The following is a 72,089-nucleotide window of genomic DNA, read 5'->3' as shown; positions in this document are numbered from 1 at the left end:
GGGTGAAGATAATGCGATTTTGATTTTAGATAGTTCCAGACTGAGTTCAAATCAACATGCAGATGACTGGAAACTTCCTAGAAATTTAGCCCTGGACTTAGGGTGAAGGAGGATCACCAAAAGGGCTGCAAGATTATAATAATTCTTTAAAAATCACAAAATACAAGTTATCTTAACCTCTGGACTATACATATTTATTGGGGGTAAAGAAAATAATTTTCTGAAGGGAAGAGGTCCTGGGGATGGTCAGGCCCAGGGCTGCAGCAATGGGGAAGCCCTGGTCGAATGTGTATCAGAGATGAGAGTTTTCATAGGATTCACTGATTTGGAGCAGTGTAGCAAAGCAGGTTTCATCTTACAATTTTTGACAGATAATAAAGACTACTCAGGGAATTGTATGCAAAAGTAGTCTGAGGTCAAATCTGGGCTCCATGGGTCAGCCATGACTAGCTGGGCACAGGAGTGGATTCTGGTGATACCAGCTGGGTCAAGTAGTTCCCATCTCCAATCCAGATTCTCAGCAACAGAGGGAGTAAATAATCCCACCTCATCACCACAGAGCCATACTTGGTGAATGCCCACTAGTTATGTGAAACCAGGCAAAGAGAAATTTATATTAGTATATGTCCAGAGCCAGCCAGAACTCAAGTCAGCAGCAGAGCTGTGGGGAGTCAGCATATTCCTGGCAAATAAGAGGTTTAGGTAACTCTTCCTGTGCAGCATGGAAAATTTTTTTTAAATTCCAGTGTAGGCTGACGAGAAATACTGCAGAATGAAGGAACGAGAACAACATCTCGAAGATTAAAAAAAATGACCTACTGTAAATTCTAGAAGAAATTTTTAGAAAAATGACTAAAGCACTGGCGATTGGTCTAAAAACAAAAAAAGAAACAAAAATATAGTTTCTGAAATCAACACCCAGAGGAGAGATCAGGCTGAGGAAAAAAGACAATGGATAAGATGACATTTACTTATTCTATTTTTCCTTTATCTTTTTTCTACCCTCTTTTAGCTAAAGGATTAGTTGTTTTATTTTCAATATTTCTTATTTCTAGAACATGTAAAGATGGTAAAATTATCAATTTCACTGCTTTTGATAGGCTTCATTGAAAGTAGTCGGAAATTTCAGGTTTGAGTTATTCTTATATCCAAGTTGTTTAAAAGGAAGTATGAATATTTTCTAAGTGGAAGGGATTGATTGATTGATTGCTAGTTTTGGAATGTTGCTTTCTGATTTCATTACATTAGGATCAGGAAATGAGCCTCTGTGAGTTTTACTTTTAGAATTTATGGAATCTTTTTCCTTGAGGACATTACATCACCATTTTTTTTGGTAAATATTCTGTAGATTCTTACTTATTTTTGTCCTGCATGATTTATTGATTTGTGAGCCATTAGGCTAAAGTTTTCCACTATGACATTGGCTTTTTAAACATCTCCTTGTTCTTCTAACAATTTTTACTTTATAAAAATAAAGTGCATAAAGATTCATAAACATGTTTCTACTGTCTGTCAATCCAGTCTCCCTTTGTCATGTTAATATTTTTATTTTGAGTTATATCTTTGTGATATTGATACAATATGCCTACTTTTTTTAAAGCATGTTATCATTTATCTCTTTATTTTTTATTCCAAATAATTTTGTTTCAAATGTGTCTTTTAAATATTGACATAGAGCTCCTCTTCCAGTCTGGATCTCTTTCAACAGGAGAAAATTTGTGATTTTTTTATTATGAAAAATTTCAAACATATACAAAAGAGGAGAACAATAAATGCCACTCTGCTTCAAAAACAATCAATTCTCGCCAATTTGTATTGTTTTATGGCAATAGTTTTTAAAATTTGGGATAACTCACAGCAGGTGTTTTAGTTTTAGGTTTCTTTTTTGTTGTAGTTTGTTTTTGCAGGTAACAATGATCTAGGAGAAAGAAAAAAATTGATGCTAATACTAAGTATTTTTTACATTATACCTTTAATTAGGTATAATTTCCTGACAAATGCCTGAAGTATCAATCATAGTATCAATACATTTTTAGAGTTGTTTATGAGTTCTTCCAATTTCCTTTTTATTGCTTTTATTCACATCCAACATTTTCATATTTTGCATCTGTGTTTTAGATTTTTTCCTAGAAGGTATCTTCTGATAATTTTTTTATTGTTAAATCATAACTGTGTACATTAGTGCAATCTCCTGTACCCATTCTAAGATGCACCATAGATGTGGCCCCACCCATTACCCTTCCTCCACCAAAACCTCCCCCCTCCCTTCCCCTTCCTTGGCCCTTTCCCCATAGTCTTGTGCTATAGTTGGGTTATAGTCTTCATGTGAAAGCTAAAATTTAGCTTCATAGTAGGGCTGAGTACATTGGATACTTTTTCTTTCATTCCTGAGATACTTTGCTAAGAAGAATATGTTCCAGCTCCATCCATGTAAACATGAAAGAGGTAAAGTCTCCATCTTTCTTTAAGGCTGCATAGTATTCCATGGTATATATGTACCACAATTTGCTGGTCCATTCGTGGGTCAATGGGCACTTGGGCTTCTTCCATAACTTAGCAATTATGAATTGGGCAGCAATAAACATTCTGGTACAGATGTCTTTGTTATATTGTGACTTTTGGTCTTCTGGGTATAAACCTAGTAAAGGAATTATACGATTGAATGGCAGGTTAATTTTTAGGTCTCTAAGTATTCTGCAAACATCCTTCCAGAAAGAACGTATTAGTGGGCATTCCCACCAGCAGTGTAGAAGTGTGCCCTTTCCTCCACATCCACACCAACATTTCTGGTTTTGGGATTTTGTTATGTGGGCTACTCTTACTGGGGTTAAGTGATATTTCAGAGTAGTTTTGATTTGCATTTCTCTGATGATTAAGGATGATGAGCTTTTTCTCAAATGTTTGTAGATTTTGCGTCGGTCTTCTTTAGAGAAGTTTCTCTTTAAGTCTCTTGCCCACCCTGAAATGGGGTCACGTGTTCTTTTCTTGTTAATAAATTTGAGTTCTCTGTGGATCCTGGTTATTAGACCTTTATTGGAGGTACAACCTGCAAATATTTTCTCCCATTCTGAGGGCTGTCTGCTTGCTTTACTCACTATGTTCTTGGCTGTGCAGAGGCTTTTTAGTTTGATCAGGTCCCAGTAGTGTATTTTTGATACTGCTTCAATTGCCTGGGGAGTCCTCCTCATAAAATATTCACCCAGGATGATTCCTTCAAGAGTTTTCCCTGCACTTTCTTCAAGTATTTTTATAGTTTCATGTCTTAAGTTTAATCTTTTATCCAGTGAGAGTCTATCTTAGTTAATGGTGAAAGGTGTGGGTCCGGTTTCAATCTTCTACAGGTTGCCAGCCAGTTTACCCAGCACCATTTGTTAAATAGGGAATCTTTTCCCCACTGAATGTTTTTAATTGGCTTGTCAAAGATCAAATAACGGTAAGTAGCTGGATCCATCTCTTGGTTCTCTATTCTGTTCCAGACATCTACTTCTCTGCTTTTGTGCCAGTACCATGCTGTTTTGATCACTATCGATTTATGGTACAGTCTCAGGTCTGGTAACGTGATTCCTCCTGCTTTGTTTTTATTGCTCAGTAATGTTTTGGCTATTTGAGGTTTTTTCTGATTTCATATAAAATGAAGTATTATTTTTTCAAGATCTTTAAATTATGACAATGGAACTTTAATAGGAATTGCATTAAAGTTATATATTGCTTTGGGCAGTATGGACATTTTAACAATGTTGATTCTTCCCAGACATGAGCATGGTATGCTTTTCCATCTGTTAACATCTTTGGCTATTTCTTTCCTTAGGGTTTCATAGTTCTCTTTGTAGAGATCTTTCACGTCCTTTGTTAGGTATACTCCCAAATATTTCATCTTCTTTGGCACTACTGTGAAAGGAATAGAGTCCTTGACTGTTTGTTCGGCTTGGTTATTGTTGGTATATATAAAGGCTACAGATTTATGGGTGTTGATTTTGTAGCCTGAGACATTGCTATATTCCTTGATCACTTCTAAAAGTTTTGTAGTAGAATCCCTAGTGTTTTCCAGATATACGATCATATCATCTGCGAAGAGTGAAAGTTTGATCTCTTCTGACCCTTGATCGCCTTTTCTTCCCTAATTGCAATGGCTAAAACTTCCATTACAATGTTAAAGAGCAATGGAGACAATGGGCAACCTTGCCTGGTTCCTGATCTAAGTGGAAATGATTTCAATTTAACTCCATTCAATACGATATTGGCTGTGGGTTTGCTGTAGATGGCCTCTATTAGTTTAAGAAATGTCCCTTCTACACCAATTTTCTTAAGTGCTCTGATCATGAAGGGATGCTGGATATTATCAAAAGCTTTTTCTGCATCAATTGAAAGAATCATATGGTCTTTATTTTTAAGTTTGTTTATGTGTTGAATTACATTTATAGATTTACGTATATTGAACCAGCCTTGAGACCCTGGGATAAATCCGACTTGGTCATGGTGTATAATTTTTTTGATGTGTTGTTGGATTCTGTTTGTCTTCTGATAATTTTTACAAAAAGATTTATTGATTGATAAATATTTAGTGAATAATATTTTCCCTATGGATAGAATTTCAGTTCAAAGTAATTTTTCCCTTTCCCCCCCTTTTTTTAGACAGTCTCACTTTGTCACCCTCAATAGAGTGTTGTGATGTCATAGCTCACAGCAACCTCCAACTCATGGGATCAAGTGATTCTCTTGCCTCGGCCTCCCTAATTTTTGGGACTACAGGTGCCCGCCACAATGCCCTGATATTTTTAGAGATGAGGTCGCGCTCTTGCTCAGGCTGGTCTCAAAATTCTGAGGTCAGGGCAATCCACCTGCCTTTGCCTACCAGAGTACTAGGATTACAGGCATAAGCCACCACTCCCGGCTTTCCCTATTAACTTTGAAGTCATTACTTTTGCCTTCTTTCATCTGAAGTTACTTTTTCCATCGCAGGTTAGCTGCTTTTCTTTTTACAGGGTGTCCCAAAGGTCACCTTATGTAGGAAAATTAAAGAACTCATATTTTATGCTATGTTTTAAATATTTTTTCTATTTATATATCAACATATAGTAAAATATTTTAATATTTTATAATAATTTTTAATGTATATTTTGTAAATAAGCGTACATTTAGCTATAATATCCCATTTACCCTATATATGTATGCATGGCAAACTTTGGGAGTTTTGAAGTGTCAGCAATTGACTTACAAGTTGTTTGTTATGTATTAAAGCAACAGAGAGGTGTTCTAAGTAGCCAGACCTCAGAAATTTATAGTGCCAATGTATCCGATTTTAAATATTTACTTGAAGACATGTGTCAGCCAACTGAGACGTGAATTAATTTAGAATTCAGAACTCAAGGATTCATAGTCTAAATTACTCCCCTCAATGAGTTTTGACCCTCCTAAATCTGGGATACTATTCCTATGGGGAAGAAGTTGGTGTGGATACTATTCTTATGGGGAAGAGCTTGGTTCCATCGTTTGTCAAACAAACAATTTTCTTTTATCTTTGTTTCTTTTTCACTTATGAGAATGAATTTTTCAAGTTCTGTCCCTCACCTCTAAAATTCAGACAAAATCTCTTTTCTTCTTTAATAATCACTTAAAACAATCATGGTGCCATTCTGTTCTACTGGTTGCTACCTTCAGCTTGATAACTTGCTTTGTGAACAAGAGAAGGAGAGAGGAGGGAGGGAGAATCCCAAGCCGTTAGTCCCTCCCATCAGGGTTGCCCTGTCCCCACCAAGTGCTTCACAGGGCTTCATCATTTTCCTTCTGTTTCCTTCTGTTCTGAAATGACTTAATGCCTCTTCTGTCTCACTTTTCTTGAAGAATTTTTCCTCTTTCCAATTGGCCGACACTAAAAACTGTTTGAAAACAATGAAAGGGCTAAAGTTCTATTTTCAGTGTCTGGTATTGAGGGTGTGAATAATTAAAAGAGAAAACACAATCTGGATTTGTTTTTAGTGACATAGATACAGTTTTTCCTTCTCCCCTAGTAGCGTATGAGAAAGAAACAGAACCGAGAGCCACAAAATAAAACCTCAAGCCGAGAATAACGAGGATTTTGTTATGTTGTCCGCTCCAGACGCAATGCTGCTCATTCCAGGATACATCCTGCTATTTTCATAACACTCTAAATGATTTCACATATGCAAGTAATTAGTTGCAAAATAACCTATCTTGGGACTGCAGGCTAAAGAAGGGTTGGGTAACAGGAGTTCTAACTGTGGTCTAACGATGTGCAAATCAGATTCCTTCTTTGTCCACCTAGTTAACTGTAAATACACTACTCCGATCGAAGCTGTCCTCCAACTGTAAACATAGCCCTTGGTTTGAGAAGCTCATTATTTATGTTATCAACAAAAACAGAACCACCAACAATATTTCCCCGTTATGTTAATTATCTCACATTTTACATGGCTCCCTTCCAATGTTATCATGATTCTTTTCCACAGCAACCTTGAGAGATAGGAGAGGGTAAGATTTCCATATGATATGTGAGGAATCTGTGGCTCGTAGGCCACTAGCCAGAGGTGACATGATTTGTCTACTGTTGTATTTTTTTTTGCAGTTTTTGGCCAGGGCTGGGTTTGAGCCTGCCACCTCTGGTATATGGGGCTGGTGCCCTACTCCTTTGAGCCACAGGTGCCACTAATTTGTCTAGTGTTTTATTGAAAACATTGTATTAACAGTTCATTAATCGTAGTAACATACAGAGAAGTGCAGAGAATTATGATGACATAGCTTGATGAACTATTACGAATAGAGTACACCTCATATAATGAGTACCCAGGTCGAGAATGTGGCGTGACCAGCATTTCTACACTTCTTTCCATTCTGACTTCTAAAAAAGTGACAGAATTATTTGGGTTAATCTTGTACAGCATGTGAATTAGGACCTTGCATGGATACATGTCTGCTTGAAACATTTAGGAATACATCTTTACATGATGAAATGTAACACACATGAGGAAACCATAAAGGAGTGAAGATTATCCAACTCCAAGAAAGCTCATCTGCATTGGGACTTAATAACTGGCTCAATGTACGAAGGTTGAATGTGTGTGTGGAATATTATAACAAATTTTATCCATTTCTGTCAAGAACTGACAAAAACCCAGTTCACACAGAAAAAGAAAATTATGTGATGTTCAGTCTTCAAACTTTGTGGATAAGAAGAAATCCATTTCCTTCTATGAACATTGTAAAATTGAGGCTATAAATGCTCATTCCAAGATGATTTTGGTTCAATTTTAACCAGAGGCAAGGAATGGGCAGTAAGATTTTCCAAGTGTTTCCTTTTCTTTTCTGTGTTTGGCTGAAAATTTCTATTAATGTCCATAGAAGAACCTCCATTGTGTTTTGCTGGAGCAGGAGGGCTGGTGTCTAACTTCCTTCCTTCCTTCCTTCCCTTGGAGGTGAGAGTGTCCCCAGGGATGAAGTCTTTGCTTGGGAATGCCCTGTCTCCTCAGCTGGACAGACTGCAGTGATTGCTTGCCCCTGTCCCCATCACCACTCTCCCCTGTGTGTGGAGAATTGGAAGCAGAGATTTGTTTGAAATGGCTGGGGCTCCTGCACATGGAGGGATACACTGAGACCATTGCCAGGGTTGGTGCTGCCTTCATGGAACCCTTCTGGAGTTTGTTGGAACATGGTCCCCACTAGGAAAATCTTTCTGTTTGGAGTCTATGTGTGTCCTGTTGTACCCCAGGCCCACTGATCTCAGGACAGAGGGACATTGATGTTAAAAGACACTGCCAAGGCTTTACATTGCATCCCTTAAGAGATGAATTATCCTTGTAATCACTGTTTGTTTCATTCCCCAAATGATTAAGATGCTTTTAATTCAATAAAGTTTTGAAAAATAGATGAGTTTATAATTTTATAAAAATGTGTTTGGGGAAGTAAGAAGAATGCCCAGGGAACTCTCTGTAGAGTATATTAAGAGTGGTCTACTGAGATCTTGCTCATCTCTCATTTCTGCACTGCAAGGACACTGCCCAATTTGGTTTTTCTAATCTGTTTTAGAAGCACTTGGATTATTTTTTCCCTCAAACCCATCAAACCCATCAAATAGATTAAGTAAGAATGTAGGTGGGAATCTTGGAAAAAAGCTGATATTTCTTCCCTTAAATAAAATAGTTGTCACTTCTCTAGACAGACATACCTACTTAGAAGACACAATATTTTCCTTCAGTTTCTCACCATTATCCTGCAGATACAGAAAAATATTGATCACAAATAAAATCGCCAGTGTGCCATGATGCAGTCAGTTCTAAAATGAGTGAAGATAAGTGTTGCTGAGATTTATTATGCTATGGATTGCAAATACTTGTGCTCAAGTTTGCGAGGGAGCACAGCAGGTTCTGATGCTGCTACTAACCTAGTTGCTCCTTTGTCACTATACCCCTGGGCATGGTGTGTCCATACTAATCTGAAAACAGAATGAAGTACATGTGGAAAAACATAGACTCACACGCAAAAGTCACTTGGGCCAAATATTCTAAATATTTTCTTAACAAACTATTGTTTAATCACTGTGAAATATTTAGAAGACAAACTTTTCTTGTCATGGGTATACGTGGAAATGCATTGAAATTTGCATTTAAGCAGCACCCAGATCAAACCTTTCCTGAATGACAGAAAATGGAAACAGGAAACCTGGTTATATCTTAGAGTATTCAGACCCTCCTGCTTGTTTGAAGAGGAAAAGGAAGACTTAAATTAAAAAAAAATATATTTATAGCATTTGAACTACAAAAGTAAATTATTTACCTAATGTTTTGAAAAAACAGAAAAGAAAAATAACTAAATTATATAATTAAATCTCCTTAACCTTGTGACTCTTGCCTTAAACAAACAAAAAATACACTTTTCACTGAGGTATGATTTACATATGGAAAGTTAAATCACACGTTTATAGCTCTCTGATTTGAACACCTCTGAGTATCAGCACACAGAGGAAAGAGACGTCATCAGCCCCACACAAGTCCCCTCGTGCCCCTTCTTGTCCCAACTGTCCCTCCTCACCACCAAAATCATTGATGTGCCTTCTTTTCTAACATTTTGAATAAGTTTGTCTGTTTTTACTTTTTCATACTTTTATTTTTAATTTCAAAAAATTTCAGGTTGTCTTCAGAAGATCATGCAGACCTCTCCTTTTTAAGCCTGTCATGTGCAGAGGAAAGCTTTATTATATACTTTAAGACCCTCAGAGCTCACCTCTATTTCTAAGATGTTTGATAGGTCACCACAATTGCATGGGACAGGAGCCAATATTATTATGAACACTTTCATCTTGTAAAAAAAAAAAATTTCCAACTTACAGGAAAACTGAAAGAATAATACAACAAACACTTACCCAGACTCACTGATCACTGACATTTTGCCATATTTTCTTCTTTCCCTACACCATTCTAAAGTTGTAAACATTGTGTTTTACCCCCAAACACTTGATCAGGTTATCAACTAAAAACAAAGACATTCACCCATATAACCCCCGTATCATTATCACCCTCATAAAATTACACGTCGATGAAGTAATATGATTATAATTATCCTTAAGTTTCCTTTATTATTTCCATAATTTTATGATTTTTTAATCTACAGTATGATCAATAATCATGTATTATGATCAATTTTTACCTCTTTTAGACTCCTTTAATTGGGCATGGTGTTTTTGCTCTTTTTTTAAAAAAAATAATATTGGCATTTTTCATGTCCAGGCTGGTGTGTAAAATGGCCCTCAATTTGAATTTGTCTGACTGTTTCTGAATGATTCAATTCAAAATAAGTATTTTTGGCAAAAATATCACAAGTGATGTGGTATGTTAAATTTCTGAGTCAGGGCGTTTTTCCCCAGATCGCCAAATGCTTGCTATTTAATTAAGATCAGAGTGTTGACATTTTCTTATGCCTTGTTACTGTTTTGGGAGGAAGAATATTCATTAGCTAAAAGGTTTTTTATGTTCTTTTTTCTTCTTCTAGTCACTTTGGATGGCTAGTGCGTCATTTATCCTTCATTCTGAGGTGTTTTCTTCTCCTGGACCAGCCCAGCAATGACAGTCACATGTGGTGGTAAGGAGGTGGGGGTTGGGGTGACCTGTGAGGTTTCTTCATTCAAGAGCCTCCTCTTCTGTTTGTGGAATACAATTTTATTAAGAAATTGCCCCCTTTTTGAGAGTGGCAATGTGTCTTGTGATTCTGGGGGTCTCTTGTTTTCACTGTATTCCCAATTTCCAGTTCCTTCTTATTTTTCTTGAGCACAGAATCCCTGAAGGCTGGCCTTTCCAAATTACCCTTCTGCAGAACTGAAGCCTTCCTATGGGTTCCTAGTAATATCTCTATAGACTTCCGAGGTCCTTGTGAGTCCCCATAGCCAGTGCTCTGAACAGCCGTATCTCAGGCCAGTATTTTCCCATTTGGGATGGGATGTTCTATTTCTGGGAGTTATTTTCTCTGATATTTCTCACCCAACACTCTGTTTTTTTTTTTCTTCTCTTCTGCACTGGTTCTTCTGAACTTGGTCACTTTTTTTCCTGTTTGGACATAACTTGAAGTTTGCAGTATCCTCTGTCTCATAGTTATGCTATAGGCATGGGTTTTGGTGGGTTTTCCTTGTTTATCTTGTTGCTTCGTTGTGAAGTAGAAACGAAGATAATTTTATGGTTGGAGGTCACCACAACCTGAGGAACTGTATTAAAGGGTCACAGTATTAGGAAGGTTGAGAACCACTGCTCTAGACGGTTTTCTGGAATATTTATGAAGAGATTCAGAATATAGAATATTTATTTCCTTTTGAGTTTTATTTCTCTTCCACTTTTTGTCTGTTGTAATTTTACATAGTTGTCATCACGCGTCTATTCAATTTTGCTTCTTTTTAACTTAATATTGTTTAAATTTTCCCAATTTCCTTTACAATCCTATAGATGTTATCATTGTTTGTCAAAGGGCCCAGAAATATTTTGCCGAGTGGATATGCTATGCTATATTTTCTTCCCTTTATATTGTTGAATATTTACATTGGAAAAGGATGATTACAAGTGTGTTTGGCATAAAGAGATTTAGGTCAGGCCACTTTGGGGGGTGAGTGCTTGGCCCAGAATGAGCACATAATAAACCTGTGTGGGATCAATGATTCAAAAGAAAAACAAAACTGGATAAGATTGCCCAAATGTGAAGAAAACTGAAATGTCATTAAAAATGTACAGTTAAAATATATAAATCCTGTATTTCAAAGGAGTTGTATTAACTGTTTGGGACTTTGCTTGGGGCACACCAGGAATAAATGCTCTGGGATTGTCAATTTGAATAAACTTGATAATTAAGTCAGGTGTTTGGTGGCATCAAAATGCAATAGCAGTGTCTTAGAGTAAAGTGAGGGTAACTTTCATTCAGGGTGACTCCTGGGGATAAGTAACTGTGTGACCTTGTCAGCTGGTTCTCCCTCCATTGCTTGGGTGGTGATGATTGAACCAGAGAAATGAATGAAGCCTGCAGCTCTGGATGTGTTCAGTCTCCATAAATCACTTCTTCCATTGTCTGAATACATTTGGGCATCCACAGTAGTTTATTTCCAAAGTATATAAAGAAGTAGAGGCCAAGGGTGTAATCTTGGAGCTATTTAAATAGAGTGGTTCCAGTCAAGACATGCAGCTGTTCTCAATTATTAGTCCATATATTCTAGGTGCCAGGGAAAACCCACAAGGGTGTCACTAAATTGAATTTTAAAGTGACCTCCTGTTCAGATGAAAATCTCCTAGCTGTTGTTTTTTTCCCCCCCAAAGACTGGTCTCCTATTGAACAAGTTAGCAATACTCCTGTCGTCAATGAATCATTGCTACTGCCTATGGAGGAACTCTGAATTATTCCATAGGGTTTTCAAAGAACGTGGATTTACCTTCCAGGGAATCCTTTGTAAATGCTGTCAGGCTCAAAGCCTGACCACAAGGACAAGTCTGAAATCTGCAAAAAGAGTGAAGTGTAAGGATGGGGAGTGGTTTTACTATTTTAAACTTCTGTGAGTTGTGTCAAAGTATCATTCCAAGGAGTGCCCTGATTCCTGGCCCATCTTTTGAAGGTTCCTATAGGGACATGGGACTGTGGCCCATTTCTACTTAGGGAAGGAGGTCTATCTCTCTCTGGCTTTTCATAGATTATAAAAGTCACTTCTACCAGAGCAGTCCCTGAAAAACACAGGCCCCAGAGAATGGCAAGGCACTCTTTTAACACAAACTCTTACCATGAAATGCGCTAGTGTCCCTTCCACCTAATTCCATTAGTGTTAAACAGCACAAGATCTGGAGTCCTGGTGGCTGGAATTACATCTTGTCTTCATCACTTATTATGTAGTGTGACCTTGGGCAAGTTAATTAATCTTTTTTTCATCTCCATTGTTGTGCCTATAAGATAGAGAAACTACTAACTTAATAGGGTTATTATAAGAATTTAATGAGGTTCTCCATTTAAAGTGCTTGCCAAATATTCCTGGTCAGTTTCTTTCCCTTCCTCTCCATTATCACTGACCACTGTCATCCCTCACGAAGAATGTGTGCATGAAACTAAAACACTATTCTTGTTTATCAGACTCCCTTCATAGAAGTTATCCATTTGTTGAACATGGACTATTTAAATTATTCAAGGCCAACTATTTTCCTTTTCTCCTTTCACAAGTGAAGAGATTACAGAGAGATGGCTGAGCAGCTATTTCACAATCCCTGAAGCTAAGGGCATCCTTTGTTAGGTCAATGGAAACATCTCCTGCGATCACTGGCCAAGCCAGAATGTCACCCCATACCCCGCTACAGGTTTTGAAAGAGAACTTAAACCAGTGAAAAATTCCTCCTGTACACTCTCTCCCTTGGTGATTTCGAAGCTTGAGACAAACACATTTGGTAACTGTCAATATAGAACATAAAGCAATGTATATAATTCTATATGCCTCGGAGAGCTATTTCAGTAGAATATTTATTTCACAACTATGAGAAAGGTCTATTTAATTAGTTGTCAGGGCTAGTGAGTTTCTGTCTTAAAGCACATATGAAAGCTCTTTGAACGGCAGAGTAGAGAATTTATTTAGTTGCTCTGTTTTACTGCAGTGAGGTGCCAAGTTGACTCCAGAGAAATCTTGCCATGTGGTGCCTATGAGTCTAAGTCTTAAATTGAATGCTGAGGCTGCTCTCTGTCCTTCCTTGTCAAGAATAAGGAACCAACCTCAAGAGAAGCAAGCCTTTTATTTCACACAAATGAATTCTTAATAGTTGATGTTTATGATTCTTTTTACACAAGTTTATATAACTTATTTTACATCTATGTTTCCTTGATTATATTCCCTGAGTTCAATTTTCCCCCTTTATTCCCTCAGAGCTAAGTGCATTTGATATGCTGCATTTGATATGCTATCTTTTATTATGCAGAAGCCCTTTGATCTCTATAGAGGAAAGGCGCCACATAAATGCAGAAATCTATTATAATCATACAGAAGAGTGGCTTTATGGGCGAAGTCCAGCTTAGCAATGCTGTTGGGTGGCAGAGTATCCTTGGCTGTGGAATGCTAACACCAAATGTCTATTGAGATAGGCAGGCTTGCTTAAGAAGTTTATTTTTCAAATATGTTTTTATTGAAGTAAACATACATACAAAAAAGTGCATAAAATACATATATTCAGCTTGATGAATTTCAACCTACTGAATACACTCATGTAACCAGCAGCACTCAGATCCAGAAACAGAACAATGCAGCATCCTTCAAGCTCCTGCCCTTTCCCTGCGCCCCTGGGAGGGCACCTCTGCTGACTTCTATCACCAGAGATTACTTCCACCTGACCTTGAACTTCATATAGGTCAAATCACACAGAATATACTCCTGAGGGCCCAGATTCTTGTCCTCAGCATAGTGTGGGTAAGATTCCGTCACACAGTACTTCTTCAAGTCCTTTGGCTGCAGAGGGTTTTATTGTACAATCATGCTTCGATTTACCCTTTCTAATGAACTAAAGGCCATTGAGAACTATCAGAGTCAGGAAAAGCACTTAAAACAGGGCACAGGTTTTCCTGTTGTAAAGGAAATTTCAGTTTGTAGAGGTGCCTTCCTTTCCCATGCCAGGAGGAGGACTCTTAACTCTTATCAATGGAAAAGCTACTCCTTAAAATCTAAATAATACATTTTACTATACAGCTCTTGTTTACCATAATTCCTAGTCACCTTCCTATAACTTGCTTCCCCTACCTGGAACCTTCAAACCTCTTTTCCTTTGTTTCAGCCTAAGATTGTATATAAACTCAAATTCTAAACACCCGTTTCAGTTACTCATCTCTGGGCATGTCCATGTGTAAACTCCACGCTCATGCTAATAAACTTCTGTTTGTTTTTCTCCTGTTAATCTGTCTTTGGCCAGTCTAATTTATAGGAAACCAGCTGAAGATCCCAAGATGGAGAGAGGAAGAGTTTTTTCCTCTCTTACATTTCTAAATTGACCTTGCTAGTCTTTTAAATTTTAGCCATTCTATTGTGTGTGTATGGGAGAAAAAGTAGTATCTTCACTCATTGCAAGGTTGGAGACTTAGAATAACAAAAGAGAGAGCAAAGAAAAACAAATTAATATATATTTAATGTGGCACAGGAACCATCTGAAATGAAGAACCAAAGGGATAGAGAGAGCTGTGTGTTTGCATGGACAGTTGTGAAGAAGTATGGTTGGAGAACAGTACGGCCTGATCTAGTGGTGACAAACTGGGGAACCCCAGCAAGGCCTGTTTGTCCAGATTCTTCCTTGTGTCTCTATGTCTTTATTCCTTTTGTCTGGGTACAGGGAAGACTCTGGTGAAATGGCAACTTTAGGGGAAGGTCAGAGTTTCTTTTATGGCCTGCTCCAGGGGAGAACGGTGGGAGAAAGTCAGACACTTTTGCTTCTGCTATTTTCTATGTGTAAATGCCAAGAAAATGCTATTTTCTATGTGTAAAAATAGAAATTGTCTTCAATCCTACCAGTTGTAACGTGGCATCTACTGTGGTTTAATTTTCACATCGCTGAGAGCTAACGATGCTGGGCACCTTTACCCATGTATAGTTCCTTTTGTGAAGTGACCATCTGTATATTTCTTTTTGTGAAGTGCCTGTTCAGTGTTTGTCCATCTTACTGTCCAGTTACCATCTCCTTATTTGTTTGTGGGGGTTCTTTATTTATTCTGGTTATAAGTCCTTTGTCAAACACGACACATGTATCATAAATGTTTTTATTTATTTTATGGCTTGGATTTCACTTTCTTAATGGTGTCTTTTGGTAACCCAAGTTTTGTTCTTACAGTATATTTGAATTAATATATTTTTCCATAAAGGGAAAATTACGTAATGCTTTTATGATCTGTTAAGAAATCTTTTCCTATACCAAGTCATGGCGCTATTCTATGTTTTCTTCCAGAAGAGCTATTCTTTTATGTTTTATAGTTAGATCTACAAACCATTTGGAATTGAATTTTTTGTATGTGGATTGAGGTGGGAGTCAATAGACACAATTTTTTTCTATATAGATTTGCAATTGCTGCAATAACATTTATTGAAAAGATCATACTTTCTCCATTGAAATTTGTTTCTGAAGCAAGTTCAGGATAGAAATTTATACCAGAGAGATCAGTCTCGTCCCGTGCATAGATTTTCAGAGTGTTGTGCATAGGGGTCACTGTGGGGTGTGTTTAGAACACAGACACCTAGGCCCTTCACAGACACTCAGATTCACCGCAGACCATTCTCCTGCCCGGGATTCTGGCCCATACCCTGAGGCTTGGCATTTCTCTCAGGACCTCCCTCAAAAAATTAGACTCCATGTCTCCCACCTGTTTTATCTGTGTATAGGCCCTTGTGCATCCTGTAATTACTGGGGCAGCAGTGATCAATTAACAAGTTAATTTAGGAGGATCCTATTTATCATATCAACTGCAACATTTTGTTTGATTACTATCCTCTCCCTTCATAGTCCTTCTTCAGTACTTATCAGCTAATAATTGTTGGCTTGAGTGTCAGATCTCCTCCATTGCCACCCTATTCTGGTAATGAACAAAGTTCACTGCAAAGCAAAACTTTTGTGACAAATTATTATCTCCTAGTATAGCTTAGCTCAGTTGTCTTAGTATCCTTCTGTTAGGATACACTGGCTTCAATTAGCCTTTATTGAATAAATACTGTTTACGGAGGATTATCTTAAAATCAACTGTTCATCCTCAAGGTTCTGTGAGTCCCTGGTGGGAGGGAGACTGCCAGACCTCCTAACAGACGGGTACAAAGAGCAGTGATGTGGGGCACAAAAGAGAGGCTCATAAGGATGCTCGGAGGAGGATCACCTCCCTGGGGGAAGTCCACGAAGCCTCAGCGGTGGCGGTTGAGCTGGGTCTTGAAGAGCATGTAGGAATTTGCTGGAGGATAATTGAGTGAGGGTATTTCAGGCAGAGTTAAAAGACAGTTCAAGTAGTCAAGGATCACTTGAAGCCAGGAGTTGGAGAATGGCTTCAGTAAGAACAAGGTCTTGTCTTTACTAAAAATACAAAAATTAGCCTGGTGTGGTAGTGCATACCTGTAGTCCCAGCTACTTGGGTAGCTGAGGCAGAAGGATTGCTCGAGCGCAGGAATTTGAGGTTGTTGTGAGCTGTGATCATGCCACTGCACTCTAGCTGGGGTCACAGAATGAGATGCTGGTAAACAAACAAACAAAAAAAAAAAACATGAAACAGTTTAGCAACGTTGAGCAGGTAAAGATGACTCTGCACGTGTGCAACCCCCACTAACTCAAAAGCCCATGTAAACTAGGTGGCAGGAGCTCTCTCCTCGCAAACAAAGTCCAACTCAAACTACCAGACACAATTCAATTTAAATTAGTAAAATTTTGGATGAGGGGGCATGTGAGCTGCAGATACCCATGGTTTTAGAGGACAAAGTCAATTTCCCCTCAAGGAATATACATGTAGACCAACATGGAAGACATGTCCCTGACCATGAGGGTGTTATTCAATTGCTCAGTGCTTGCTGCAGAGTTTGCTTGCCTTACAGATGGCGCCAGCCAGCACTGAGGTAGAGGTAGCTACCCCCACCCTCCTTTGCTAAAGAAGTGCAGGTAGTGGGGAGACATGCCCTTTTTCTGAACTTGGTTTAGGTGATGGATGCTGAAGGCATCTGACAATAGCCCCTTTTCCCTGATGAGCTCATGAAGACCTTGGTGCTCTATGGAGGGGTGGGGGGAAGATGTGGCTGCATTCATACCATAGATAATAAAATGGGGGTGGAGACACTGCTAATTCAGTGTAAAAAAAATCCGCAATCATAAATATCTCAGAGTTGAAAGCAAATCCCAGAAAGGCTAGTTTTGAAATTGGAGGTAATTAATTCCTCATGCAAAGTGCTGAAATTCAATCCAGACATCCCTTTATTTTTTTTGTTTCTTTCAGACAGTTTACAGTCCGGTGGAAAGTAAAACCATGCAATCCCTTGGTGTGGTGCCATTTTACTATTGTCTCTTATTATTATTTTGCTCATTTTGATCATTTTTACATGAACACGTGTATAATAAATTCAGCTTCCCTTGCCTATGAGATTTGTTTTACCCTAAGGAGCTCTCTTCTCTCCATCAGTAGTGAGATGGTGAGTGTGTTTCTCAATGAAATAGAAAGATCTCTGGACTAAAGCATTGAAGGTAAATGCTGACATTAATTTGAAATTCTGATTCTTTTGTAATTCAGAAAAAATGCTGGTGTTTAGCAAAATCAGGCTTAAGATTACAGTCAGAAAAATAAGGTTTAAATGCTCTACCCAGGGAATTAGAAACGTCCGTACTGCCCTGACCTTGGAGGGTCTTGTTCTTAAACTCTCTTCTACAGTCAAGTTGAAAATCTTTTTAATTTATAAATGTGATGCTTATTTTCTCCACACTACACCTTTCTACTCACCTCATTCTCCAAGTTTGGGAAATCTGCCCTGCCTTTCTCTTTTTGTCGGTGGGGTTGGTCACTGCAAGTCACATGCACAAGAGACAGTGAAGTCTCCTTTTCTGTAAACATCTGTGCCCTGTTGAAGCCTCTAGCCTTCTAGGTAGCAGGAGGGAAGAAAATAACTAAGTACATATCCCACTTAAATGTTAACCCCAGTAATAATTTTAAAAGTCTCCCTAGATCTGTGTTTTTCAACCTTTTTTATCTCACGCACACTTGAACCTATAGTTAAACTTCCATAGCACACTTAAATTATGTCGATCAAAAAGAAAAGAGTGTGCTCGCTTCGGCAGCACATATACTAAAAATTGGAACGATACAGAGAAAATTAGCATGGCCTCTGCTCAAGGATGACACGCAAATTTGTGAAGCGTTCCATATTTTTCTGTAATTTCTCTGCTGGGCATATACCCAGAAGACCAAAAACCACACCATAACAAAGATATTTGTACCAGAATCTTTATTGCAGCCCTATTCATAATTGCTAAGTCATGGAAGAAACCCAAGTACCCAACGATCCATGAATGGATTAACAAATTGTGGTATATGTACACCATGGAATACTATGCAGCCTTGAAGAAAGAAGGAGACCTCACCTCCTTCATGTTTACATGGATGGAGCTGGAACATTTTCTTCTCAGTAAAGTGTCTCAAGAATGGAAGAAAAAATATCCAGTGTATTCACCCCTACTACGAAACTAACTTAGGACCTTCACATGAAGCTATAACCAAGTTTCAACCTAAGAACAGGGGGAAGGGGGAAAGCATGGGGAGGGAGGGGGAGGTGGGTGGAGGGAGGGGGTTAAAAGGATCACACATGTGGTGCATCTTACGAGGGTACATGTGAGCCTTGGCAAATGTGGAATGTAAATGTCTTGACAAAGTAACTAGGATAATGCCAGGAGGGCTATGTCAACTAATGAGATGAAAATGTGTCAAATATTCTATGAAACAAGTGTATGGTGCCCCATGATCATATTGATGTACACAGCTATGATTTAATAAAAAAAAAAAAGAAAAGAAAAGAGTGAAACCAGAGCAAGACTCTGTCTCTAAAAAATAACCGGGTGTTGTGGCGGGTACATGTAGTCCAGCTACTCGGGAGGCTGAGGCAAGAGAATTGCTTGAGCCCAAGTGTTTGAGGTTGCTGTGAGCTGTGATACCACAGCACTCTACCCAGGGTGACAAAGTGAGACTGTCTCAAAAAAAAGAGAAAAGAATATACTTACTGTGCTTTGAACTTCTTTCAAAAATAATTTAATTAAGTTTTAAAAAAAATTTTCTCAGCACTCCTAAGATGGTACACTGATTAAAAATCACTGCTCGAGAGAAACCTGTTTTTTGGGGGACGACTGCTCAGCTTCTTTAATTTCCATTCCAATTTTTGTACACTTAAATTTTTATAGCTACAGTAAAGCAAAGAAGTATGGGCTTTGTGTCTAACTTTCTTCCTGTGTATTACCAGTAGTTAAATTCTCATGTCATTTCCACTCAGAATAACAATTTTGACTAGAAGTTCACATATATGTATAAGTTTGTGTGTATGAATGTGTTTGTGTATGCACATGTGTGTGAGTGTTAGCACCTTTTATGAAAATAGGTAGGGGGTGGGCAGCACCTGTGGCTCAATGGGTAGGGTGCTGGCCCCATATACCGAGGGTGGTGGGTTCGAACCCCGCCCTGGCCAAACTACAACAAACAAATAGCTGGGCATTGTGGCAGGCACCTATAGTCCCAGCGACTTGGGAGGCTGAGGCAAGAAAATCACCTAAGCCCAACAGCAGGAGGTTGCTGTGAGCTGTGATGCCATGACACTCTACTGAGGGTGACAAAGTGAGATGCTGTCTCTAAACAAAAGAAAAAGAAAAAGAAAATAGGTATGGGAGTTTTTTAGAGAAAGAATCTTGCTCTGTCACCCAAGCTGGAGTGCAATGGTGTGATCATAGCTCACTGCAGCCTGGAACTCCTGGGCTCAAGTGATCCTCTTGCCTCAGCCTCCTCCATAGCTGGAACTACAGGTCTGTGGCACCATGCTCTGCTAATTTTGAAATTATTTTGTAGAGACAAGGTCTCACTATGTTGCCCGGGCTTGTTTTAAACTTCTGGTCTCAAGTGATTCTCTTGCTTTGGCTTCCCAAAGTGCTGGGATTATAGATATGAGCCACCAGTCCTGGCCCCTACTGGTCTTTACCCAGTGGCTGGGTGTGTGGCATCCAGGCTGCTCTTGCTCTCACTGGCTGGTCCCTGGATAGACAGCAAGGTGGTGCCTGGATCTATGGCTGGACTCTGATCCTCCCTGGCCCCCCACTGCAATGTGGCTGTTGGCATCTCTAGGCAGCCTTGCCCTATGTGTCGTATCAGCCTCTTTTCCCACTGCCTGCAGCAGATAAAAATGTCCCCCGAGGCTTTCTAAGCTGAATGGCTCTTTGCAATGTTCCCTCGGTCTTGCGCCCGCTCCTGACTCAGGCACTCTGTTTCGACTCTGCCAGGAGGTCAGGGAGAATACGGTGAGACCCCAGGGCAGGCTGCCAACTGCCTGGTGGAGAAGAAGCCTCTGGAGCAGACTCCAGCTCCCCCCACCTGGCTGTGCCTCTGTCCTCTCTCTCTCCTGGGTGGTTGCACATCTCAATCCTTTCTGATTCCCCATTACCTGGTCTAATGTGTGCCCTATGCTCAGTAAGATGCTTTTGAAATTGAACTGAATTGTAAATTCCTTTTGGTGAGCTGGTTCATACTTTATTTTCTCAAAATTTTTATGAAGTTCATTATTGATATACTCAAAGACAGGAGGGTCCTCTGATCCCTGATGCCTGGCTATGGGGGGTGTTTCTAAGCCTTCTAAAATCTCAAGTTTCTCTAATAAAAACCATCATAGTCTAAAAAGCTAAAATTAAGGACTTCATGAGTGCTGATACCCAAATTGTAAGGAATGCAAACAAAAACACAAGATTAAAAAGTCCCCTAAAGGTTGTTGGAGTTTTTAGTTTTGTTTGAACATATTTGGTGGGAGGAGAAATGAGTTTGTGATTCACTTCCTTGCTGATTTGTTCTCTTTGCTGTTGTTGATTTAATCTGCTCACCTGTACAGAAGCTTCCAGAGAGCACTCCTATGTGCTAAAATACCCAGTTTGGCAGTCAATCCAAGGAGGTATCTGGATGGTTTGGGCAGAAAGTTCCAGAGGCTTTGGGGAAATAAAATTTCTCGTTGTGTTGTCATTTCTTTCCTTACCCAATGGAAGGGGCACTACCGACATGCCTGTAAGTAAAGACAGGTTAACAAAAGAAAAGCGTAACAGATTTATCCAATCAACGTTTTACGTGATATAGAGGCTTCAGGAATTAAGATCCCCAAGATCCAGGGAAAACTGCCCATTTTTATGCTTAGATCCAATGAAGAATGGACAGCTGGGTAGAAATGTGATTGGACAAAGGGTATAATCTAATAGTAACAGGCTGAAACCCAGCAAGACCCGTCTGCTCAGATTCCTCTTGGCCTCTCTATGTAGCATTTTCGTCCTCCTGGGCATGGGTCAGGCCCCACCGGATAAGAGTGTGTGAGGGAGAAAGGAGAGAGTGACCTTTCTAGGTTTTATAGCTTGTTTTGGTGCAGGTTGGGGTGGGGATGGGGAGTTTTAGTTTCTGTGACCTGCCTCAGGGAAGAGGAATTCTGATTTTTATGACTCAAGTCACTGAGGAAGAGGGGCAGGAGAAAGGGGGTAGGAGAAGGTCAGAGAAACCTTGCTTCCTAGGCCTCCCAATGTCCTTCTCTTTAAAGTACTCAGCATACCAAGGGCCATCTTGGGTATATTGTGTTCTGAGTTCCAACAGTTGTAGGGCTATGTGGAAGAGGGTCTCTGCGGAGGTAAGGGTGTTGGCTAATGAATTCACTAGTATTTCTTGAGTTTCCTGTGTGAGCCTGGCACTGTTTTAGTTTCTGAGGAAGAATTACCTCTAGAGAAAAAAATGGTTGCCTGAGATGCTATATCTGCACATGATGACAAAGGGAGGTTTTGATGGAAACAGCTCCCACACTTGGAACTCAGACGACTTTCAAGCTGTAATCTTGTGTCACAGAAGGCAAGAGACACCGTGCGTTGCTAATGCCATACATCTATTAGCTAAGTGCTTCTTTTCACAGAGGTTTCCCTTAGAAGTTTTCTTTTCTGGCATTCTTTGTCCAGAGTATGCTCTCTTTTATTGCTTTCCTGGTGACTTAAAGCTGTGGATGGTTTGTTTTAGAGTTTTGAAATTCAATCCTTGATGGAAAACCATCATCAAAACTGAAAACTGATCTAAAGGAATCCTTTGGAATCAAGTATGCGCTGCCACATACAAATTGGTGTCAGTTTCTAATAAGGGAGGTGAACTCTGATTTATTGTCACTGGGATTTCAAACCAGGCTTGGACATTCAAAACACTGTGCAAAATTAATGAAGTCCTCTCACAACAACGGTGTCTTCCTGACTCTGTTTGTTTTAGGGGTATTTAATTTTTAAGAATGATATCCTTTCCTGATTTTATAGCAGGTTAAGTGGTTTTAAACATGAGCACTTTTATTCTTTTTCAGTGTAGCATTTCAAAGTTTATAGTAAGCTGAGTTTTTAAACTTCCAATTTTTGTATGTTTAAACTTTTATAGCTACAGTGAAGCAAAAAAATATGGACTTTGTGTCCAACTTTCCTCCTGTGTATTATCAGTAGTATAAATTCCCACCTTGTTTCCACTCAGAATAACAATTTTGACTAGAAGCTCACATATATGTATAAGTTTGTGTATATGTGTGTATGTGTGTGCACATGTGTGTGAGTATTAGCACCTTTTGAGGAAGAAAATGAAAATAGGTAGGATGGTGGAAAGATGGGACAAGATGATAGATCTTTTTTCCAGAGCAGGAATGTAGGTGGTCTAATTTGATTCACTGTTGGTGTCCTGATAAAAAGGAGTTGCTATTCATGAAATAGTAGATCTTTTGTATCCATTTCAGCTTTATTATTTCAATTATCTAAGTGCACATGGTAAATGGCACTGATTCATGGACTTCATGTGGGCAGGAGATCAAAGGTCTCATCAGCAAAAGATCTGGGAACTGAGATGAAACAGCACCCCCACCCTCAACCCACCATACACTGACTCTATAATAAATTAGCTTCATCAAGCAACTTCATAACTTTTATGAGGAGAAATTAGGACACTCGATTAACATCATCTTTCTCCTTTGGCACTCACTTTAAAGGATGGCAAGCTCAGGGATGGACTAGAAGGAATAGAATTTGGTGCTAAAAGAGAAATGCTGTTGAAGACAAGCCTTCCAGGAGAACCCATATCCAAAGCATAAGTCTTGGCCTCTTTAAGGGTTTAAGGAGTAGAATTGGTTTGATCAAGGTAGAATGTATGGCCAAGCTGTGTGGAAGACTTAAGTTGCAAACAGAGAGCTCCGAACCCAATTCCAGCTCACTGCAGACTGCATGGCTGGCTGCTCCCCTCTTTGGGCCTTGGAATGGGAGTTGGTTAGAAGCTGTACCCATTTCCAGCCCACAACGGTTGTCCTTCCCAGTAGATGTAGTTCATAATGGTGTAGTATGTAGCCAACTCAGTCTTGGACTTTATTTTTTTTCCCAATTTTGTCTAACCTCAAGGAACTTCACAAGATCCTACTGTGAAGTGTTAGATCCATTGACATGAAGGGCCAAAGTCACAGCTGATTGCTTATGGGTCAGTCAGCACTGGCCAGTGTCAGCCACTGCCCTAACCTGGATTCACTGTTCTTCAGGCCCATGACCAGTTCATGAGGGGCCTCTGGATTATATAGTCCATGGACCACAATCCAGTTACCGCCCCTCTCTATGACCAACATGAAATGTTTAACTCTGCATGCAGCGTGTCCCCTCATGAGGAATGGCATGGCAGAGTGCTGATGCGGAACTGGTACTGACATCATTCAAACAAATTTTAAATTCTGCTGGAAGAATTTAAATTTGAATTTTAACAGTTTCATTCCAGATTCTTTTATTTTTGTGGATTTTTTTCTATTATTTTTAATCACAAAGCAATAAACCATCAGTCGGAGATTTTGCTAAAAATATTTTGGCATCTTGAGCTTATTTTTTTCAATAAAGTTATGAGAAATTTTTTGCCAAAACAGACACTGAGGTTTGTTGTGAAAGTCATTAAAATATAATTGAAGCCTAGTTCTATTTCAAGTCATTTAGACTTATTTGCATTTTTATCCCCCAATGGTCAGGTTTCAAATTTAATCAACTTGGGAAATCAGGTTGCCATCGCCTATATGATCTTGAAAAATACTCTTGAAAGAAGTAACATCCTGTATATCCTATACAAATAGATTACACATTTGGGTTCTTAATTTTATGATTTCTTAGGAAAATCATTGTATTTTAAGTAATAGTTAATTAAGCAGCATAAATACTCTGGTTGCTCACTGGAAAGTAGGCAGGAAGGAATATAAAGGAACACGGGATAAGATACGCTGTGAGCTTCAGGTACTGCCAAAGACAGAAATGAAACCTCGCAAGCTTTCAGTCCTTTGAATGATCATCTCATACTGCCTCCTTTAAAAAATTTCTTTGCACTTAGTTCCTCAAAGAGCAGGTTAAAGCATCTATTTACAGATGAGGATAATCATCTAAATAAAAATTTATAAAGAGCAAAAGCAAGAGAATATAGAAATCTTGTATATTGATTCAGGTCTAACAAATACAAAGCCAGTCATTGGTGAGGAAAGGATTTTGGCAGGGTTTTAGAAGCCTTTTTAATATGTGTTTCTATAAAGTTGGCCACAGAAAACTTTTTCCTGTGGAATATGGTGTTAGAGGTGTACATTTTCAAAAGAGAAGGAAGGAAATGTTCCCCTATGTAATAAGTATTGAGATTCAAGTGACTTTTATAAATCACCACATTTTAGTATATGTATTATGCTTTTCTGCCTAATAGTTCCAACAGCCAGATATGTAGACATACAGACATGCATGGAAAATGAGAATACTTTACAATCAATTATATCCTCTTGAGGTTAAATCTTTGGGTTGCCTAGTGTTTGGTATGAGAGAGAATTTTGCTAAATTTAGTCTTTAAGATAAATAAATAGTACCTCATGGGGATTTCTAGTGTTTAGTTGCCTTTTGGTTCTTGGAAGGCTCATCTTAGGCTTTGTTGGTGCTGTTGAGGTATGTCTTCAATAGTCACTGGGATCCAGTGTCACTTCCTTTTTAAGAGTCTGCTCATTTCTGTAATCTCACAGATTTCTGTACAATGGGTTTCCCTTTTATAAGTAGAGGTCACTGCACAAAGAAAATGGCTACTCACATTTACTCATTTCCTGCTTCACTCCCAGGAAACTGGGAAGTGTGGTAGAGTCTTATCCATTCACCACATATTTGTTGAGCATCTATATTTCGGGCACTGTGCTAGGTGCTAGCACATGGTCCTGGCACTCAGATTTCTGGGAAATGTAATAGGCTAGTAGCTTCTCCCAGATGGCTCACAAGGCTAAAAATCTTTCTCCTCAGAAAACTAAAAATATGTATCATCAGTATAAATGACTGCAATGTATAAATAATGCCATATTACTACTTGATCCTTAGCTATTTGTGCAGTGGGATGATAGTAAACTAAATGTAATTTTCCCTATTCATAACCTACCTAATATGTCTTTTATATTTAAAAAAGTGGGAGACAATTTAATGGAGTGAGTAGTTCATAGCAGTCATGTGAGCTGCTGTCTGGAGAGTTTCTGTACCCACTATAGGTCACTGTGAGGCGGCGGGGTCTCTGTCCTGTGACACTAGAGTCACTGGCACACATAGATTCTACAATCTGGTAGTAAAGGACAAAGCAATTTCTTCTGTGATGTAGACTTTTGGGCACTTCCATGTTAAGTCTCTGAGTCTTTAATATGTTTCAGAGCAAGATATAAGATTCAACAGATTAGATTAATAATACAAAGGACAGTGACAGATCTCACTTGTTAGATGGGTGTGTGACCTGACAGGACATATACATACACATAGTACCTAGGGCCTGGATGGGTGAGTATTCAGGGGCAGGCCTGGGGTCTCCCATAAGAAAAAAATAGAAATTATGAATTAAAAATATTTTAGAGGAAAATCTCAATAAATTCAAAATGTTAAAGCCATCAATTGTCACAAAGGTTGCAGCTTCCAGAATAATATGATAATCTTATTAGTTGCCTGTTGGATATCCAGACTCATTAATAATTTGTTCCCTCTATTTTTGAGCTACAAGTTCTGACTACCTCTTCATATAACAATTTGTATTATGCTATTTATGGAAAGAATTAATAAGATAATTTTGTTCTTCTCGCAGGGCTGATCAAATCAACTTTTGCTATTGTTCTTGATGATTTAAAAAAGTGTCTTGCAGCTTCATAACTTGCAATGTCTTGTAAGACATTAGAATTGCTGTCAAATTTAAGAAATTCTCTGTTAAATTTGTCCCAGAATTCTTCAAGGGTTCTGGCATAATAATGAATCCTGAATATTCTCTGGATTGACAGAGCTCCTTGCACAGTTTGTCACTGACATCCTCGTTCCAGTGGAGCATTTTTTTTTTTGGCCGGGGCTGGGCTTGAACACGCCACCTCCGGCATATGGGACCGGTGCCCTACACGTTGAGCCACAGGCGCCGCCCCCAGTGGAGCATTTTAAGTTTTGTGTGATCTTCATCTATAGCAGTCATTTCATGTCAATGAGCAGAAAGGAAAGAAAGTAAAACTCTGTTCTGTGTTCATATGATTCATTCTTCTCTTTGGATGGAATATCAAGAAATCTAAAAGCCTGCTCATGACTTCTACTCAATATGTATCTCCTTCTTAAGGAATTGCTGGTTTTTGCAAGCTTTGAAATATTTTGGTTTCTATTTTCTTCTTCACTTCAGAGTAGTTCCTACTGGTTCTCTACAGAAATAAAAGAAATGTCCTTTTTGGTACATTTCTTTCTTTCTTTCTTTTTTTTTATTGTTGTGGATTCATTGAAGGTACACAGAACCAGGTTACATTGATTGTTTTTGTTAGATAAGAACCCTCTTATCTTTGTGTCCAGCCCCCCAAAAGGTGTACCATACACCCTTGACCCCCCACCCGCTCCCTCCTTCCCTTTCTCAGCTCTCTCTATCCCCCACCCCCCACCATGTACTAGGACCTTAATTGTCCTCATATCAGAATTGAGTGCATAGCGTTCTTATTTCTCCATTCTTGTGATGCTTTACTAAGAATAATGTGTTCCACATCCATCCAGGTTAATGCAAAGGATGTAAAGTTTCCATTTTTTTAGTGGCTGAATAGTATTCCATGGTGTATGTATTTTGGAGCATTTCTAATTCACACACTGACTATTAGAACTTTCATTTTGATCAGCTTTGGTGAGAAGTCAAACCCCTTATGCTTCTGATTGGAAGAATTTTCTGCAGAGTAGTTTCTGGCTCCATAAGTTTTAAACCTTGTTTTTCCTCTACCACCCACATACTTCAAGTGCCAAGTGCCACGGACTTGTTCATATCAACATGACCCCTCTGGCTTTGCCCATCATGCCCCGGCTGAATCAGCACAGTGAGCTGGCAAGTTTCCTGGAAACCATTCCAACCAGTGCAGCTGGGACTGTAAGTGTGCATGGAAGTTACTGCAAACCATGTAACTATGTAACCCCAGACTAAATATATCCTCAAATCAATGTCCTCTTAGGTCAGTGGTTCTCAACCACTGGGAATTTTGCCCCACCACCCCCTCAGATATTTTTGACAGTATCTGGAGACATTTTGGTTGTCATGACTGGGGCATGTTGGTGGTACTGGCATTGAGTGGGTAGAGCCAGGGGTGCTGGGAAACACCCTACAATGCTCGGGGCAGCTCCAATACCAAGAACTATCTAGCCCTGAATGTCAGTAGTGCTGAGGCTGAGAAACCCCAACTTGATGGGACCTCAGAATGCTGCAGCCGCTTCTTAATGGGATGGAGGTAAGGCAATAGTGGAAGTGACTAGTTGTAACTGATTATGGTTAAAATCTTACTTTTGCAAATTTTGGAAAATAGTGACTACATGAACATGAACACATTGCTTTGGGTGGAGCAGTGGGAGTGGGGTGCTGTGAAGCCTCAGCTTGCTTTGTTTTATGATAAATCCACCTCCTTGGTGCTTTATATTGGATCTTCCTTCCCTCCTTGTGTCCTCCAAAGACAGAATGTGAGTTATGCAGATAAGATGGGAAAAGCCCATTAAGCACTGAGCCAAGAGACTTCACCACCTTTTTTTTAAGTGAATAATGATCTGCAGGAAACAGGAGGGTCTAACAGCTCTTCACTTTTCAGTGAAGTCCTGACTGACTCTGCACAGATTTCTCACAGGCCCTGCTTCCGGGGCTTAGTGCTGGTTTTCTCTGTTGGGACAATGTTAGCCTTCTATACCTTCCTTCACCAGATGTTTGCCCAAATCTTTTGCTGTCTTTACTGTATCTGAACCCACAGTAGCTCTTTAAAATGATGCTTTTATCCGTCTGATGATAAAAGCCATTCATGCACATGGAAAAAAAATTAGAAAAGTACAGAAAATATAAAGAAAATCAAAAGCATTCTGAGATTGTCACCATTACTAAAACTGATCAACATTTTGGTGTATGTATTTCCTTTTCTGGGATGGGTGTGTGCATGCACACATTGTCTTTCTCTATCTCTTGTTTTATTTAACATATATTATACTTACTCTGTCAAGTAAATATTTTTGAAATATCTGTTTCTTCATGGGTTTTGTACGGTGGCTCACGCCTGTAATCCTAGCACTCTGGGAGGCATCGGTGGGTGGATTTTTTTGAGCTCAGGAGTTCAAGACCAGCCTGAACAAGAGCAAGACCCCATCTCTACTAAAAATAGAAAAAAAAAATTAACCAGGGCATTGTGGCAGGTGCCTGTAGTCCTAGTTGTTTGGAAGGCTGAGACAAGAGGATTGCTCAAACCCAAAAGTTTGAGGTTTCTGTGAGCCATGATAATTCCACAGCATTCCATCCAGGGTGACCCAGTGAGACTTTGTCTCAAAAAAAAAAAAAAATGCCTATAATGCCTTATTAGGCATTATATCCACATCCTCAGTGTCCCTGTAAATAATGCTGTTATGGGCATCCTTGTACACAAATCTTGGTGACATCTTGATGATTTCCTTATAATGGATTCCCAGATTTGAAATAACTGGCCCCAAAATTGAACATTTAAGGTGCTTGATCCAAATCGCTAAATTGCTTTCCAGACCACAATATAGTTTAAATTTTATCCCTGATGTCATCATGATGATTAAGAGGAAGAATCTAAACCCCTGATGTTCTAAATCAGATCTCAACTGAAATAGCCATATTATATACAATGTATTAAACTGCCCTGTCAGAGTCATGTAATGTTTGACCCAAACACGACTTTAGACAGTGCCTCATTTTATGTGAGTCTAAGCTGAGGCCTCCAGAGGTAAAAAGTTACTCATCTGAGGTTGCATAGCAGATTGGCACATAGATGAAATGAGAGCCAGTGGGGCTAACAGCAGCATAACACTGCTTGATTTAAAATTGATCAGGCCATATACTACTTTGTGTGGTACAGAGCAATACTATACTATAGGCAAGGCAAGAGTTATGATGGTCATTTTACAATTGAGAAAGCTAAGGCCCTGGGAAACTGAGGTCCTATAGCTAGCTTGGACCCTTCATTCCAAGGTACCCCTGTTTTCAGTTTTGGCCATGCATGAGAGTCACTGGAAAAATACTGATGCCTGGACTCTTCCCCAAACCAATTGATCAGAATCTAGGGAGGTGAAGACTGAGCACTAGTTTTTCTTTATGTGGAGCTCCCCAAATGATCCCAATGTGTAGCGAGGGAACAGAACACTGCACTAATCCAGGGCAGCATAAGGGCTCATCTTTCCTGCCACCTCTAATTATTTAGTACTCTTGGCTGGAGCCTTCTTGTCATGTCTGCCATGAAATGGACTGAGGAGTGACATCACAAGTGTCCTTGCTGTCTTGGCACTATGCCATATTGCCATCTACTCAGAGCTGCTAGAAAGTACGTCCTTGTGAAAGATGTATAAAGATAAGGGCACAAACCGAAGTTAGTGTGAGAAGTTAGTGTGACTGCAACCAGTCATAAAGTTCTGAAGCAAATTGCTATGGCATGGTAAGTATTTTAAGAATCTTTTTCTAGCACTGGTCAGCCTCTGGCCTGTGAAGAGAAACATAAATTATACATATATATCTCCACAGAATTCATGAGTTGACATTTATTTTGCTAGGCTTGAAATTGGTTCTGACATCGTCCATGGCATATTCTAAACAAATTGGGAAACTAAAGGCAGATAGCTCTTGTGGCCCTTTGGGACTTGTATCAATATTAGTTTGCTAGAACTGCCATAGCAAAATACCACAGACTGGGGGCGTAAGTCATAGAGATTTATTTTCTCACAGTTCTTAAGCCTGGAAGTCCAAGATCAAGGTGCCAGTGGGCTTGGTGCCTCCTGAGGCCTCTCTCCTGGCTCACAGACATGTGTCTTCTCACTATGTTCTCAGGTGGGCCTTCCTCCTTGTATGTGTCCCTGTGTCTCTTTGTGTGTCCACATTTCCATTTCTTATAAACACCAGTTAGATTGGATCATGGCTTATCTGAATGGCCTCATTTTAATTTACTCACCTCTTTAAAGGCTCTACCTCTAAATATAATCCCATTTGGAGGGGTTAGGGTTTCAATATATAAATGGTGGGGTGGGGGGAATTCAGCCTATAACAGGGCTGATCCTTGCAATGTATTGATACATAATGCTGCCCATCCTTGTTTACTAAGGTCTCAGGCTTTGGGTTGGCACAGTTTCAACAAGGAACAATTTTACCTGCTAGGGGCTATCGGGCAGTGTCTGAACACATTTTTTGTTGTCAAGCTTAGGATGAGGAGTTGTTAATGACATCTAGTGGGTAGAGACTGGGGATAATGGTAAATATTCTGCAATGCACAGGGCAGTGACCCCTTACACCAATAACACAGAATTGTCTGGTACAAAATGTCCTTTGGATTTTCGCTGAGGTTGCGAAATGCTGGATTAGAGAGACCTCGATTTCAATCTCATTATGATGCCTACTAGACATGTGACCTTGGAACATTCTCCATCTTTGCAAATGTCCTCATCTGTGAAGTCCTGACAGTGGGTTAAATGAGATAATCTGTTGTAGTTTTTAGCATATAGCCCCACTCTTGGGAAACACTCAACAACCTTTAAGTGGTTTATAGATTTCTCACCCACTGATGCCCACAGAGTGGACATGGCACTGGGAGGGCCCAGCACCAGGGGAGAGAAGGGGAAAAAACCAGGTGCAAGAGGTAATTTTGGCCATGAGAAGGCAAAGGCCATGACTTGTAGAAATATTTTGGATTCTATATTTTCTTTGGATGTTTTCTAGTTTCCAATGTGTCTACTTCATTGGGCAAAATATGGCCTGATTTAGGACAGCCCTTTCTCTGAATGTAAAAGGTTACATCATGCATTTCCAGTATCTGGGCAACTCATGTCTTCTTCCTTGAAATCATTTAGAAAGAGAGCTGTCGGGCACATCAGATTCCTGGCTCACAGTGTCAGGTCCTGAAGGCCCCAGAGGAGGAGGGAGAGGCAGAGATGGAGAAAACATTTGCACGAGGAAGGACTATTTTACGCACACCAAAATCCCCAGAGATTTTACTAATTAAAAACGTCATTACAACATATTGCTACGTGAGACTCTGGATATTTGCAGCAAGATTTACTATAGAGTAGTGGTTTTGTGCTCCCTCTCATTAACTCCCCCCATCCTGCTCCGAGATGTGTGGTTCCTGCCAGCAGCATTTGCCTGACAGAGCCAATTAGAACGGCAGAATCTCAGGCTCCACTCCAGGGACCTGGGAAGGCAGGACCTGCCTTTAATAAGACCCCAGGTGATTTCGACTGGACGTTGTTTCCCCTACCCCTTTTGCTGGAATCTTACCTGTCACCCTTATTTAATGATGTCACATATTTCTTGTACTTGTGCCCTTTACTGCAAGCCACCGCAAATCATTTTTGGGTCTTGATGGGGTAAAAATATTCAGTAAAAATAAAGTGCCAGCTGTCCTCCAAACCAGGGTTTGAAGTCCAAGCAGAGGAAATATTTTTATAGCAGCTTTGTGAAGGAGAAAGAGGAACAATAAGTAGTTGTAACCCAGTTCAGTGGGAATAAGAAGCTGCCACCGATTGTCTACTGTACATTAGCTCTGCAAATAGCTCTGTGAGGGGGGGTGTTTTTATGTCTATTCTACAGGTCAGGACAGCGGCTCAGGGAAGTCATATGCCTCGAATGAAGAAGGCAGTACTAAACAGTGGCTTCAAAAGCTTCCCAAGCACCTATCACCACCCTCAAACTGCCCCGTAAGAGGCAGTGAGATCACTTGAGCTCAGGAGTTTGAGGTTGCTGTGAGAGAAGCTGACGCCAGGACACTCTCACCTGGGCAACAGAGTGAGACCATGTCTCAAAAAAAGAACAAAAATTAATCTAATAAGTAATAGTATGAATTGCAACAGTTTTGCATAAAATTGTGCATAACAAATAAAATCGTGCGGTCTCCACCCATGTGCTTCAAGGCCCTCCCTCCCTTCCAACTACTCTCTCTCCCACTTCTCTCCCAAAGGGACCTACCTGGTGCAGCAAAGCTGGACCTAGCCCAACCTAACTCCGCTGCAGTGCCCGCAGGGTTTCAGCTGGAAACTAAGGAAGAGAAAGCTCTAAATTGCTTGCCAAGTGCTTTAAAATCAGGAAGGTTTGGGAAAGTTTCTAGAGCATTGTGACAGACCTTACAAAGTCTCTCCACTGGCTATTCTGTAATTGCCTCTTGTCTGGCCCTTTAAAAAGAAGGAATGTGACTGACTATGCTGGGTTGGGTTGCTCCCCTTCAAGCCAAAATGTTACAGATGAAAACAAGAGGCATAAAGGGTGGTGGAGGAAGACTTCACTTTGCATCAGCAACAAAGACTGTGATTTTAAAAGCCAACACAGTGCCAGGATATAGGCTTATTCTCTGTCTATCATGCTCTGAACAGGGTGGAGGGGCCAGCACGGTGACTAAAGAAGGGTTGCAGAGATGTGGAATAGAATGAAGTTAAGAGCTCCAACTGTGGAGGTGGAGAAAGGGCTTGCAAGAAAAGGCGGGGCTGTGAGGGTCAACTAAGTTAGAATCCTGGCCTTGCAGCTCACCAGAAGCCAGGTCTTGGGCAAGTCAGCCCATCTCACAGGGTATTTTGTTTGTAGATAATTAAGTATTTTAGCCTTGAAAACTGTCTATCCTACACATTAGATCCCCAGGGGTTGTCATCTTATACCTGAAGGTTTGTGGGCTTTGAACACCACCTCCCCCACCCCAGTCTCCGGTGGCTGCCACTCTCTGCTTCTGAATTCAACTTCATTAGATTCCATATATAAGAGGGGTAATGCTGCATTTGTCTTTCTGTGTCTGGCTTATTTTATTTAGTTTCATCCATGTTGTCACAAATGACAGGATTGCTTTCTTTTTTAGTGGCTAAATATACCAGAGGTGGCAAAAACAATTTTAACACATATTAAGAGCTGTTATGTGAAGTAGAATTGAATTATGGTAGTAATGTGTACTATGACGTTCACTCAAAAGATGGTGTTAATCAAATGAATGCTAGCGTCAGCATGTGACAGGCAGGACAGTCAAAGAAAATGGTGAAAGCATGCACGATTGTCATTCAAGGAGCACAAGACCATTTTGAAGTGGTATGTGAAATTCAAGAATGTTCTGGAAGCACAATGATGATGGCAAAACAAATTCTCCAACTTACCTAATAATTGTGATAAGTTTGAGATGCCTCATGCCGTGTGATATGCACAAGGAAAGATCTGGGAGGCCTGGGACAGCCACAAGTCCTGCAGCTTCTGGTGTAGTGTGGAACGTGAGATTCACGCTCACCAGAATCTACCAAAACATATGTATTTGAATTAGGAGTTAGTGGAACAAGCATACAGAGCAAAATGGAAAGATTTCCTCCCAAGATTATCACATGCACCTGAGACACGAGAGCTTACAAGAATTTGCTAGGACAATGGACAGGATGAGGAGGTGCGGCAGTGTTTCCCCCACATTCTCCTGACTTAACACCCCTTGACTGCTACCTCTGGGGGACCTTAAAGGATGTGGCATACGGTAGAAAACCAGCTGCACTGGTGGAAATTGAAACCGCATGTGCGATATAAGTGGACACTGGTTAACGTTGTTCAGACAGTAGGTTGCAGTAATCACAAGTGTCTGGACGCCGGTGGCAACCACTCTGAGCACCTCTTGTGATTGTAGAAGCCAAATGTGTCCTGCATTCATCTCCTGTTATTGGTATATATTACATATTATAATTTTAGTAGAGTTTTTTCCTTTTTAAAAATGTGTATACTTTTTTGGCACCCTCTGTACAGTTGCCCACAACTTCTCTATCTATCACCTACTCATGGACTCTTTCTGTATCTTGGCCATTGCAAATATGGAAGTGCAGATGTCTCTCTGAAATACTGATTTCAGTTCCTTTGAATGTGTTTAGCCAGTAGTGAGATTTATGTTTCATTCTATAGTAGTTCTATTTTTACTTTTGAGGAACCTCCGTAATGTTTTGCATAATTCCCACCAACAGTGTAAAGGGCTCCCTTTTCTCTGCATCCTTGCCAACACTTGTCATTCTTGTCTTTTGGCGGCAGCCATCCTAACAGGTGTGAAGTGGTGTCTCATTGTTTTGTGATTAGCATGTGCCTGATGATTAGTGATATTGAGCATTTTTTTCATATACCTGTTGGCCATTTGTGCATCTTCTTTGGAAAAATATCTATTCAGATCCTTTGCCCATTTCTGTTGTATTATTTGTTTCTCAGGCCTTTTGTGTAGATGTGTAATAAAGGATTTGGCACACAGTACAGGCTTAGTAAATGGTAGTTCTGATTACGCCACTCAGATGGCGAGAACCTTAAAATTATCTGAATAGGGCAATGTTCAAGGACTATGGTTGTTCATCCCAAAAGAAAGAACACCTTAGAAATAGTCTTCAAACAATCAGGAGTTTTCATGCAGAGCTGGTGCCCATTTTTTCTGTATTTTTATACATTGAGTACAGAAATTCTGGCCTGGGCCATTCAGATGTAGTAAATAAGAAAATGTATCTGGGCCGGGAGCAGTGGCTCATGCCTGTAATCCTAGCACTCTGGGAAGCCTAGGCAGGATGATTGCTTGAGCTCAAGAATTCGAGACCTGCTTGAGCAACAGCAAGACTCCATCCTGCCAAAAAACAAATAAACAGACAAAAAGACAAAGAAAAGAAATTAGCTGAGTTGTGGCACCTGTAGTCCCAGCTACTTGGAAAGGTGAGGCAAGAGGATCACTTATGCCCAGGAGTTTGAAGTTGCTGTGAGCTAGGCTGACACCTTGGCATTCTGCCTGGGTAACAGAGTGAGATTCTGTCAAAAAAGGAAGAAAGGAAGGAAGGAAGGAAGAGAGGAAGGGAAGGAGGGAGGGAAGGGAAGGGAAGAGGAGAGAGGAGAAAGGAGAGAGAGAAGAGAAAAGAAAAGAGAAGAAAAAGAATGCATTTGGAAGTTGAAGTTAGACAGCTAGAAAGCCTGGGTTCAATCTGGATCAGCCTCATCCAAGCTCCATGGCTGATCAAATTAGCCAGTCTCTCTGAGTCTCAGTTTATTCATCTGTAAAGTGGAGATAAAAATATTCCAGTTTTTGTAAGGATTGTAATACAGTGGGCAGGCCCGCAGTCCAGTCACTGTTATTTGCATTGACATTTAAATACAAGACCAGCATTTGCAGATCTGATGAGAATGCTTCGGAATGGCCTGTGGAGAGACTGCAGAGCTTCCCTTAGAGAAGGCGTTTTATGGGCAAGGAAGGTTGACAATGTTGAAGGGCTCAGTGGGAGTCCTCATTACACGGGGGTTCCAAGGGTCCCAGACACAGAGAAAGAACTTATGCGGGGAGCCTAGTGTGCTGAGGAGTTGAAGTGCCTTTCATAGGAGCCTCACTGGGGGCTGTCTCTGTGGGACTATTGTAAGAAAACTGGTCATCTACTTTATAACCTTCCCTGCCACCATAGTGCCAGTCGGGTCACAGCCACGTACAACAGTTAACATCAGACACTTCCAAATTGGTCTCTACTTTGATAGCATGTTGTTTTGCATGTTTTACGAGCCTGTGTGGCCAGGATGCTTTCGGGTGGTTTCTGTCTCCAAACAACACACACAGCCTATGAACAGCGTGGTTCTCGTGCTCTCGGCTTGCCTGCTTCCGTCTCACACAGGAAGAGAAACAAGGCCTTCTTGCTGATAGTGTGGTATTTTCTCTGTTGGCTCCTGTGGCTTATTACCCATCTGAAGCTGTGTGGGGGGTGTAATGCTGGGGGGTGGAGATAACTGTAATTGTCCTTCGTGCCTGCTACGTAAGGACTAAGTGTTCTGATGGAGAAGGGCATGAGCAGAAATGCGTGAGCTCTGAAGCAAGGAGCATCCCATTTTTCTGAAAATACTTGAGAAATAAGAAAGATGAAAAGGAGAATGCAAAAAATGTGATCCGTTACTTCAGACTGTTTCCAAAACAAATGGTTTCCAAAAGTAGAAATGATTTTTCCCCCTATTCCGTGATTATGCTGGCCCACAGAAATCCAGTGGGCACTTTTGACTGGGCTGGAATGGCACAGAACTCCTGGTTTATCTAGATTACAAGAAAGTGTCTCCGATTCTCTCCTTGTTTTTGTTTTTGTTTTGCATAAAGACCATTCATTCATTGATTCAGGACAGCTTCAATCATTCATTCAATAACATCTATTGAGCATCTAATATGCAGAGATGAAGGAACAGTGGCCCACAAGAAGAAATCCATGTCGGTTGGGACGGCAGACATGGGTGTTCACGGCTGGCAATGAGGGATCGTGAGCACAGGTTTGTGAATGCTGAGCAGGGAAGCCCCACCTGTTTCCAGCTTTCAGGGAAACTTTCTAAGAGGTGAGAGTTGAGGAATGATAAGGAATTATCAGTTAAGTCTTGGTGTAGTAAATTAGAAAAGAAAGGGATTTCAGGGAGAGGAACAAGCGTGTGCAAAGAGGCAGGTCAGAAGTTGTGGGGAGCTCATGGAACAGAAATGGAAGGCAAACTGCTCCAGAAGGCTTGGGGTGCCATCGAATGTCATCAGTGAAATGCCATTTAGTGCTACAAAAGAAAGGAAAGAAAGAAACACAATGTTAGGATTCCTTAATAGATCCACGTTTCCACCCAGTTTCAAGACATGTTTTCGTGTGTGCTTAATCCTACATTGAGAAGGGTCTTTTGTTCTCTCTTCTCCAGGAAATGCTCCCACAGTCAAAACACCACTTGGCATTCCATCCCCTCCAACAAGCAGGACAGCTGAGGCTGTACTTTGTCTCATTGTTATGATCCATGACAATTACATTACCAAGAATAACAGTCTTTAGAGAAGATCGACAAATTTATCACTGGCGTTTAAATCAACACCCATTCACTTAAATAAATATCCGCTTTGCTAAATTACTTTCTCTGTCAGTGTCAGTGAGGAAAGGAGTGCCTGAGAGCTTCAGCTTCACGTTAGAAATGAAAACCTGAGGGGTGGGCAAATGAAAGATACATTTCTCAAATAGCTGAAATATCAGTGCTGTGAAGTAAATGGAGTATTTCTGTACGACTGCGTGAAAGTATTTGGCTCCAGGGTGTGAACATGTGTCCCAGTCATGTGGTGGTAGAAATTAGAAAGAGAGAATGTTAAAAAGCACAACAAAACCTATTTTGGCTCAGTCTGTTTGGAGGTGTTGTGAATGCGTCCAGGTGGCTTTGTAAGCTGTCCCTAATCTCTGACGTGTCTGCTTTCCTCTCCCCTAACCAGAATGGCTGTCATTCCTTTCTGACTTGGCAGAGGATATTGTTGGTAAGGAACAACCCATGAGGTGGAACAGTCTCAATACTAGCAACTTTCTTTGTCTGTTAGGATGGTCTGCTCTTTCATAAAAGTAATCGCCGACATTATGTGACAGTGTGCCAGGTAGCAACCCGGCGAAATAGGCATAGTCATCCCCAACTTCGGATGGAGAAACTAGTTCAGAGGAGTTTCACTAACTTGCTGAAGTCACCTAACTAGTAAGGGATAGGGCTGAGATTAAACCCACGCAGCCCAATGTCCCAATCATGTTTTTACACCACCACGCTATCTCCCTAGGGTAAACGTATCTGAACTTGGAGTTTGGGACTTGTGTCCCAACCTCTTAAATACCTAGATTTAGTTTCCCTGGATCATGCCTTTAGAGCACACTGAGATAGGAGATGCTCAAAGCAAAAGAGAAAGGTAAGAAGAAAGATGGAAAACCTGTAATACTTACGTGTAAGATGTTGCGGCTCTAACCGAAAGCAGCTCCCTAAACCTTCCACTGTGAACAGGGTGGTTTTGAGCAAGTCATTTAACCTCTCTGGTTTTCCATCTGTTTTCTATGGTTTCATTTGTTCCTCAAATCTTTAAATCTAATTTTTTCAGTAAACAGAGAAAGAGAGGTGGCAGTGGTGTTGGTGGAGGGGAATGTGGGGATGGATGTCACTTGTCATATCTAATTTAGTTTGGGGGTTTCTATTACAGGAATATGTTAATTGGGGCTCTTCAGGTTACAGTTATAAAAACCTAAGCTGACTGAAGGCGCTCATATTCAAACTAGAGAAGTTTACTGATTTCATGATGGGGACACATCATGAAGTCCAAAGACCGGAAGGCATTTAAACTTCAGAAAAGGATTCTGCTGCTGGGACGCTGAGAACCCCCAATTCTCTGTCCACTTCACCTGTCCTCTCCACCTCTCCTGGAAACTTGTCTTCTTATTCTTGCAGAATATTTTGATTTCTGTTTCTCATAGACAGTCATAGACAGTTTACCTGGCCAGGTGGCAATAAATGACTGTCTTGGATCTGATCCAAATTTTGTAGGGACTATTTCCCCAGCTTGAGTCCCGTTGAACCGATCAGCTGCAGCCAGAAGTAAGCCATACCATAGTGACAAGGCAGCTCTCATGTGCCTTTATGGGTAGAGAGGAGTCATAAACTGATATCCAGCCAGGTTGAATCATTCCAGAGGATGAAAACCATGGTTCCCATTTATCCAAGGTGGTGGTAGAGATGAGATGTTGAAGGATTTAGACACACACATACAGCAACCAGATTGGAATAGATTAAGAATAGAACCCAGCAGCCAGGCGAGGTGGCTCATGCCTGTAATCCTAGTATTCTGGGAGGCTGAGGCAGGTGGTTTGCTTGAGCTCAGGAGTTTGAGACCAGCCTGAGCAAGCGTAAGACTCTGTCTTCACTAAAAATGAAAACTGAGGCAAGAAGATTGCTTGAGCCCAAGAGTTGAGGTTGCTGTGAGCTATGATACCACAGCACTTTACCAAGAGTGACAGAGTAAGACTCTGTCTCAAAAAAAAAAAAAAGGAATAAAAAGAAAGAACACAGATCTTGGCTTTTAGTTCTGTCTACTTGAATATATTGAGTTAGATCTCATTAGAGAATCTAATAACTTATCTGAGTAGACTCTATAACCACTTTGAGAGGTAGTTCTATACATTAGAAGAAGTAATCAGAATGAATTAAATGAATTGTTCTCCTCACCCTCTCCAAAGGTATACCTTGTCCTATGCACATTTATAATACCTGTTCCAAAGTAAAATTAAATCAAAATTGTTTCCCTCCACAATAAGCTTTTACGCAAACCTTAACTTTATAAAACTGTCAGAGAAGATTTTATCAAATAATTGTAGAGATGAGCAATAAATAGACCCCACATTTCTTATAAATCTTTAAGCTCACACCTCTCAGCCCTCAGAGTCCCTTCCTTGAAAGGCCTCACGTCTCCCCCAATCGGATGTGATCTTGTTTGAGGGACCCAGGCCCTTGGAACGATGGAAGCATTTTCTTTGTGTGAAGCTTAAACATTGCCTGTCACGCTCGACGGAGTTGTTTATGAGCCACTTCCTTTCAACTCCAACCAGCAGGCCCGTGGCCACATTTCACAAGCTATTAAAAACATGAGCGCTCTCTTTCTTTGTGTGTGTGGCATCTTACCATTTATTTTGAATATTACATATTTTGAAAAGCATTCAAAATAGAAAATGACAGCTTTGGGGGGATTCTGCCTATGCCCTGTGTAAACTAGATCTATAATCTGAAACATATTCACATTATGCAGGAATGATGACCAGGGTCTGTTCTGTTGCCACGGTTTTTTCCCAATATTTGAAAGCTTCATTTTTCTGTTTTTGGGAATTATGTTTTGATTTCTGTTTTCCATAGACAGTAGCAGACACTTACATCCCTTAATCATTCATGACCTTCCCTTATTGTTTTTATTTTGGCTCCAAAGAGTTTCTTTTCCTCCAAAAACACCCTCCTCAGTACCAACACAACTGTTGGTTAAACTGCATTGTTCCAGTTTGGGAAACGCTCTCAGGAACAGTTTATCATTTGATCCTCTGCTAAACCCTGTGAAATAGTTATCGCCCTCTCCATCTTACAGATGAGGAGACTGAACGTCAGAGAGTTCCTGAAGGTCTTACAAGGTGGGCACAGTGCACAGGGCCTGTGCTACTTAATCATTCATTCATTCACAAAGCAGTAATTCAGTATCAATGATATGGCAAATATGTCCCTGCCTCAGGTCTAGCAGGAATGTCCAACCTTTTGGCTTCCCTGCACCACATTGGAAGAAGAAGAGTTGTCTTGGGCCACACATTAAATACACAAATACTAATGAGAACTGATGAGCAAAATATAAGGTCTGTGCATAATGTTTGTGATATTCACCACCACAGATGAGCAAAGTCCTCATGTAATGCTCATTTGGCCCATGGGCTACCAGTTGAACACCTCTGCAAGAGGTTCATGGAAATCCAATGGGGATGCTATAGGCCTCTGGCAGGGTTAGTGCATTGGGCTTGCCTGAGGAGGCAGCAGCCAACTGCGATTGTGCCTGAGAGCACATTTGACTAGGCTATGCACACTGTCTTGCACACATCCTATTGATTTTCCAGTGATGGCTGAATCCAGGTGATGGCTACAGAACTGGGCAGGAGAGACTCCTTTGATCTTCTGTTTGACTCAGCTGACCTCGTCTTAACCACAATATTGTGCTGATGTCAGGATGTACACTATACTTCTATTTTTCTTTGAATTTTCTTCAAGCTTATTTTCAGTGGCTGGTGATTTTATTTCTCAGAGAAAGACAATTTTGTTTGCCTCTTCCCTTTTCTACTAGGGGAGGCCCACAGGAGCAGGGCTGAGTAAGTGAGGGATTCATTTCGGGCATATGGTATATGAAAAAGGCATTAAAAAACTCAGCAAATAAGATAAATGATGTTCTAATGCAATACTTTTATAAATAAACATTAACACATAATTCCATGATGGACAAAATATCAAGGTTTTAAATAAGGCCCAGATAGTTACAGTGAGTACCCTGAGAGCAATGTGGGGCATGAGGCCATGTGCTGATGCTTCTCCTTAGCCAGAGCACTGGACCTTATGCAGGACTTGGCCTTTATTTGGCCTTATCGTTCCCCAAAGACCCCAAAACTCTGCTTATGTTCTCCCTCAGCAGGTCTCCCTGGGAAATCTCTTCTCTTAACTTCAGGAACAATCCTTACTGCTCATGACTATCCCAGCATTTGGAAAATCCAACTTCTGATTTCCAAGCAAACTTTAGAGTCTAGAAAATGTCTCCGAGCTTTTCCTACAGCAAGTGGCCATTCTGGGGAGCTTGAAAGGCAGGAACAGCTGTGGCTTTTGGGGACTCATAAGCATGCTAGATGTCTCATTATACCTCTGGATGTGGTAAAAGGAAGCAGGTGTTTAGAGATCTCTGCTTTTATGAATTCTTGTTTGATCCCAGAGCCAGAATTTAAAAGTGTGCTTCATTCCTAGTTCTTATGTTTGCTCTGTTTTGGATTAATGATGAGTATGTTTAGCTTATTTATAGTATCTTCTTTATAGATTTCAAAATGCATTACAGATATTAACTCTAGAGAAATAAAGTTAGGTGGGGTACAAGGCTTCCCTGCTTTGTGTCACCTGGCTGACTCACATGTTTGCTTGGGTCCCCTTCTGGTGCTTGCTAAGTAGATAAGAGGGAGAATCACGAGGCATTCGATGTTATGAAGCATTTATGGGACCTTACTAAGGGTGTCCATTTCTTAGCTGGGGGTCCCAGGCCAGGTGAGCAAAAGGCTACATGATAAATACAATTGAGGTACTAGCTGTTTTTCTATAGATTCAGATCCTTACAGAAATCAACACTTTTCCATGGATAGCTCTTTCTAGTAATGACCTCTTCTCATTTGTCTTTTTGGGCAACCTATGGTCCTGCAGCTGCTTAGAGAGTTTCAGTTGATGTTCCCTATAGAATGACCGTTTTCTCAATCTCAAATTTGTTGAACCACAGTGTATAAACCATGATCTTGCATTGGAAGAGAGTACTAGAGATCAGGAGTCCCTAGGAAATTCAGTATGAATCTAAACATCTTTGATAAGTGTGTAGATTCTAAAATTATTAATTATTTATTATATTAGTACTTACATTGATTTTCTAAGTAATGGTGGTAGCTAGTTTTCTGAAAAACCAAGAATGATAAGGAAAAATAGATGCTGCATATGAACGTGTGCATAATCCTGTTAATATATTATATAATTCATCTGGGAGAAAAATGAGAGCTGTTCTTCTTCTTGTTGAAATGAACTGCCTTGGAGTTATGTTTTCCGAATTAAATCTGATTGATTTTACAAAAGGGACTAGTACATAAATGTGTACTTTTAATACTTACAGGGGACTCTCTAACATGTAACAGTACAGACCAAGAGTGAATAAGATACTCCCCCCAGTTGGGAGGACTTGAAAGACTGATCCCGGGAATGCCCTTGAGTTCAAGGTGGAAGTCCCCAAAGAATATCTTACCAGTGACAGCAATAGGGGTACTGGCAGAGGAAAGGCTCCCTTGCCGCTCCAGCCAGCTAAAAACAACAGCATAAGTAATCCTACCATTTTAAAAAAAGAAAAGAACCAAAAGACAGAAGGAAGCCCTCTTCCCAAGGTCACAGTGGCAGTGTCTGCCATTCCTCATTATACCTCTGTGATCTGAAAATAAAACTAAGGCTATCCCGTGAGATACCACACCATTCCTGCCTCTTGGTTTCTCTGCCTGCCCTTTTATTCTTCTGTGTTTGTTAGAATAAATGTCCCTTTCGAGTTGGTTTCTGCTCTTCTTAAGAATGACTCCTACAAATTTCCCAAAGAACAAACAAAAAAAGACTTTCTTGATTATTGAGGAGCAAGATGGCAGCCGAGTAACAGCTTCCTTGCATCTGGGCACCGTGAGTCTGGGGATATAGGACTCCAGGCATCTCTGGCTGGTGGGATCTGCCTATCATCACCCCTGAGAGGATACAGGGAGTCAGCGAGAGACTTCTGGACCCCACGAGGAGGACTAAAACAGTGGAAAACCGGCAAGTGGTCGCCTGTGTTCAATCCGCCTAAACCCGCCCGCAACTGTAAGTTCAGTAGCAGCGAGACTGCAAACCAGAAAGGCCTTACCTGTGAACTGTTTTGGTGTCTTTGGACTTGGCACTCAGCTGAACTGCCTTGGGGAGAGCCTGAGCGGGAGTGCGGAGAACTTTGGCCTTTGTCTAGGGCCCCAGTCTGAGCCGCTGAGCCAGACGGAGCTAATAGAGTTTGGCTCTGGGTCACAGGCAGACATTGTGAGCGATCTGCCCTGGCAAGCTCCGCCCTCAGGGTCGCAGAGCTGGAATTGGGTGGGAGCTGGTAACCCAGCGACCAAGTAGCCTAAGGGCGGGGTCTGAGCCGCCTTGCAGCCCTAACCCTCGGGGGCAGAGGGAGACCAGTTTTGACACACAGGGTAAGTGGATAGCCACTTCAGCAGTGACTCCAGCAACAAGCACTTCCCTGAGAAAGCTTCTGCTCAGTAAGTGAACAAGTTCAAAGTGCCTTTTAAGTGGGCTGAAGAGAGATTTAGGGTGTCTACCTGCTGGGGTTCGAGAAACTAGCAGCCTCCAGTCGTATCAGAACTGTGATTAACATCTCATACCCCAGAAGACCACGTGTTGCCCAGACAATATTCAATTCCATATACATACTGCTTTGTTTTTGGTTGCATGTGTGTTTTTTTTTGTTTGTTTGTTTGGTTTTTTTTTTGGTTTGGTTGTTTTTTTTGTTTATTTTGACGTTCTAGATTGTTGTTTTGTTTTTTAAGTTCAACCTTTTCCATACAGATCCTTTTTCTTTCTCAATTTTTCTAGTTTAATTATAATTTCCCATTGCTGCCTATTTCAATAATCAGAACTTCATTTTTGTTAGTGTTTCTACCACTATTATTTGGTTTTTCCAGCCAATTTTATCCCGTAAAGTTTTCTGTTTGCTTGTTTTGGTTTGATTTATAGCATTTTTGTCTTTCCTCTCTACTTGGTGGAGGTGGGGTACTGTGTCTGATCAGGTTAGCAAAGAGCTGCTGACCTCAAGGGAACCACCCCACTTGGCACCCCCAGAAGGTGTTTTTTTTTTTTTTAAGGTTGTATCAAAGTACCCTACTGTACACCTATATTGCTCTGTCTTCCTCTTTCTGTGCCTCTCTTCTTTTTGTCAATATTCCTTTCACCCAACCACTCTCCTTTCTCTATTTTTCTTTTTTTTCATTTTTTTTTTTTTCTTATCACTCGGTCCTCATTTCTTTCATCGCTTTTTTGCTCTTAAACCTTCTCATCCTTCTGGTCCTGTAACCCTTAGTCCACAGGCACAAGAACTTAAAGAGCAAGAGGAATTGAAAGGAAAATTAGGGCAAGTAAACAGATAAAAGAAATCACCCATGAGGAAGAATCAGCAGAAAACTCCAGGCAACATGAAGAACCAGTCCAGAACTACCCCGCCAAGGGACCATGAGGTAGCTACTGCAGAGGATTCCACCTATACAGAAATGTTAGGAATGACAGAAAGGGAATTTAGAATACACATGTTGAAAACAATGAAGGAAATGATGGAAACAATGAAGGAAACTGTTAATAAAGTGGAAAATAACCAAAAGGAAATTCAAAAACAGAATCAAATAAGAGATGAACGATATGAAGAATATAAAAAGGATATAGCAGAGCTGAAGGAAATGAAACAGTCAATCAGGGAACTTAAAGATGCAATGGAAAGTATCAGCAACAGGTTAGACCATGCAGAAGAAAGAATTTCAGAGGTAGAAGACAAAGTTTTTGAGATAACTCAGATAGTAAAAGAGGCAGAAAAGAAGAGAGAGAAAGCAGAACGTTCACTGTCAGAATTATGGGACTTTATGAAGCGTTCCAACATACGAGTTATAGGAATTCCAGAAGGGGAAGAAGAATGCCCCAGAGGAATGGAAGCCATACTAGAGAATATTATAAAAGAAAATTTCCCAAATATCACCAAAGATTCTGACACACTGCTTTCAGAGGGATATCGGACCCCAGGTCGCCTCAACTCTAACCGAGCTTCTCCAAGACACATTGTGATGAACCTGTCCAAAGTCAAGACCAAAGAAAAGATTCTGCAAGCTGCCAGGAGTAAGCGCCAGTTGACCTACAGGGGCAAATCCATCAGAGTGACCGCAGACTTCTCTAATGAAACTTTCCAAGCAAGAAGACAATGGGCATCTACCTTTAATCTACTTAAACAGAACAATTTTCAGCCCAGAATTCTGTACCCTGCTAAGCTAAGCTTCAAAATTGACGGAGAAATCAAATCATTTACGGATATACAAACATTGAGGAAATTCGCCACAACAAGACCAGCTCTACAGGAAATACTTCAACCTGTTCTGCACACTGACCACCACAATGGATCAGCAGCAAAGTAAGAACTCAGAAATTAAAGGACAGAACCTAACCTCCACACTGATGCAAAAGATAAAACTAAGCAATGGACTCTCACAAAATAAGATGAATAGAATACTACCACACTTGTCAATTATCTCAATAAATGTTAATGGCTTGAATTCCCCACTGAAGAGACATAGATTGGTTGACTGGATTAAAAAACACAAGCCATCCATTTGCTGTCTGCAAGAAACACACCTGGCTTCAAAAGACAAATTAAAGCTCCGAGTCAAGGGTTGGAAGACAATTTTTCAGGCAAATGGAATTCAGAAGAAAAGAGGAGTTGCAATCTTATTTTCAGACACATGTGGATTTAAAGCAACTAAAGTCAAAAAAGACAAAGATGGTCACTTTATATTGGTCAAGGGAAAAATACAACAAGAAGACATTTCAATTCTAAATATTTATGCACCCAATTTAAATGCTCCCAGATTCTTGAAGCAGACCTTACTCAGTCTGAGCAATATGATATCTGATAATACCATCATAACAGGGGACTTTAACACTCCTCTTACAGAGCTGGACAGATCCTCTAAACAGAAATTAAACAAGGATATAAAAGACTTAAATGAGACTCTAGAACAACTGTGCTTGATAGACGCATATAGAACACTCCACCCCAAAGATAAAGAATATACATTCTTCTCATCACCCCATGGAACATTCTCCAAAATTGATCATATCCTGGGACACAAAACAAATATCAACAGAATCAAAAGAATTGAAATTTTACCTTGTATCTTCTCAGACCATAAGGCACTAAAGGTGGAACTCAACTCTAACAAAAATGCTCGACCCCACCCAAAGGCATGGAAATTAAACAATCTTCTGTTGAATAACAGATGGGTGAAGGAAGAAATAAAACAGGAAATCATTAACTTCCTTGAGCATAACAACAATGAAGACACAAGCTACCAAAACCTGTGGGATACTGCAAAAGCAGTTTTGAGAGGAAAATTCATCGCTTTAGATGCCTACATTCGAAAAACTGAAAGAGAGCACATCAACAATCTCACAAGAGATCTTATGGAATTGGAAAAAGAAGAACAATCTAAGCCTAAACTCAGTAGAAGAAAAGAAATATCCAAAATCAAATCAGAGATCAATGAAATTGAAAACAAAAGAATCATTCAGAAAATTAATGAAACAAGGAGTTGGTTTTTTGAAAAAATAAATAAAATAGATAAACCATTGGCCAGACTAACAAGGAATAGAAAAGTAAAATCTCTAGTAACCTCAATCAGAAATGATAAAGGGGAAATAACAACTGATCCCACAGAGATACAAGAGATCATCTCTGAATACTACCAGAAACTCTATGCCCAGAAATTTGACAATGTGAAAGAAATGGATCAATATTTGGAATCACACCCTCTCCCTAGACTCAGCCAGGAAGAAATAGAGCTCCTGAACAGACCAATTTCAAGCACTGAGATCAAAGAAACAATAAAAAATCTTCCAACTAAAAAATGCCCTGGTCCAGATGGCTCCACTCCAGAATTCTATCAAACCTTCAAGGAAGAGCTTATTCCTGTACTGCAGAAATTATTCCAAAAAATTGAGGAAGAAGGAATCTTCCCCAACACATTCTATGAAGCAAACATCACCCTGATACCAAAACCAGGAAAAGACCCAAACAAAAAGGAGAATTTCAGACCAATCTCACTCATGAACATAGACGCAAAAATTCTCAACAAAATCCTAGGCAATAGATTACAGCTTATCATCAAAAAAGTCATTCATCATGATCAAGTAGGCTTCATCCCAGGGATGCAAGGCTGGTTTAACATACGCAAGTCTATAAACGTTATCCACCATATTAACAGAGGCAAAAATAAAGATCACATGATCCTCTCAATAGATGCAGAAAAAGCATTTGATAAAATCCAGCATCCTTTTCTAATTAGAACTCTGAAGAGTATAGGCATAGGTGGCACATTCCTAAAACTGATTGAAGCTATCTATGACAAACCCACAGCCAATATTTTACTGAATGGAGTAAAACTGAAAGCTTTTCCTCTTAGAACTGGAACCAGACAAGGTTGTCCTCTGTCACCTTTACTATTCAACATAGTGCTGGAAGTTCTAGCCAATATAATTAGGCAAGACAAGGAAATAAAGGGAATCCAAATGGGAGCAGAGGAGGTCAAACTCTCCCTCTTTGCTGACGACATGATCTTATACTTAGAGAACCCCAAAGACTCAACCACAAGACTCCTAGAAGTCATCAAAAAATACAGTAATGTTTCAGGATATAAAATCAATGTCCACAAGTCAGTAGCCTTTGTGTACACCAATAACAGTCAAGATGAGAAGCTAATTAAGGACACAACTCCCTTCACCATAGTCTCAAAGAAAATCAAATACCTAGGAATATACCTAACGAAGGAGGTGAAGGACCTGTATAAAGAAAACTATGAAATCCTCAGAAAGGAAATAGCAGAGGATATTAACAAATGGAAGAACATACCATGCTCATGGATGGGAAGAATCAACATTGTTAAAATGTCCATACTTCCCAAAGCAATCTACCTATTCAATGCCATTCCTATCAAAATACCAACATCATACTTTCAAGATTTGGAAAAAATGATTCTGCGTTTTGTATGGAACTGGAAAAAACCCCGTATAGCTAAGGCAGTTCTCTGTAATAAAAATAAAGCTGGGGGCATCAGCATACCAGATTTTAGTCTGTACTACAAAGCCATAGTGCTCAAGACAGCATGGTACTGGCACAAAAACAGAGACATAGACACTTGGAATCGAATTGAAAACCAAGAAATGAAACTAACATCTTACAACCACCTAATCTTTGATAAACCAAACAAGAACATACCCTGGGGGAAAGACTCCCTATTCAATAAATGGTGTTGGGAGAACTGGATGTTTACATGTAAAAGACTGAAACTGGACCCACACCTTTCCCCACTCACAAAAATTGATTCAAGATGGATAAAGGACTTAAACTTAAGGCATGAAACAATAAAAACCCTCCAAGAAAGCATAGGAAAAACACTGGAAGATATTGGCCTGGGGAAAGACTTCATGAAGAAGACTGCCATGGCAATTGCAACAACAACAAAAATAAACAAATGGGACTTCATTAAACTGAAAAGCTTCTGTACAGCTAAGGAGACAATAACCAAAGCAAAGAGACAACCTACACAATGGGAAAGGATATTTGCATATTTTCAATCAGACAAAAGCTTGATAACCAGGATCTATAGAGAACTCAAATTAATCCACATGAAAAAAGCCAACAATCCCTTATATCAATGGGCAAGAGACATGAATAGAACTTTCTCTAAAGAGGACAGACGAATGGCTAACAAACACATGAAAAAATGTTCATCATCTCTATATATTAGAGAAATGCAAATCAAAACAACCCTGAGATATCATCTAACCCCAGTGAGAATGGCCCACATCACAAAATCTCAAAACTGCAGATGCTGGCGTGGATGTGGAGAGAAGGGAACACTTTTACACTGCTGGTGGGACTGCAAACTAGTACAACCTTTCTGGAAGGAAGTATGGAGAATCCTCAAAGCACTCAAGCTAGACCTCCCATTTGATCCTGCAATCCCATTACTGGGCATCTACCCAGAAGGAAAGAAATCCTTTTATCATAAGGACACTTGTACTAGACTGTTTATTGCAGCTCAATTTACAGTCGCCAAAATGTGGAAACAGCCTAAATGCCCACCAACCCAGGAATGGATTAACAAGCTGTGGTATATGTATACCATGGAATACTATTCAGCCATTAAAAAAAATGGAGACTTTACATCCTTCGTATTAACCTGGATGGACGTGGAAGATATTATTCTTAGTAAAGCATCACAAGAATGGAGAAGCATGAATCCTATGTACTCAATTTTGATATGAGGACAATTAATGACAATTATGGTTATGGGGGGGAAACAGAAAGAGGGAAGGAGGGAGGTGGGTGGGGCCTTGGTGTGTGTCACACTTTATGGGGGCGAGACATGATTGCAAGAGGGACTTTACCTAACAATTGCAATCAGTGTAACCTGGCTTATTGTACCCTCAATGAATCCCCAACAATAAAAAAAAAAAAAAAAAAAAAAAAAAAAGACTTTCTTTGAGCCTATTTTCAGGTACAGAGATATAAATTGATTCATTTATAATGTTTATGATAATTCCACGTACGACTGATTGAAAACACATAGCAAACAGGAAAAAGCGGGCTGACAGGCAGTTCCTAAGCTCAAGCCTCCATCCTCTCAGCCCCAATCTATTGACCTCTTGCCCACCGAGGCTCAGGACTGGGCGAGGGGGTGTTGCCAGAGTCAGGAAAAGGGAGAAAACTCACACACAGGCATCATCTTCTGGGCGGTGGACAGGATATACGGGAGGTAATCATGTTTGTTTAGCATTCTGAAAGCCCATGGAAGAGTGATGTAGTGACCGACAGTCTTGATAAGGATTTCAAGTTGGGGTAAGCAGTCTGATTCCTGTGCTTCCTCCCACATGGTGGGGTCAACTCAGAAAAAGACTGATGGATTTGAGGAGATCACTGCCTTCGTAGAGAGACAAGTGACCATTGGTCTTCATTAACTGCTTTTAACATGAGATTCCTATTGAGTTATTCATTTTTCATAAATCTTAATAAGGTATTTGAAACTCTTTCCTTCCAGTGGGAGGCAGTACTTCATGCTGGAAAGAATGGGGGCTTTGATTAGCCTTAAAATTTGTTCAAACGTTTACTATCTATATGATCTTGAGAGAATTAATTTCTCTGAGCCTCCATGTTCCAGTACCACCTGTAAAATGGATAGAATACTGTCCTTTTCACAAGACTGGTGTAAGGATTAAAGGAGATAATAATGTAAATGAGATTAATTTACTCTCTGACACCTCCCTGTACCCCAACGCTGTTTTAAATGTTTCTAAGTGAAGATTTTAAAAATGAAGATTATAAAAATGATCTAACCAAATAATAGTAAATTTCCAAGTGAGGTTATTTTACTTTATTTATAACCTAACTTAAATAGTTAATTTTTTAACACAGAAAAAAGAATGAAAGAAATTAAGCTGCAAAGCCAATTTACTTTGTTTAAAAATATTTCTCTTTTAATTTATCTATTTATATCTGGTCCTGTCTGTTTTAGTTAAGGGCTTCATCTCTCTGGCAAGCACGTGCTGAATGTATATACTGAATAATACTGCGTTTTGAGTTCATATTCTTTACAGCTAAAGCGCTAGACAGATGAACCAGTTCAAGTTAAAATACAGCTCCTCTTTTAAAAATCTGCCTTCTGATTTGATAAATCACAAAGGGGTCTAAGAAATTGGAAGCAGCCTAGGGGCTTTTGGCAAAGAAGCCCCTATTCCAGTTTGGAATTGTGTACAATGAAGACACTTGTCCAAGACACTCACTTCTTTGTGCCAGATCATTGCTGCAAAAAAATGTTCAGAATCCATTGTGCTTTGAGGGGGTCCTATTTGCCAGAATAGTAAAATTTTGATCATTCAGGATCAGGAATAAATGAAATATATGTGAAATTCATCTGGAATCTCAGTCTTATTTTAACTACTGGTTTCTACTCCCCCTCATATTAAACAGTTTTAAAAATTGTGAAGGGAAAATGAAAGACCCAGACATAAGATTTTCCCCTTTCACTTGACAAGTCCTTTGGAATCAGGGTAACAAGTAGCAAAAAACAGAGGGCCAGGAGACAAAGACCGGCTTAGGAGAACCATGGCAGTAAGAGTCAATAGACATGGAATTATACCCCTCTACCTCATGTCTTATTTCCTCAGTGGTAACATGACCATTGCAAAAGCAATAGAAACAGATTATTTACTTAAAATTAATTTGTGAAAATGACTAATTGGTTGGATATTGATATTTTTTGTCTCCAGTTGTTCATATTAGTCATTTGCAACTTCTAATGTACCGTAAAAGCATTTTTTAAAAAGAACATTCATTAAAAATTTTTTATTTTGTGACTTCTGGGATGATTTTGTTACTTTTTTTTTTTTTATTACTGTAGTTTTTGGCTGGGGCTGGGTTTGAACCCGCTACCTCCAGCATATTGGGCCAGCACCCTACTCCTTTGAGCCACAGGTGCTGCCTGATTTTGCTACTTTTTAATGTACTTTAATGTTTTCTCTGTTTGCTTTTTAGATTTGTTTATATTTCTAACTTATTTTTAATCATTTATGAAAATCAATGATGCTAGAAATAAAAGATAAAATAAAGTCCAAAGAATTACCAAGAGAAATTAGTAAAGGTAAAACTGTGTATAAAGTCTAGTTTTGCCTCCTTCACCATTTTTTACACAAATATTGTTTGCATAATATTTTATTTTTTGTTTTTGTACATAATTTCTGGATATTCCTGAGATAGTTGTGGTATTTTAGAAAATGAATGGGAGATAGAAATTGGCAAATTTTGTCTAGATAATTTCTCATTATTTGAGTATCTAATAGGTAATATTGTACATTTTACTCAAGTTCGTTAATAAGGGTTAATGTAGCATGTCTCTTTATTTCATAGTTACTAATAAGGCAAAGTTGGCACAACTGTTGGAAAATGTGTTTAAATTTTTTAAAAAGCAAAATCTATGGTGAGTCTCACCAATTGGATGCAGTGCAGGGTATATGGCACACCTCCTTGAGTGAATGGCTCAGCTACAACTTGGACTTTCTAACAAATGTAAACAAAGTAACCTGTGTATACCCTTATATTAATCTGAAATAAAAAGGTAAAAAAGGGGCGGTGCCTGTGGCTTAAGGGAGTCGGGCACCGGCCCCATATACCAGAGGTGGCGGGTTCAGGCCCAGCCCTGGCCAAAAACTGCAAAAAAAAAAAATTCTCCATCCAAAAAATAAAAAAGGACAAAGTAGCAAAATACTTAGAAAATGATAAAATACACATATCTAAAGAAAATTAAAATTATAAATTATAATTCAACATCATAAAATCATTCCAATATACATAGACATCATCAATATGTGACTGAGCAGAAATAAGACATTTTGGATCATTTTACTTTCAGTTCACTTAGAACTGATGATAAAAATTTAAACTCACAAAAAGCATTGCCAGAGTAGGCAGAATTGGCAAAAAGTAAATAAAATATGTAAAAATCAAAGATTTGGAAAATGGGCAAATTTAGAAATGCACATAAAACTTCGGGTTGCTTTCCAAATTAAAAAGCCTGCAAAAATGCATAAAAACTTGTTAAGATTACCAAAACTGCAGAAATGATGTACCAAGACATCTCACACATTAAAAACTGAAAAAAAAAAAAGTCTGGAAAAATTCATTTTTACTTAATCATTTTACCAATTTGTTATTTTACCCAACTGATTTTAAATTAATTCACATATAGTCTTAATTTCCTACTTTGTAAGAGGAAAAGTGAAGATGAAAAATCCTTGTTTATAATATGACTGGCTTGAAATAGACACTTATTAAATCCTAGCTCTATTTTTTAAAGGCTCAAAAAAATGTGAAAGCATGCCAACAAAAGTATAGCAATAAAGGAGTAACAAACTAAACACCCTTTAGGGTCTTTGAGGAATAATTTCTACAAACTGTCGTCTATTCAGCATATCTTACTTTTGCAAACTTAAGGAAATAGTTCTCTTTGGCAGAAAGGGAAATACACATCATATTGTTGATTCAGTTGTAAAGCTTGTTGACTTACTTGTCAATTTATGCAAAGACTCCTTAGGTCTCACTGGAGAAAGTGTAATTGAAGGCTCAGGAGCTTCAAGGCTGTTCTCCACGGCCTCTCCCTGGTCATCCGGCTGGTGATGTGGTGACCAGCACTTGCACTGTGTTCTACAGAACCTGTATCATGGCAGTAATCTCAGAATTTTGAGTTAGATTTATATTTAGTGATACAGACACATGTCGGCTACACCAGGTAATGATATATCACGAATTTTTCTATTTTTTTTATTAAATCATAACTGTATACATTGATATGATCATGGGGCATCATACACTCGCTTCATAGACCATTTGACACATTTTCATCACAATGGTTAAAATAGCCTTCCTGGCATTATCTCAGTTACTGTGCCAAAACATTTACATTCTACATTTACCAAGTTTCGCAAATACCCCTGTAAGATGCACCACAGGTATGATCCCACCGATCCCCCTCCCTCTACCCACCACCCCTCTCCCTCTCCTCCCTTTCCCACTTCCCCCTATTGTTAGGTTGTAACTGGGTTATAGCTTTCATGTGAGAGCCCCAAATTAGTTTCATAGTAGGGCTGAGTACATTGGGTACTTTTTCTTCCATTCTTGAGATACTTTACTAAGAAGAATATGTTCCAGCTCCATCCATGTAAACATGAAAGTGGTAAAGTCTCCATCTTTCTTTAAGGCTGCATAATATTCCATGGTGTACATATACCACAATTTATTAATCCATTCGTGGATCGATGGGCACTTGGGCTTTTTCCATGACTTAGCAGTTATGAATTGGGCTGCAATAAACATTCTGGTACAAATATCCTTGTTATGTTGTGATTTTTGGTCTTCTGGGTATATGCCCAGCAGAGGAATTACAGGGTTGAATGGCAGATCTATTTTTAGATCTCTGAGTGTTCTCCATATATCTTTCCAAAAGGAATGTATTAATTTGCATTCCCACCAGCAGTGCAGAAGTGTTCCCTTTTCTCCACATCCACGCCAACATCTCTGGTCTTGAGATTTTGTGATATAGGCTAGTCTCACTGGAGTTAGATGACATCTCAAAGTAGTTTTGATTTGCATTTCTCTGATGATTAATGATGATGAGCATTTTTTCATATGTCTGAAGGCCGTGAGCCTGTCTTCTTCAGAGAAGTTTCTCTTCAAACGAATTTTTCCTGTTTTTAAACAATTTTTGATTTTTGTACAGTTAATAATTATTTCATTTCTTGTTTCAGAGAGGACTGTCACTCTCTGGGCCTGTTGCCTGGTGTCATCCTGGGAGTTCCCTCTGCCCAGCTCCAGGCTCTTCTCGTGTCATTCGTTCTCTGGATTCCATTTCTCCTTGTCTTTTAGGCTTTACTCCCTCACTTTGATGACATGTATTCATTTTTTGACAACATTTTCAGAAAAAAGTCCATGTGTAGAATATTTTTTTTGAAATGTGTATGTCTTAAACTAATTTTATTTTTTTCTTGTACTTGTTTATGGTTTGGAAGATACGAGATTTTCCCCTCAGCATTTCAGACCTCTAGTATTGGTATAGCAAGTTTAATGTTATTCTTTTTACTTTGTATGTAACATTTCTCTTCTCTGGAAGCTGTTAGGATCTTCCCTTTATTGTTAGTATCCTGGCAAATTCATTGCAATACACCTTTTAGGGGTATATGCCCATGTATTTTTTGTTTGTTTTGTTAGGTACTCATTGGGCCTTTCAAATCTGGAGTCTGGGAAAATTTTCTTATATTATTTCTTTGAATTTTTTTTTTTTCTGTCACGTTCAATTATTCTCTCTCTAGAATTTCTGTTTCTGAAATCAGGCTTACTGAATAAATTATGTCATCTTTTCTCATCTATTATATATCCTTTTGAGTTTTTTGTTCTATTCTTGAGGAGATGTTTTTGACTTAACATTTTAACTGTTTGCTAACTGACAGTATTTAACTGTTTTTAATATCCAAGAACTCTTTTTTATTCTCTAATTATTCCCCTTACATAGCAACCTGTTCTTGCTTCATAGTTTCTTAGAAAATTTCTGTTAGAAAATCTCTGAGTTGCCTTCTATTTGTTTATTTGTTTTGGTCTTTCTTGGTGCTTGTGGGAACCTTCCTTAAATGTCTAGTGATCCTTGGCTGATTTTTTGTATGTAAAGAGTAGGGTACTAAAAATCTAATTGTAAGTGTGTATGGATGTTGCTTCTCTATGTCAGGATCCAGTTGCTAACTGTCCTTTGCATTAGTGACTCAACTGTCAGTATCTATAGATCTTTTCCATAGGTTGACACCTCTGAGAAAAATCCTCCTGTTTCCCAGCTGCGCTGCTGGTGTTCAGAGGTGGGTTCACTGTTTAGCTCGGTAGCTCAGTCCTCCTGAGTGTCTGCATCTTTGTTTCAAGAGTCCTTTGGATTTGATTTCTCCACAGACCCGACCACCTATCTCCACTGAGGGAAAGTGGTAAAGGGGGAACCTGGAGTTAAAAGTGACTCTAACCTAGAAACCCAGACTTCAAATAATCCCCTCCCACACCACCCGGCATTTTTAGCCTCCCTTCTCAGCCTTGCCTTGCCTTCTTGATGTTTCCAAAGCCTGAGCATTTCCAGAGTTTCACAGGGTGACTTCTCTGGTTACTCATCCACAGCACCACCTAGAGGCCTCATTTTGACCCTCTGCACCCTGTTGGGTCCCCCGCTTTCTGCATTTGTACATTACAAGACATGGCTGTAGATGTCTCCTGATGCTATTGAAGGCGGAGTTTATGTTTCAGTTTCTTGTTCTACTCACAGTTTAGGGTGATTTTTGAGAGAGTAAAGAGATAGAAATGTCTTTATCATCTTGAAACACAAAGACTGGTGTTAACTTTTACATCAAAATATATCAGGAATAAATGTTGCTGGATGGAGCTGGAACATATCCTACTTAGTAAAGTATCTCAAGAATGGAAGAAAAAATATCCAATGTACTCAGTACTATTATGAAACCAATTTACAATCACTTGCACTTTCATATGAAGAATAGATCACAACTATGGCCCAGGATGAAGAAACGAGGAGGGGGGTAGGGGAGGGGAGAGGGAGGTCAGTTGGAGGAAGGGTGAATGGTGGGATCACACCTATGGTGCATAATGCGAGGGTACATGTCGGACCTATTAAGTACAGAGTATAAATGTCTTAACATAATAATTAAGTAAACGAGATGAGGTATATATTAACCAGTGTGATATAAATGCTCCTAATTCTATATGAAATCAGCATATTGTACTCCATAAATGCATTAAGGTATACATGAAAAAAAAGGTAAATGATCCTAGACAATAATTTAAATCTATATGAAAAAAAAGGGAATAAATGTTGCTCTCTGCAGTTACACAGATTAATTACCTGGACATTAAAGAAACCTGGAAAACTTTCTTTGGTGTTCATGTAATTTGGAACTTGTGCTATTGGTTCTATTTTTATATGTCAGGGATGTCCAACCTTTTTCTTTTTCCCTCTGCTTCACATTGGAAGAATAGGAGTTGTCTTGGGCTACACATTAAGTATACAAATATTAATGAAAGCTAATTAACAAAAAATGTCTATGTATCCTTTACGTGATGTATATTTATCACCACAGATAAGCAAAAAAAAAAAAAAATCCTCACAAAATCAGCATGTACCTGCATGGGAGGAGAATTGGCCATAAGGGAAACCAGAGCCTCCTGGTTAAAGGACCTTCCACTGTGTAGGTTTTTCTCTTGGAGGTCAGTGCCTCCGGTGATAATTTACAAAAGTTAGCTCTTAAGATCTTTGCTTCTTTCTAATAATTGGGTACAAAAAAAATCGGCTTTATAATTATTTCAGGCTATAAAGCCTAACGTTATACCCTATGAACTTTGGCAAGTTAAAACAATTTTGCAACTTAACTTTAGTTTCCTCTCTCCTCGGTTGGGCAAAATAATATCAGAGGTATTTATGATATTAAATGAACTAAAAAAAAAAATCATTCATTTAGTGAACAAGCATTTCTTGAACTCCTTTCAAGTGCCAGACATAGTACTTGTTGAAGGGATGATGAATAAGCCAACAATCTCCAATAACCATTAAACAGAGGAGAGAGGCCCAGGAGCAGGTGATTAAGGGACCGTGCTGAGACAGGGAGACGTGCTATGGGAGTGCAAATTGTGAACACCTATCCCAGCCCTGGAGCATGGGGGCATTTGAGGGTGCCTGCGAGGGTGCTATTTGAGACTTGAGCCTCAGATCTTAAGAGAAGAGCAGGAGGTGAAGAGGACGTAAGAGAATATTCCATATAAACAGCATAAACAGAGATTATAGAGGCCAGAATCAGCACTGTTTGTACAGGATGGTGAACATGATTTCGTGTCCATGAATGGCCTAACAAAAACTTTGACACTCCAGGAATGGTAGTCACATCCTTCCCTCCAGCTCCTACATGTGGTCTTCTTGAAAATCAAAGGGTTCTCAATTCTTCCGTGTAAGAGGTAGAGGTATCTGTTATTTGAGTCCAGTATAGTAACTGTGGGATGTATGAGCGTGTGTATGTCTACACTAGCTCAGGGATGGGTATGCATGAGTGTGTGTGTGCAGGTGTGTGCTTGTGTCATCTTTGGCTGGTTTTACATTGGGTTTCGTTAGAAAGCCAGTTTCTTTCTCTTTTCAGTCTCAGTTTGACCCCTGCCATTAGTATATTAGATTAGGATATAATCTAATATGAGGGTCTATGTTATACACACAAAATATACTCCAATGTGGTCTATTAGGTTACACTCTGTTGTACTTCTCTATGAACTCTCTGTATAATTCTCTATGAAAATGGCTGTCATGTTCTATGAAAAGCCTCCTGCTCAGACTGATACCCCAAAGGAGATTTTTTTTCTCAGCAGTGAGCTGTGTTTGTTTATGCCTGAATTCTCTGAACAGTATTTCTGCCAAGGGCGGAGATGGAATTGAGACTCAATCCCTTCATGTGAGGCATAGAGGGAATTCTAACTCAATATTAAATCTCTGCTCCTGAGTTTAAATGGATTTTCTTAATTATATTGTTCACAAAAGGAGATGGCTTAATCACCTATAAGTTCTAAGTCTTCTGTCTTAGAATCAGAAATGAGCTGACTTGGACATCACAAAAGTTGTGGGTTTACTTATATTTTCCATGGAGATCATAATGGGAATTGGTCATGCTGGACTTAGCTTATTTTGGAATAATGGTGAAAATTTTCTCCCTTGAAGTACATATATTAATAAAATGATGATAATTGAGATTAATATGGCCCACATCATGGTTATTCCCTTAGGAAGATAGAGTCTGGTGCCAAGGCTGCCTTTAGATCCTAAAGCATAGTCTACTGGATAGTCTTCATTAATTTCCATCCTTGAAGGGGGTAAATTCCATGTGGAAACCTCCCAAATCATTTCTTGTGAATGAAGCATGGAATATCATTTTAATTTACCCATGAGGTGTCACGAAGAGGTAATGAGAAGCATTTTCTTGGATGCCTTGCAAAAATAGTTCTAAAGCAGTGCTTCTCAACCTTCCTAATGCCGCAATGTATTTTCATTGTTCAAAAGGGGTCGTGACCCACAGGTTGAGAACCACTGTTCTAAAAGTAGTTTAGAAAGGAGTTTCAGGAATGTTTTTTAGCTTTAATTGAATCACTTTTTGGTTTGTTAATTTGCTCATTTGTTCATCAGATATGTATCAAGGGCCAATTATTATTATTCTGATATCATATTAGGTGCTGGGAATAAAAACAGACAACAACTCTGTTTGTTTATGAGAACTCAATTCAGTTCAGGAGGGGAGATGGAGAGACATAGAAGAAAAATATGAAATAAGGTATGATAAGTGCCAGGGGTCAGGTATGTGTCAGGTACACACATCTGTATTGTATTATATTTAATAGTGACCAGTCCTGGGTTGTTAGGGTGGACTGCACAGAGAAAAAAAGGATTTCCTTCCAAGCTGACTCCCCTGAAGAAAACTAGACTCTGTTGGGAATATCTAAGTTCTGCCATTTTTAAAAAGATAGTGTCATGACTTTACAGATGAATTTATAGTGACATAATTTGTACTCGATATTTTAATTTTAAGTGGTGTACTGATAGAAAGATTTCTGAACAAATTAAAAAAGACAGTTGGCCAAGAACTATGGCTCATGCCTGTAATGCTAGCACTCTGAGAGGCAGAGGTGGTAGGATAGCTTGAGGTCAGACGTTCAAGAACAGCCAGAGCAAGAACGAGATCCTGTCTCTACAAAAATTCTAAAAAATAAAAATAAAGAAGAAATGTCTTTAACTCCTTTTTTTTTTTAGAAATAGTAAAATAAGAGTTGCATTTGTTATTATTTTTACCTGTACCCTTTAATGCTTCAAATTGGCTATGAAACACAGGTTATCAAAGAGACTAACAGTGGTCCTTGAAGAGATTTATTTTCATGTAGCAGGGAGTTTACCAGTTGAGACTAAAGGAAAGAAATAGTGATAAAAAATGACCCAAAAGCATATTTTTAGGGAAATGCTATTTTATTATTTGGGCATAAAATGGAGAAGCAACAACCCATTCACTAAATAAAAATGATTTAAAAAACTATAAATTTGTTATTTATTTCTGTTCATCTTGTTTTCGTTGTTTCATTTCTTTCTATACAACTTTCTTGTATGAGGATAAGTGTCATCCTAATCTAAGATAAATGTAATAAAATTAATAACTGTTCACTGATTATAACATTTTTGAATTGAAATATTGCCTCCTGGCCAACATCAGAACTGGCTGCAGCTAGTGCCAGTCTCTGCAGGGATTTAAAAAGATGCACAAAACCTAGATCCTTCCTTAAAGAACTTCCCATCGAGCCAGAGAGGCAAGAATTAATGGGGGTCTCAGCAATTTAATGATACTGCCAGGTCCGTGTTAAAAGCTTGCAGTATTCCTGTGGCTCTCTCATGCGTAAGCTCTTAGAATATTGAAACCCTGAGAAACCTTTCAAGGTTGACTTAAGTTAGTATGATGTATTCATTTAACTAAAAAGCATGGACCTAACCTTTGCCAGACTCTGAGTTAAGTCTTTGCCCTCATGGAGCTCACGTGCTAGCAGATGGAAGTCATAATTGCATGAGACGTGGCTTAAGCTTCTTGTCAAGGAGGCAACATGCATTAAAATTCAGTTTCATAAAGACTGAATTTTAGAGCAGACGTTGCAAGAGAATTAATGCCACTGAAGTTCTAAAACTAGGTCCAATTCATCATAAATCCTTTTACTTTAGAGGACACATATTGAATGAGGCCGTTGCACTGGCATTGTTACAACTGGGCATCCATCCTCAGGCCAGCCTGGGCCATGCTGAAGACTCACCCTTGTATGTACTCTGCCATGCAAACCGGTTCTTTGCTGGGTTTTTCCTACTGTATTGTGGACTTCCAGAAAGTTCCACACATGATTCTGTTTAAAGACTTCTTCATCAGAAGGGCTGGTAGGGAAGAGATGTTGGGTAGGTTTAAAAAAAAAAAGAGCCCAACCTCTGGCCTAACAAACACCACTGTGCTTTTTCTATGGACATCGTGATTTGTAACTGGAATAATGAGGGGTTGATTACACAGGAGATCTGGAAATGGCCAATATTCATACAACGGAAACAGTTTGAACCTGGAACTATCCCAGGGTGGGACAGCTAAGTTTCCATGCTACAAAAGTCGGTGACCATAGCTTTGCAGTACCCCCTGACATGTTTCTGAATTTCAGGGCCTCACTGTGGCCTGAGAGAAGTGAGTGTTTGTAATTATATGTTTTCACATATGTTTTTCTGACTGCTATATTGTTTATATACATGCTGTATTGACTAAAAGATTTTGTTGTTCAAAATGACCAATATACTCGGAGCCTGAAATCTAGTGAGAGACGTGGGTTGTGAGAGGTCAACCAAGCTAGTATTTATCATTTAAGGGGAAAAAAGTCTCCTCAGAGGTGTTGTTAGGTCCACAGGCTAGTCTTCCCCTAAACCCAACAGGCACACAGACTTGACATTCTTTACAAGCCTTAAACAATTGCTGATGTAAGGAGATTACATCTCGCTGCATGTTTTGCTCAGGAGAAGGCATATTCCCGAACAGGTTGGCCTGGAGCAGTTTTCTGCCTGTTCAGTGCTGTGATTGATGCATACAAATAGTTCCTCTAGTGACGGCACAATTAGGTATCACAGCTGCTGTGTGTGGCACGCACAGCCCAGAGCCTGAGTGAGGTGTGCAGGCCAGAGATTACACAGCTGATTTTGCAAGGTGTTCCTCCTTTTGTTTCCCTGAAACCTCTTTCTTACAGTCTGTTGGAAAGACAACCTTTATGTTGAGAAGATTATGTTGAATCCCACCAACAACGAGGTAGTAAATTAACACTCTTGCAACATGCATTGGGCTTAGCCTGCCGATTCCTCGATGAATAATGTTTGGTGCATCTCAAGAGACCAGAAGAAGTCCAGAGTGCTCGCACAGTCAGCCTGTAACTGAACGCTGCTTGTAGCAAATCTAGATGAAAGATTTCAAGCTGTTAAATTGTTTTTCTCTTGCCAAAACACTTCTCAGACGTTAAGGTAGAAAAGTAGAAAGAGGAGTGTGGGCCCAAAAGCCCAGGGGATCTGGAAGGCTCACCAGCAGGTACCAGGACCATGCCAGGGCAGTACTTAAAAGGATTTTGTTGGAATTCCCCGCTATTGTTTTATTTTCTTTTAAAAGGCAGATCCAAAATTTGAATTCCTTCTTAGTCACATAAGTCACCCACTCTGCCTTGTCTACAATCTTCTCTCCTGGTCTCAGATTAATGTAAATGGGAGAGGCGGGATTGGGGGGTGGCTTTACTTCAGAGTTTGTCTTTATTTTCTGCATGTTTGGCCTCTGACATAATTACCTTTTCTAATGTAATAAACATATGGAATTACTTTTTCTAAGCATGACTGCAGGGTCAGAGTTTATGTTTCCTTTAATAAGATTACAAAACTTCTTAAAGTTGAGAGAGAATTTCCCTCATGTGATAAAAAATTCCTGAGAGGTGTTTGAGTTTTTTTTTTTATGTAAAGGCTTGAGCACAATGTTTTCATTCTCATTAAAATACCTATGTATAATTTTAACTACTGTTTGCTGGATGGTTTATATCCATAGGAAATGTGACAGTGTATTCTGTCCCTGTTCTCCATTTTAAAGATGGGAAACTTCATTTGCAAATATTTTGGCAGTTATTTTTAGATTTTATTTTTAACCCAAATATCCAAATATATTTTAAAATATTTGTAAAAATGCAATATGAAAGCCACTCCTCAAATTCATTTTATTCAAATGGCTTATAAATGCCAAATAGATGTATAGAAATCTAAGCTTGTAATAACAGCTGATTTGCAGGTGATTTTTTTTTTTTGCAGTATAATAGAATTCTTTGCCTTATAAAATAACTTTCCATAGAGTTGATTCAAGTAGCATTCCCACCCACTATGTTTAACAGAGGATTATGAATATGAAAAATTCCTCAGCACTTTGATGTGCATTTAACTTCTTAAGAACATTTCTACTGAGTGAAGTAAGGCATTTCTATATTTGTGTTTCATTCAATGGGTATTTTTAAGGTACTTTCTACGTGCTGAATCTTGGACTAGATGCTATTATGCCACTATGACATACACTTGTCTGAGAGTCTCTGGAGAGGCTGATATGTGAGCTGGGCTTACTGTCCGCAGAGTATGGACTGTGGTAAATGATACTCAGGGCTGTAGGAACACAAAGGGAGGCATCTGAATCAGACTGAGGGAAGTGAGCTTCTTATGAGTGGTGATATTTGAGCTAAGTTTTGAAGGATGAGAAGGAGTTAACCAGTTGAGAAAGGAGAAAGAACATTCTAGCTACAGAGAACAGCATGTAAAAAGACTCCTTAAAATGTGGTACATCCTGACACTGTCCAAGACCTTCCTGTATAAAGTAATCAGGAAGGTGTACTTGGGAGAGTGATGGGAGGTAATAATAATCTTTCTTCTTGGTTCTATTCCTATTCCTTGGTTACTCTTTCTCCATCTCTTTGGCTTGTCTCTTAAGTTCTTAACTTCAGAGATTCCAGGGGCTCAATCTTTGGTCCTCTCCTGTGTCCACGCTCGCACCTTAGTGATTACATTCAGGCTCATGGCCTTTGCCCCCTGGAGGCACAACCTTCCTCCCTTCTGGAGGAAACAGCAACATGGTGGAAGCAGAGAGCAGCCCTCACCAAAAAACCACACCCTTGATCTCAGACTTTTCAGCCTCCATGACTGTGAGAAAATAAATTTCTGTTCTTTATGAATTACCCAGTCTTAGGTGTTTTGTTGTAGCAGCACAAAAATAGGCTAAGACAGAAACTGGACTAAGGCAGTGCTATGCCAACAGCTCTCACATGTGGATATTCTAGCATAAATTCTCTTCCAAACTAAAAACTTGCATACCATAGTATCTTTTCAACACTTCTATTTGGGTATCTAATAGACCCTTCTGACTCAAAATGTCCAAAACTAAACTGTTACTCTTTCCCGGGTAGCCTGCTCCACCCACAGCCTTCCTGTCTCAGGTACGGCCACTCCATCTGGAAGTAGCTCAAGCCAGAATGCTATGAGTTATTTTTCTTTAGTGAGGTGAAATTTACAGAACATAAAATTCACCATTTTAACCATTTTAAAGTGTACAATCCAGTGACTTTTAGTACATTTGTAATGTTGTGCATGCATCTCCACTAACTTCAGAATGTTTTCATCACCCCAGTGAGTAATCCCTTCCCCATTAGCAGTCACTCCCGTTCCCTCCATCTCCCGGCCCTTGGCAAGCACTAATCTACTTCCTGTAGCCATGGGTTTGCCCTTCTGGACATTTAATTTAAATGGGATGATGTTATACATTGTGGCTTTTTTTGTCTGACTTTTTGCCCTTAGCATCATGTTTTCAAGATTCATCTATACTGTAGATTAAGAATATATTTGACTCCTCTCTCTCACACCCCACATCCAATTCAACAAGAAATTTGAGTCTTTCTCCTTTCTTCCACTGTGACCACTCTGACATGAGGATGACTCAGTTCTTCTGCATTATGGCCATCACCCCCAACCTGCATCTTCATCGTTAGCCTCTCCTCCCTGCCTTGGGTTCCCAATACAGCTGTCAATTCAAGTCAGGTTGTGCCACTCCTCTGCGCAAAAGCCTTCAGTGGCTCCCCATCTCACTCAGAGTAAAAGATGAAGTCTCTACTGTGTCCCGCAAGGCCTTCAGGATCCTCATAACTTCCCAAAGGGTTGATTTCTGTAGCATTGATCTACTCCTGTCTGGCGAGGGCTGCTCTCTGCTTCCACTCAAACCTTCCTGCTGTCCTTCCAATGCCCCATCATTCCATCTTGAGAATTTTGTACTCACTCTTCCCTCTCCCTAGGTTGCTAACTCACTCCCTTCCTTCAGACCCTTGGCCTTGGGTCACCTACTCAGTGGGGCTCACTGACATCCTCTGTCCTGATTGAAAGCACATGTCTTCCTACACCAAGATCCCAATCTTCCTTGCTCCTGTAAAATTTTCTACAATATGCATCTCCCTCTAACTTGCCCTATTACTTATTTCTTTATTCTTTCCTTGTGTGTTTATCTCTAATGTGAACTCCACAGAAGTGGAAATCTTTGTCTCTTTTGTTTATCCCACTTGATGTATCCCAGGTGACTAGAACAATGCTTGGCACTTAGTAATTGACTGAAAAATAGACGCTGACTTGACTAAATGAATTACAGTAATTCAGAAACAAAACTTACAGAAAACAAAACTTAGTTCAAATAACTTGTCCAAGATTTCATAGCTCATAAAAACTCAGAGCTGATGAACTCTGAATCTGTGCTCTCAACAGCAACTTTGAACTAAATACTAGAGAAGTAGGCAGGGTTCTTGAAGAGGGTTCCAGGTTCTTGAACTTTCTCCTGAAGAACAAGGACAGATGTGGAAAAATTTTCCGAATGGGTGTGATGGAATAAAGTTATTTTTTACGGGTAGTGTGGTGGGCTTAATAATGTCTCTTGCTCTGAAATGATCACATCCTAATCCCCAGGACCTGTGAATATGTTACTGTGAATATGCATGGTAAAAAGTTTTGCAGACGTGATTAAATCAAGGATCTTGAGATGAAGAGAGGATCCTGGCTTATCTAGAGGGGATCTATGTAACCCTAAGAGTGAGGCAGGAGGATCAGATTGGAAGTAGATAGGGGTCAGAGTGACATGCTGTGAAGCTGTGAAGGTGGAGGAAGGGGCTATGAGCCCAGGAATGTGAGCTAGAAGCTGGAAAAGGCCAGCAAACTCATTCCCCCCTAGGGCCTCTGGCTGACATCTGAATTTAGCCCCATTAAACGGATTCTGGTCTTATAATCTCCAAAACTGGAAAGTAAACAGAATTGTTTTAAGCCAGTAAGGTTGTGGTACAATTTGTTACAGTGGCAATAGGGAAACTATTACATGGATCCCTCCCATTTCTTGAAATTAATAGAGAATTGATAAAGATCAAGTGTATCCCTAAGCCAGGGGTTAAATCATCTATTATTTGAAACCACACATACTTACCTTTGTTCCATCAGTCTCTTCTTATGCATATATATCAAATGTCTTCAATGCCAAAGATACAAAGATGACAAAGACATACTTCCTGCCTCCCAGACGTTTGTGCCCTGATCAGTGCCCATTCAAGGAATAAGATTGAGAAATTTGGTTATTTTAAAATGTGTTGAATTAGGAGGTACCAAGTTTATACCAGCCCAGTTTTTGAAGACAGTTTTTTTTCTCTCCTTGTGATTTGCAGCCCCATCTCCCTGGCTGGCCCTACTGAGCTCACAGCTGAGTGGGCAGAGCCTGGCTCCTCACAACCAACTCTCACTTCTGGATTTTCTGGTCACCACCCAGCAGGCCCAGAAGAGCTGACAACACCCCTTATGGACATTCAACAAAATTAAATCAGCCCCAATGCATGTTCAGTTGCTCATATAAGCTTTAAAAGGTTAAGAGAGATAGAAGAGCCCACCAGGGAAGAACTTATTTGGGAGAGATTTCAGGCAGGTGTTATCTTATTAGAAGGGAAAAACGTTAGAAGAGGAAAGCTATGAACACATTCAACACATCTGACTTCAGATGTCTCCTTTCCAGCCAATCACGAGTGGTTGTGATGCAGTCCTGGGGCCCAACATGTAATGCTAAAGAAAAGGGAGGACAGGGTCTTTCACTAAGAGCAAGGTTTAAAAAAGGAATAAAACATAGAGTTTGAGAAGGTGGTTATGACAAGACTATGACACATAATTTAGCAGGTCTTCAAAGGAAAGGCCTTCAAGGAAAAAGGCAAACCCTAGGGTGATTAACAGCAAAACCCAAAGCAGGCATGGTGTGAGGATGGAGAGAACCTGCCAGCCCAAAGGCTGTGGAGTTGGAGTGCTGGAGGAACAAAAAGGATGTGGGTGTGACAGGACTCCAGAATGCTCAGCAACAGGTGAAATTTCAACATCCTGCCCAAACTGAAAGATTTGGCAGTTGTGTCCAATGCGTTGCATTTGTTTTAATGCATCCAGAACTTTATGCCATGTGTCAGCTTCTAAGGACAGCCTGGCTAGAGTGGCTTTCAGGGCCTGTGGCAGTGCTGCTAAAGGTGAGGCTGGGCCACTAGGTGTGTTGGGAGGGTAGGGAGTGGGGGTGTGAAGAGGCACAGTGCTCTGTCATTGGGTTGTACTACTCCTGACACCCTTCTCCATGGGGCAAGAGGGAGTTTATCTGCACTGCAATGGACTCGTGTGTTAAATAAGAACAGCTGCTTTTCTTCTCTGGAGGTGAGAGCTAGATAGTGTAGCCCCAGAACAAGGCATGTACAGAACCAAATAGATGAGAGATGAAGGGAATTTTTTTTCTTAAGTCCTTGGAGTTTTTTTTTTCTTTTTTTTTAATAGAAATGCCATCAAATAAAATAAATTTCTGTTTCTTTTGCAGTCTGCAGAAAGTCATCAATCTAGGACTACCTTAAATTCTTTAGTTAGATGACATCATCCGAGGGTCATAGGACCTCTCCCTGAACTGCTTCTCATTGAGTGCCTGAATTTGAATGCAAAGGTGGATGGTAGATGCTTGAAGATAGCACCTTGGAAGGCAGTTCATTCTGGGCTGCCAAAAGTTCAGCTGCATGCTGAGCTAGTTTAGCATAGGAACCCAACTAACGTCAACTTTTCCCCTCTTGGCATCATTTATAGTTGATAAGGAGTTAAATTAAATTGGTTTGTTACCTCCCAGGGCAGTCTCAACTTGTGAGAGAATTTAGTTTCACAAAAGCAAATTTAGAGCAAAAAGAATTGCATTAATAAAATAACAGTCCCTTTAGACTTGGGTCATCTTGGAGATTCAAATTTCAAGAATGTTTTAGTGTAAGCACATTTCTAAGATTTCCCAATGCCAGCTGATATAGTCCTTTTGGGAGAATCCAAATGTGCCCAAATAAAATAGCAGTAAATCCAGCAAATCCCACAGAGAAATTCTAATAGAAGATAAACTCTTGCAAGAGATATACACACTACATGTACATGTATTTTTACTACCAGTTTTGTCCAGAGATTCAGCAAAAATAAAGTGAGACAGAATTGAAACCATTATACTTTTGATTAAAAGAGACTCAAAATTATTTAAAATAATCTTTTCATCTTCCCAGGGGAGTCAACTGTGGTTTGTGTTTCTTGATATGTCACCTGTGCACATTCCAGCAAAAGGACTGGTGTGAAGAGCCAGAGCCAGTCATATGGTGAGTTGCACTCTGAGGGTGACTTGAAATCCTTTCTGCTTGTTCCCTCTATGGTTTCTGCAGGAAAAAAAAAAAAAGTGGGGAAGGCTGCTCAGTAGGGAGACTTAGGTGCTCAAGTACTTGAGTTAAAATGGTCCATTTTTATCCAATTTTAATTCAGCAAACCCTTACCAAAATCTTTTCTTCCAACAAATGTTTTCTTTGTACTGTGGTTATAGTGATACAGTGTGGTCTCTTTACTCATATTTCACAGTTGCTTGGAGGAGACATATCAGTAACCCAATAATAACCATGGTAAAGGACCCCGGAGTGCTGGGAGGCCAGGGGAAGGTGGGTGATTCGTCTTGGTAGTGGGGAGCAGAGGGAGGGTTTCTAGAAAAGCATCCTTAGAAGGCCTTAGAAGTCAGCAGAGCTGACTCAAATACTCCAAACTGTAGATGAGTAAGATAGGATAAGCCTAAACCTTAGTTCTTAGTAGGAAACATTTGTCTTAGTAAGCGAGGGATTGTGACACAGAAAGAGAAACGTCTCTGAACATTGCTTTATGTGTTTCCCACCCCAATCTTACTTCTTCCTTCTTTTAGTCCAGGCAATCAGATACCCACAAAAAACAAGCTAGTCATCGGAAGTGTCAGGGTGCCGTTTTATAACTGATGGCTGCACTGGCTTGAGAGTCTGTTTGGTTAGGGGAGATAATTTGCAAGGAGATCATAGAGGCAAGACTACCTGTATTTGTATAATACGCTTAGAAAGTATGTTAATGGGCATGATATTATTTGGCTAATATTCAACCCATCCTTTCAGTGGGTAGAGCTGACCTTTTCCAGGCAAGATTCCAGGACCATAGCCTCTATTATGGGTTGAATTGTGTCTCCCTCAAATTCGTATGTTGAAGTCCTTCCATAAAATGTGACTTGGTTTGGATGTAGGGTCATCACAGGTGTCCTTAGTTAAGGCCCTACTGGAGTAGGGGGGGCTTTTGATTCAGTATGACCACAGTTCTTATGAAGAAGTGAAATTTGGACACAGATGCTCATAGAGGGAAGACAATGTGAAGAGACACAGGGAAGAGATGGCCACCTTCGGGCCAAGGAGAGAGGCCTGGAACAGATCCTTCTTCCCTTAAGGCAACCTACAGGTTGAGACCCACAGGAACCGTACTAAAGGCCGTGGCATTAGGAAGGTTGAGAACCATGGCATTAGGGTCTTCGGAAGGAGTTAACCATGCCAATGCCCTGATTCCAGACATCCATCCTGCAGAACTATGAGACGACACGTTCCCGTTGGCTAAGACCCTGGTGTGGGTACTTTGTTACAGCAGCCCTAGCAAATGCGTGTGCATCCTGGCTCCAAGCAGAGGGATGTCACCACCTTCTGTCAGAACTGCTCTCTTTCCTCTGCGCTGCCAAGAAGAGATGAGAGACTTTTCCCAGGGATGCTGTATGCAGGCTGGGAATTCAGTATGGCCCCAAATGGGGATCTTTGGTTAAAAAAAAAAATGGTATCAGAGGAGGACAAGAACTCACAGGTTTATTTTTGGGAATTTTGGACAGGGAAAAAGAAAAAAAAGAAAGAGCCCTTAGGATAGTTTAAGAGTACTTCCTTTTAGCCAACAGTGAAAAATATTCGCAAGTTATTGATGAATTATTTTTATGAAGAGAAGGTGTTTTTGTGAATTCCCTTTTCAAATAACAACCCCACCCCTAAATAACTCCTAAAGCTTTCACTTTATTTTCTTGACAATTTATTAGCATGCTCTGTTCTTTCAACTCCCCTTCATTCATTTTTTTAGTTTTTCTCTGAATTTTAACCCTTAATGATCAGTAGTCTTTTAATTCCATCCTTTATAGTTTCTGGTTACCAAAGAATTACATAATTTACTTTTCCTCACTGACAAAGGCATGTATATTTGTCTAAGGGTCAGATTATGAGTCCACTTGTTATTTTGTCATGTAATAAGCTATTATTAGGATTAATAAGGTCTACATATCCTGCAAATTTGAATTTTAAATATGCCCTAATGGGAAGCAAGTTGAAAAGAAATTTGGTGTACAGAATGAGTACTGGAACTAAAATAAGAAAATCTGAGTTTGAGCTCAAACTCTAATATTTTCTACCTCTGAAACTGTGAACTAATCTCACAATATCACTGATATTCATCTCAAAGCTACAAGATGGTGATCTCCATATGCTTATTCTGAGACTTAAAACGAAATAATGTACACTAAGTTATCTGGCACGAGGTCTACACACAGCACATCCAAAAAAACATCTACTGGGAATTTGTTAAATTGAAAGATCTGCTGAAGTCACAAGTGATGTTATTTGTGCTCTACTTGTTCTGTTTTTAAACAGCGTGTTCCTCCTCAAACTTGAAAGCTTCTTCAAGTTAAGTAAAGAAGACTTAACCCAGACTCTATTTTCCATGGCACTTAGTATTAGGAAGTCATTTAATATTTATTGAGGGTTTACTGTGTACCAGAGAGTGTATTATCTATTATGTCATTTGGTCCTTATCAAAACCCAAAGAAAGAGACACTCTCATTAGTCTCAAGATGAAACTAAAGCTTAGAGAATAAATCCAAGTGCATAGTTCCTAGCCGGAAAGGGGGGAGTTGGCCAGGAAGAGAATTCAAATCCAGGTGGTATGAGGCTGACCCCAAGCTTTTAACCTCTGCACTAGGCTGTCTCCCTACAGTAGAAAAGTTATCCAAACCACCCCATACCGCTCTCACTGTCTACAGCCTATGGAGAAAGTGGGTGTTTTTTTCCTTTTAATTGAGAGAGATAACCAGTGAAAGGGTTTAGATTTATTATTACTTCGGCATGAGGAATGAAGAACTCTCAGAGATCACTGCTGTCTTTAATCTCTTCTTGAAAGAAAAATCTTGGAAAAAGATAAATGAAAGTGAACAATGCCCAGCCTTGGGAGAGAAATGGTTTCCCACATCTGACACAACTCATATCTTAACCCTTTTGTTCTATTTCTCCCTTCATGCGTGTCCTGTGATCCACTCTCTGGAAGATGGCTGTGTCATAGCTACGGGGCCAACACACACAGCCATTATCTGTTTTAGAAGAGACGTGTACTCTGCTTTTAGGTGAGCTTCCCAAAGCTTCCCAAATGTCTTCCCCCCTGAGAATATACTGCCTGCTACGAAGTAGGTCAGGAAGTAGAACCATTTCACATAGTGAAAATGGCAGATGGAGTCTGTGGAGTTTTGCCACCTTCACTGCAATCAATTGATTCTTGAGACTTAAGACTCCCATGAAGTCCTCCTAGGACTGTGGTGGTGCTCACACGATACTGGCTTTGTAATGGGGCATGCGCAGGGCTGATCACTGCCCAGCAATTAGAGGCTTGCTGTTTTGATTTTATCTCATCAATGTGGTCCATTTTGCTTCAGACACATTTTTCTCTCTAAGATTATCTCCATAAGCCCCAGTGCCAAGGAGAATGAATCCCAATAAAGCCCAATAAATCTGACAGAAAAATGTGGAGTTGGAGATTCATGTGGACCACGGGGACTGTCGCATTAAAGGCTCCTGGGGATTTTTTTTATGACTTTTTTTCTCTCTCTAATGCTTGGACTCTTGCTTCCATAAATTGTGCAGACTGGCTTTTCATTAACTCAGAGAGCTG

At 39.7% G+C, this 72,089-nt stretch overlaps 1 long non-coding RNA gene and 1 other non-coding gene across 2 annotated transcripts; both read left to right on the top strand.

Annotated features, from left to right (window-relative positions):
• Positions 1-18,262: 18,262 nt before the first annotated feature.
• Positions 18,263-18,370, top strand: LOC128560505 (U6 spliceosomal RNA). Its single transcript, XR_008373003.1, has one exon. It is a non-coding gene; the product is annotated as a U6 spliceosomal RNA (small nuclear RNA).
• Positions 18,371-27,778: 9,408 nt separating this feature from the next.
• On the top strand, positions 27,779-71,566 carry LOC128560296 (uncharacterized). Its single transcript, XR_008372927.1, has 3 exons — positions 27,779-27,973; positions 68,357-68,446; positions 71,472-71,566. It is a non-coding gene; the product is annotated as an uncharacterized LOC128560296 (long non-coding RNA).
• Positions 71,567-72,089: the final 523 nt, after the last annotated feature.

This window comes from Nycticebus coucang, chromosome 11, assembly GCF_027406575.1.
Source record: "Nycticebus coucang isolate mNycCou1 chromosome 11, mNycCou1.pri, whole genome shotgun sequence".
Lineage (NCBI taxonomy): Eukaryota > Metazoa > Chordata > Mammalia > Primates > Lorisidae > Nycticebus > Nycticebus coucang.
The sequence above is the reverse complement of the archived record's forward strand: the minus strand, read 5'-3'. Positions and strand labels throughout refer to the sequence as shown.